The sequence below is a fragment of the Telmatherina bonti genome (assembly GCF_933228915.1).
Source record: "Telmatherina bonti genome assembly, chromosome: 9".
NCBI lineage: Eukaryota > Metazoa > Chordata > Actinopteri > Atheriniformes > Telmatherinidae > Telmatherina > Telmatherina bonti.
This window is the reverse complement of record NC_136627.1, coordinates 39,612,274-39,683,115: the sequence shown is the minus strand read 5'-3', so window position 1 is coordinate 39,683,115 and position 70,842 is coordinate 39,612,274. Positions and strand designations below refer to the sequence as shown.

Genomic DNA, 70,842 nt, shown 5'->3' with positions numbered 1-70,842 from the left:
CTAGATGAGACCGAGTCAGACTTTTCCAAACCAGACCGAGTCAGACTCTTCTAGACCAGACCGAGTCACTTGTCTAGACCAGACCGAGTCACTTTTGTAGACCAGACCGTGTCAGACTATTCTAAACCAGACCAAGTCAGACTATTCTAGACCAGACCGAGTCAGACAGTTCTACACCAGACCCTATCAGAGTCTTCGAGACCAGACCGAGTCAGACTGCTCTGGACCAGACCGAGTCAGACTGTTCTACAACCAGACCGTGTCAGGCTGTTCTAGACCAGACCGAGTAAGACTATTGTAGACCAGACGGAGTCAGACTATTCTAGACGAGACCGAGTCAGGCTGTTCTAGACCAGACCGAGTCAGACTTTTCCAGACCAGACCGAGTCAGACTCTTCTAGACCAGACCGAGTCAGACTATTCTAGACCAGACCGACTCACTCTTCTAAACCAGACCGAGTCAGACTGCTCTAGGCCAGACCGAGTCAGGCTGCTCTAGACCAGACCGATTCACTCGTCTAGACGAGACCGAGTCAGACTTTTCTAGACCAGACCGAGTCAGACTCTTCTAGACCAGACCGCGTCACTCGTCTAGACCAGACCGAGTCACTCGTCTAGACCAGACCGAGTCACTTGTCTAGACCAGACCGAGTCACTTTTGTAGACCAGACCGTGTCAGACTATTCTAGACCAGACCAAGTCAGACTATTCTAGACCAGACCGAGTCAGACAGTTCTACACCAGACCCTATCAGACTCTTCGAGACCAGACCGAGTCAGACTGCTCTAGACCAGACCGAGTCAGGCTGCTCTAGACCAGACCGAGTCAGACTGTTCTAGACCAGACCGAGTCAGACTGTTCTACAACAGACCGAGTCAGGCTGTTCTAGACCAGACCGAGTAAGACTATTCTAGACCAGACCGAGTCAGACTGTTCTACAACAGACCGAGTCAGGCTGTTCTAGACCAGACCGAGTAAGACTATTCTAGACCAGACGGAGTCAGACTATTCTAGACGAGACCGAGTCAGGCTGTTCTAGACCAGACGGAGTCAGACTTTTCCAGACCAGACCGAGTCAGACTCTTCTAGACCAGACCGACTCACTCTTCTAGGCCAGACCGAGTCAGGCTGCTCTAGACCAAACCCTATCAGACTCTTCCAGACCTGACCAAGTCAGGCTGTTCTAGACCAGACCTATTCACTCGTCTAGACGAGACCGAGTCACTTGTCTAGACCAGACCGAGTCACTTTTGTAGACCAGACCGTGTCAGACTATTCTAAACCAGACCAAGTCAGACTATTCTAGACCAGACCGAGTCAGACAGTTCTACACCAGACCCTATCAGACTGCTCTAGACCAGACCGAGTCAGACTGTTCTACAACAGACCGAGTCAGGCTGTTCTAGACCAGACCGAGTAAGACTATTCTAGACCAGACCGAGTCAGACTCTTCTAGACCAGACCGACTCACTCTTCTAGGCCAGACCGAGTCAGGCTGCTCTAGACCAGACTGAGTCAGACAGTTCTACACCAGACCCTATCAGACTCTTCGAGACCAGACCGAGTCAGACTATTCTAGACCAGACCGAGTCACTCTTCTAGACCAGACCGAGTTAGACAGTTCTAGACAAGACCAATTCAGACTATTCTAGACCAGACCGAGTTACTCGTCTAGACCAGACTGAGTCACTCTTTTAGACCAGACCGAGACACTTTTGTAGACCAGACCGTGTCAGACTATTCTAAACCAGACCGAGTCAGACTATTCTAGACCAGACTGAGTCAGACAGTTCTACACCAGACCCTATCAGACTCTTCGAGACCAGACCGAGTCAGACTAGTCTAGACCAGACCGAGTCACTCTTCTAGACCAGACCGAGTTAGACAGTTCTAGACAAGACCAATTCAGACTATTCTAGACCAGACCGAGTTACTCGTCTAGACCAGACTGAGTCACTCTTTTAGACCAGACCGAGACAGACCTTCTAGACCAGACTGAGTCAGACCAGACCGAGTGAGACAGTTCTAGACCAGACCGGGTGAGACAGTTGTAGACCAGATCGAGTCACTCTTCTAGACCAGACCGAGTCACTCTTTTAGACCAGACCAAGGCAGACTATATCTAGAACAGACTGAGTCTTACTCTCCTAGACTAGACCAAGTCAGTCGTCTAGACCAAACGGAGTCAGACTGTTCTAGACCAGATGGAGTCAGACTGTTCTAGAGCAGACTGAGAAAGATAGTTCGAGACCAGACCCTATCAGACTCTTCCAGACCAGACCGACTCACTCTTCTAGACCAGACCGAGTTACTCTTTCAGACCAGACCGAGTGAGACTGTTCTAGACCCGACCGAGTCACTCTTCTAAACCAGACCAAGTCAGACTCTTCTAGACCAGACCGAGTCAGATTCTTCTAGACCAGACCGAGTCACTCTTCTAGAACAGACCGAGACAGACAGTTCTACACCAGACCCTATCAGACTCTGAGACCAGACCGCGTCAGGCTGTTCTAGACCAAACCGAGTCAGGCTGTTCTACACCAGACCGAGTCAGGCTGTTGTAGACCAAACCCTATCAGACTCTTCCAGACCAGACCGTGTCCGGCTATTCTAGACCAGACCGAGTCAGGCTGTTCTAGAACAGACCGAGTCAGACTCTCCTACCCCAGACCGAGTCAGACTCTTCTAGAACAGACCGAGTCAGATTCTTCTAGACCAGACCGAGTCAGACTCTTCTAGACCAGACCAAGTCAGACTGCTTTAGATTAGACTGAGTCAGGCTCTTCCAGACCAGACCGAGTCAGACTCGTCCAGAATAGACCGAGACACTCTTCTAGACCAGACCGATTCAGTCTGTTCTAGACAAGACCGAGTGAGACCGTTCTAGACCATACCGAGTCTCTTTTCTAGACCAGACCGAGTCAGACTATTCTGGACCAGACCGAGTCAGACTATTCTGGACCGGACTGAGTCACTCATCTAGACCAGGCCGAGTCACTTGTCTAGACCAGTTCTAGACACGTTCTAGACAGTTCTAGACCAAATCCTATCAGACTCTTCCTGACCAGACCAAGTCAGACTATTCTAGACCAGACCGAGTCACTCTTCTACACCAGAACGAGTCAGACTCTTCTAGACCAGACCGAGTCAGACTCTTCCAGACCAAACCGAGTCAGGCAGTTCTAGACCAGACCCTATCATACTATTCCAGACCAGAACGAGTCACGCTTGTAGACCAGACCAAGTTACTCTTCCAGACCAGACCGAGTCAGACTATTCTAGACCAGACCGAGTCAGACTCTTCTGGACCAGACCAAGTCAGACTCTTCTGGACCAGACCGAGTGGGACAGTTCTAGACCAGACCGAGTCAGACTATTCTAGACCAAACCGAGTCAGACTCTTCTGGACCAGACCGAGTGAGACAGTTCTAGACCAGACCGATTCAGACTATTCTAGACCAGACTGAGTCACACTTTTAGACCAGACCGAGACAGACCTTCTATACCAGACTGAGTCAGACCAGACCGAGTGAGACAGGTCTAGACCAGATCGGGTAAGACAGTTGTAGACGAGATCGAGTCACTCTTCTAGACCAGACCGAGTCACTCTTTTAGACCAGACCAAGGCAGACTATTCTAGAACAGACCGAGTCTTACTCTCCTAGACTAGACCAAGTCAGTCGTCTAGACCAAACGGAGTCAGACTGTTCTAGACCAGATGGAGTCAGACTGTTCTAGACCAGACAGAGTCAGACTATTCTAAACCAGACCAAGTCAAACTGCTCTAGACCAGATCGAGTCACTCTTCTAGACCAGACCGAGTCACTCTTTCAGACCAGACCGAGTCAGACCATTCTAGATCAGACCGAGTCAGACCATTCTAGACGAGACCGAGTCAGACCATTCTAGACGAGACCGAGTCAGACTATTCTAGACCAGACCCGAGTCACTCTTCTAGACCAGACCGAGTCAGACTATTCTAGACCAGACTTAGACCAGACCGAGTGAGACAGTTCTAGACCAGACCGAGTCACTCTTCTAGATCAGACCGAGTCACACTTCTAGACCAGACCAAATCAGACTATTCTAGACCAGACCCAGTCAGGCTGTTCTTGACTCGACTGAATCACTCTTCTCGACCAGACCGAGTCACGCTTCTAGACCAGACCAAGTCAATCTGTTCTAGACCAGACCGAGATAGACCTTCCAGACCAGACCGAGTCAGGCTGTTCTTGACTCAACCGAATCACTCTTCTAGACCCGACCGAATCACTCTTCTCGACCAGACCGAGTCACTCTTTTAGACCAGACCGAGACAGACCTTCCAGACCAGACCGAGTCATACTCTTCTAGACTAGACCGAGTCAGGCTGTTCTAGACCAGACCGAGTCACTGTTCTAGAGCAGACCGAATCACTCTTCTAGACCAGACCAAGTCAAACTGTTCTAGACCAGACCGAGTCACTCTTCTAGACCAGACCAAGTCAGACTGCTCTAGACCAGACTGAGTCACTCTTTTAGACCAGACCGAGACAGACCTTCCAGACCAGACCGAGTCATACTCTTCTAGACTAGACCGAGTCAGGCTGTTCTAGACCAGACCGTACCAGACTCTTCTAGACCAGACTGAGTCAGACTCCTCTAGACCAGACCGAGTGAAAGTCCTGTTGTTCTTCAGACTCAGATTGACCAGTGGAGGTTTTAAACCAGAGTTGGTGGTCTTGTCTTGGAGTTGCTGAATTTAGGGGTTCCTGGAGTCCCAGCCTAAAACTAAACGTGATCTTGCCTCAAGTCTCAGACTTGAAATATCAGGTTTCAGTGAGTCTGGATCTGGTGGTCTTAGGTCGTCTGCCGTAAACCGGATCACAGAAGTCTGGTCAGACTAACTGGGTCAAACATCCTCACCCCCAACCAGAAAGTCCTGGATTATGAGATTATTGATCATGTTCAGGCTTCCATGATTTTATGTTAAAGCGGGTTAAATCTCCCTGAGACCACGTGGTCTCCTCCAGACTCTGGTCCAGATGGACAAACCAGTTTCAGGACGTCCTGCAAACACCTGAATGTCAGGAGAAGCCAGACAAACACCTGGACAGGTGAGACAGAACCAGTGCCGGTAGACTGAGAAGCAAAGACAACTGACTCAGAATGATTCCATCATTTAATGAATCACGTATTGAGAATCAATCAAACTGATCTGGAGCCGATCAGTCGGGTTTCTCGTGTTCGGACCCTCGACAAACTGAGGAGTTCAGTTTTTGGTTCTGCTGGTGTTTGGAAGACCGTTCTTCCGTCACTGGAAAACATTCAGGAACGTTTGTCTCTTTGCATATTTCGGATCTTGGTTCCGAATCCTCTTCAGTGCTTCTTATTGATCCGTCTGGACCTCCTCAGGCCCCGCCTCCTGCGGTTCTGGGTGGACATCCAGGACCGCAGAAAGTACTTGTCTGGGCTGGTGCCGGCCCCAGTCCTCTCCAGGTCAAACTGTCTCTGCAGCTTCAGGGCAAAGGCCCGGTCCTGCTGGATCTGACAGATGAACTGCTGGTCCCGGATGATGGGCCGGTTCCTCTTCAGGTCCGGGTCCAGGTGTTTGGTCTTCTGCTTCCTCTTCTTGCCCCTCCTGGAGGTAGTCTGGTTGTGGACGCCGTCCCCGTCCTTCTTCGGACTCTGTGAGCCCTTTGGCACAAATTTACCGGACTGGAAACCAGAGTTCTGGTATGGCGTGAAGGATCGGGTCCGGCCGAGCCGTGTCGCCCGGCCGCAGGGATCAGGGGTGGCACCGGCTGGTTCGGAGTCAGACCCCCCTTGAGGCGTCTTGGCACTGCTGTAGCGGATCGCTGGGACCCGGATTTTCACCGACTGTCTCTGGAAGAGGTCTGGTTCTGCAGTCGGGGGGTCAAACAGAAGCTTCCTCTGGTTGGAGGACTTCACGCCGTTTCCCGGCGGCCCGATCCGGCGGCCCGGTCCGTCTTCGCCGTTTCCCGGCGGCCTGATCCGGCGGCCCGGTCCGTCCTCGCCCCCGCTGGTCCTGCCGGGGGGCTCAGGACTCGTCAGAGTGGCTTTGGAGTTCATTTTGAGGTTCTGGCGGTCCAGTTCAATCTGCCTCCACTTCTGCAGGACCACCGGGCTGGCCTCGTAGCTGGTGGCCTTTTGCAGGCCGCGGGTCAGATTCTGGGTCGGGTTCCGGGTCTGGTTCCGGGGCGTGGACTTGACGATGGTGGGCTCCAGGAGGCGGCCGTCCGGCAGCCGTTTGGGCGGCGTGCACGGCGAGCACACGATGGGTTTGAAGTGGTTCAGCTCCTCCGAGATGCTGTCGTTGCTCTCCGGGCTGATGGAGCGCTCCGGTTGGACCGGGACCAGGCCCGGCGGGCTGGATGACGTCAGCACCACTCTCCAGGCTAACCTCCGGTCTGGAGCGGTGATGGGAGCCGAGACCGAGCGGCTGTTCTCCGACGAGAGGAGGATCCCCGCCGCCGAGCTGTGGCCCATCCCGACCTGAGCGGCAGAAACAAGGAGAATCAGAACCAGTCTGGGTCCGGTTCTAGATGTTACAGAACCCGATAGCAACAAATCTTTCATGGAGCCTTCTGGGGCAAACAGAACCAGCATACCCGCTCCAACATGGCCAGCGGCTGGACCAGGACCTTCAGCTTCCCTCCCCGGTCCTCCATCGGGTCGGTGCAGCTGCGACTCCTCTGACAGCCGCTGGGGAGGAGAACCAGAGGTAAGAGGTCACAGAACCGGAGACCACCAAGCCTGGACTCGGGTCTATGGTGTGGTTCTGGTCTGACCGGATCTTACCTGCTGAGGGGTGAAGAGTTTTTGGTTTTCCTGATGAAGGCTGAGATGGTTCTGATCCTCCTGCTGATGGGCTCCTCATTCTCCGAGTCGGACAGAACTCCCTGAGAAAAAGTTCTGGTTTAGGAAACCGGGTCCATCCAGACGTTTTCCACCAGCTGGTGTCGGACTCACCAGCTCCTCGCGATGGACCGGTCCCGTCGAACTCCTCTTCCTCACGTCGCTCCGGTCCTCCGGAAGCAGCTGAAACAGTCTCAGGTTAAACTAGTATCTCTAAAACCAGAACCGGGCTCAGAACCGCCTCACCTTGAGCTTCCCCGCCGGACACGGAGTGCCGTCTGAAGACTTCAGGAAGAGAGTCGGACAGACGAAGAGTTCTGAGGGCGAGACACAGCGTTACATCATCAGAACCGAGCCCCGACTCCATCTGGACTCCAGAACCGAGCCTGACTCCAACTGGACTCCAGAACCGGGCCTGACTCCAACTGGACTCCAGAACCGAGCCTGACTCCAACTGGACTTCAGAACCGAGCCTGGAGACCTCCTCAGAACCGAGCCTGACTCCAACTGGACTCCAAAACCGAGCCTGACTCCAACTGGACTCCAGAATCGAGCCTGGAGACCTCCTCAGAACCGAGCCTGACTCCAACTGGACTCCAAAACCGAGCCTGACTCCAACTGGACTCCAGAATCGAGCCTGGAGACCTCCTCAGAACCGAGCCTGACTCCAACTGGACTCCAAAACCGAGCCCGACTCCAACTGGACTCCAGAACCGAGCCTGGAGACCTCCTCAGAACCGAGCCTGACTCCAACTGGACTCCAGAACCGAGCCTGGAGACCTCCTCAGAACCGAGCCTGACTCCAACTGGACTCCAGAACCGAGCCTGGAGACCTCCCCAGAACCAAACCAGCTGGTTTACAGACAGGAGCTGGACCGTGGAGCTCCTCCTCCAGCTGGACACGTCTGGACATGTCCACACCAGCAGCCTGCACCAGCAGAACCAGAACCGAGTCCCGAGGTGTCACGGACTCCTGTGATCAGCTCCTGATCCGGTTCAGGATCCCCGAAACTCCTGGATCCCACCAGAACCGGTCTGAAGCAGCTTACTGACATTTTTATGTAATAAAAAAACATTCTGGAAGTTCTGGTTCTGTTCGGACAAACAGCCGCGGTGGACCGACCTCTCCGGCCGTCGCCGTCCTTCCTGCCCGCCCTGCCGCCGCTCCGATCGGGGTCGCTTCTCCTCCGGAGCCGCTCCTCGCGGCCCGCCGGTCTCCGGGCCAGACACGGCGGGCAGGCCGGGTGTCCGCAGGCCGACCCGCCGCCGGACTGGCTCTCTACGCACTTCTTCCCGTTGCTCTCCGGCGGGCTGGTCCCGGACCGGCACCGGGATTTGGACCGGAACCGGGACGCGTCAGCAGCGGCTCCGGCCGGACTGGCGGGATCTTCGGCGGACCCTGCGGTCGCCATCTTTCTCTCTCCGGTCCTCAAGCCCCGCCCTGCCGCCGCAGAAGCAGCGCGAGCGCGGAGCGGACGCGCGTGCAGCCCGCCAATCGTGTGACGGGACCGCCTTTCAAAATAAAACTACATAGAGCTGGCTTTTTTTACATCTCCTGTAGCTGGTCTATCAGGCCACAGGCAGGTCCACCTGGACAGGCTGCCGGTCCATCAGGCCACAGGCAGGTCCACCTGGACAGGCTGCCGGTCCATCAGGCCACAGGCAGGTCCACCTGGACAGGCTGCCGGTCCATCAGGCCACAGGCAGGTCCACCTGGACAGGCTGCCGGTCCATCAGGCCACAGGCAGGTCCACCTGGACAGGCTGCCGGTCCATCAGGCCACAGGCAGGTCCACCTGGACAGGCTGCCGGTCCATCAGGCCACAGGCAGGTCCACCTGGACAGGTCGCCGGTCCATCGCAGGACCAACACTGAGGGACAAACAACCATTCATGCTCACATTCAATCCTGGAAGAATTTAGTCTCACACTATACATAACACAAATCACATAGATTAAATCCTATTTATAAATAAAATGCAGCATTAAAGCAGCAGACTAGTGTAATACCATGGTGTCGCCATCTGGATCAGGCTACAAATAACATGAATCAAACTGATCAAACAAGCATACTGTCCTCATAAAATGTGTTTTTCAATTAATTTCTGAATTTTTTAGCAATCTGCTGATTTTAATGTGTAAAATACCAAGAACTCTGTATGATACGTGTATTAAGTATGTGTACTTAAGACTTGAGTTCTTTTGCTGAATGTTCTGGTGGTTTTATGCCTGCTCAGTGAGAATCCACACTGGCTACATTATTTTCGTTGATACCACGGTCAGGGTGAATACTCTGATTGGCTGCCGGGTGACTGTTAAAAAGCCATGTAGGACACCTATAAAAAAGGTTCCAGTCAAATAGTCTGATTGTTGTTATTGCACTGGTTCAGGTTGGTAACTGTGGCAACGTCCCAACCAGTGGTGGTCAGGGCCCACAAGCTGTAAATCTTTGTCCTCCACAACGATGGACATGTCAGCATCCCAGCAATATTGCCTTTGATATAACGTTAAGCATCATCTCACTCCACAGATGAGGCTGACATAGCAGCGGTGGCCGAGCAAGCTGCAGGTTCAGAGCCAGTTACCTTGGCAACTAGTCCCAACGGATATAAAATAAATAAGTAAATGTTTATTTATAAATCGCCTTTCTAGGTAAAAAATCACAAAACGCTTCAAAACAAAACAAAAAATTTTAAAACAGCATAAAACATTACGTAAAATATTTTTTACTAAGTAAAATCAAGATTCATAAGATGTGTCTTAAGCTGCTTTTTGAATGAGATGACTGACTCAGATGATCTCAGGCTGAGAGGAAGAGGAGTTCCACACGGCAGGGGCTCTGTCACCTTTTGTTTTAAGCCACATATATAAAACCGCCAGCAGACCCTGGTCAGCAGATCTCAGGGAGCTTGCTGGGAACTCAGGCTTTAAAAGGTCTCTAATGTAGCCTGGTCGTGTCGGGCTTTGTAAGTTAGTACCAGGATTTTGAATTGAACTCTAAGTGATGAGCAGTCAGTGGAGCTGGATCAGTAGCGGGGTACAGGGTGAATATTGGTGATCTAGTAAGTCGCTTTGCAGTAGCATTCTGGACAACCTAAACCTAAAATAGTCTACTCGGCCACTTCTTGTGAAAAACGCATCATTTTAAGGTGAAAAACTGGCATATTATAGCATGGTATAAGCAGGATAATGCCCCTCCAGGTGTCCGTTAGCAGAAATTAACTTCACGCCTCCGTGTCGTCCATTAATTTCTGATCACAGACACCTGGTCGGGTATTATGCCTTGTCTGTTTTTGTTTTCTTCCAATTGGTTTTCTTACCAGTAACGTTCTGCTTATTGCAGTTTAATTTTTATTATATTCAGCGTTATGGAAGCGTAGAGCTGTCACCTAAATAAAGAACATCTTATGAGATTATAACCTAACAGTTTTATTGTAAAATTGTGAAATTCAACATTTCATAATGCGATAAGGGCCTTTCCAATTTGGGTGACGGCTCAATACTTCTGTACAAATCTTTATCTTTATCATCTTCTCCTGTGTTTTATTGGCAGTTCGCTAACCTTTATCTCCATCAAATTACTGTAGGTGGGGGAGGAGTTGGCCCCATGGTGGATGTGGACTGAGAGTGGAGCTTGTTCCAGACGGTCTGCAGCCAGACTCTTAGAATTTACAGTGATAAATTAACCTAACATGATGTCATTGGATGTTGGGAGGAAGTCTGAGAACCCATAGAGAACCTGTACATTCAGAGAACATGCAAACTCCACTCAGAAAGTCTGCTGTTCAAGTCTTGCTGTGATGCTGCAGTGCTAACAACAACTATACATGCAGTTTATTAACCCCATGTATGTCATATTTCATCCAGTTTCTGAGACTTTAAGCATCTTTTCATGGAAAAACCCTGCAGTAAGCACGCCTATTATCCTCTTCTGTTCCCTGGTGGACACATTGCGCACTACAATGACATTTGGTGATAAATGGTAAACATGCATAGAATTTATTTGTTAATTCATTCATCATTCATCTTAACATCCAAGTACAAAAAAGGTCACAGAGATGCTGGGGTCTATCCCAGCAATCATTAGGTACACCTGGACAGGTCTCCATTTCATCGTAGTGTTTAGTTTATTATTTTTAAAACAGTTTGCTGAAAAAACAAACATTTTAGATTTAAAAGAAGTGAATTTTCTCCCCATCTTTTCTTGGGTCAGAATTTTAAAGTGTTTTTTTTTTTTTTTTTTTTTTTTTTTTACATAATAAAGTCACATATGTAATTTAGGAAAATAGTGTTTAGATGAACATTTGAACAAATTCAAGGAATTTTTCATGATAAAAAAATAAACAAATTTAAAAGACTTTTTGAAAAGCATAATTTGCATAAAAAACGGATTATTTTCCATTTGAAAGGTAAACGTTTTGTGTATGAAACTACGGGCATTTGTCAGCTTTTCAGCGCTTCAGTTTTTTTTTTTTTTTTTGCTCCGACTCTGCTTATTAATGATAAATTGTGTGAAAATCGGATTTATGTTCACAAGACACGGACCAAGTTTTATTCTGAAAAGCTCCACAGTTTCCGGCTGTCGCGGCACTAGTACCGGAAACGGAAGTCAACACACATTGCACTGCAGAAGAAAGAGGACGTCACCTGGCGGGTTTCTGAGCGCGAGCGGTGACGTTTGGCAGGTGAGGGGCCAGAGATGAGACGATGGCTGTTTCTCAATCCAGGGTCTGCAGACTGCGGAGGCTACGAGGTGTTCCACGAGGTCTGCACACACCGAAGTGCGCTCACTGCCAGTAAGATGAGACGGCCTCTCCAGTGGACCAGAATTACCCATAGTGCTCCAGTCATCCGTTGCCTAGCCACTACATATGACAAGTTTATCTAATTACTGATCCTATTCTTCCACAAAAAGACACAAAATATTTTTAAATAACAGAAAATGGTTCCAGTAATTAAACTTTTATTGATTGTCATTTTCCTTTGTGTGTAAATGAGCAACATGAGGCGGTTTAGACGAGCTCTCCTCTGGCTGACGGCTCATCCTGTCAAGCTGACGTTAACTTCAGTGGAAAATAATCCTTGTTAGACACATATACAGTCGTCCTCATATGTATTCATACCCTCCCATTAAAGAAGGAGGAAACTGCTGGGAAATAAGCTGAAATTGACAATAGTTATAATAAATAAAAGTGTGATGAAAACCATGACATTATTTTCTAATTCTGGTTCAATTGAAAGATTTTTTAAAAACCAAACCAATATGATAGAATATGATAGTTAGTGGACGTATCGCAAGCTCAAACCGTCAATAAGAGAAGTCGTCCAAGAATCTACTTGTGTTTGTTTAGGAAAAACAAACAGGTGTTCATTGTTTACTAATGTTTGTTTAGTAAACACGAGCCAGTTGTTTACTCTTGTTTTAGTAAACACGAGCCAGTTGTTTACTCTTGTTAGTTTAGTAAACGAGAGCCAGTTGTTTACTCTTGTTTTAGTAAACACGAGCCAGTTGTTTACTCTTGTTAGTTTAGTAAACGAGAGCCAGTTGTTTACTCTTGTTTTAGTAAACACGAGCTGGTTGTTTACTCTTGTTTGTTCAGTAAATGCGATCCAGTTGTTTACTCTTGTTAGTTTAGGAAACGAGAGCCAGTTGTTTACTTTTGTTTTAGTAAACACGAGCCAGTTGTTTACCCTTGATTGTTTATTAAATGCGAGCCAGTTGTTTACTCTTGTTTTAGTAAACACGAGCCAGTTGTTTACTCTTGTTAGTTTAGTAAACGAGAGCCAGTTGTTTACTCTTGTTTGTTTAGTAAACGAGGGCCAGTTGTTTACTCTTGTTAGTAAACGAGAGCCAGTTGTTTACTCTTGTTTTAGTAAACACGAGCCAGTTGTTTACTCTTGTTAGTTTAGTAAACACGAGCCAGTTGTTTACTTTTGTTAGTTTAGGAAACGAGAGCCAGTTGTTTACTTTTGTTTTAGTAAACACGAGCCAGTTGTTTACCCTTGATTGTTTATTAAATGCGAGCCAGTTGTTTACTCTTGTTTTAGTAAACATGAGCCAGTTGTTTACTCTTGTTAGTTTCGTAAAGACGAGCCATTTGTTTGCTCTTCTGGTTTGGTAAACACGAGCCAGTTGTTTACTCGTTTGTTTAGTAAACACGAGCCAGTTGTTTACTCTTGTTAGTGTAGTAAACGAGAGCCAGTTGTTTACTCTAGTTTTAGTAAACATGAGCCAGTTGTTTACCCTTATTTGTTTAGTAAATGCGATCCAGTTGTTTACTCTTGTTTTAGTAAACACGAGCTGGTTGTTTACTCTTGTTTGTTTAGTAAACGAGAGCCAGTTGTTTACTCTTGTTTTAGTAAACACGAGCCAGTGGTTTACTCTTGTTAGTTTAGTAAACGAGAGCCAGTTGTTTACTCTTGTTTTAGTAAACACGAGCCAGTTGTTTACTCTTGTTTGTTCAGTAAATGCGATCCAGTTGTTTACTCTTGTTAGTTTAGGAAACGAGAGCCAGTTGTTTACTTTTGTTGTAGTAAACACGAGCCAGTTGTTTACCCTTGATTGTTTAATAAATGCGAGCCAGTTGTTTACTCTTGTTTTAGTAAACACGAGCCAGTTGTTTACTGTTGTTAGTTTCGTAAACACGAGCCATTTGTTTCCTCTTCTAGTTTGGTAAACACGAGCTGGTTGTTTACTCTTGTTTGTTTAGTAAACGAGGGCCAGTTGTTTACTCTTGTTTTAGTAATCACGATCCAGTAGTTTACTCTTGTTAGTTTCGTAAACACGAGCCATTTGTTTGCTCTTGTTAGTTTAGTAAACGAGAGCCAGTTGTTTACTCTTGTTTTAGTAAACACGAGCCAGTTGTTTACTCTTGTTTGTTTAGTAAACGAGGGCCAGTTGTTTACTCTTGTTTTAGTAAACACGATCCAGTAGTTTACTCTTGTTAGTTTCGTAAACACGAACCATTTGTTTGCTCTTCTAGTTTGGTAAACACTAGCCAGTTGTTTACTCTAGTTTTAGTAAACACGAGCCAGTTGTTTACTCTAGTTTTAGTAAACACGAGCCAGTTGTTTACTCTTGTTAGTTTAGTAAACACGAGCCAGTTGTTTACCCTTGTTTGTTTAGTAAATGCGATCCAGTTGTTTACTCTTGTTTTAGTAAACACGAGCCAGTTGTTTACTCTTGTAAGTTTAGTAAACACGAGCCAGTTGTTTACTCTTGTTAGTTTAGGAAACGAGAGCCAGTTGATTACTCTTGTTTGTTTAGTAAACACGAGCCAGTTGTTTACTCTTGATTGTTTAGTAAATGCGATCCAGTTGTTTACTCTTGTTAGTTTTGTAAACACGAGCCAGTTGTTTACTCTTGTTAGTTTGGTAAACACAAGCCAGTTGTTTACTCGTTTGTTTAGTAAACACGAGCCAGTTGTTTACTCTTGTTAGTTTAGTAAACACAAGCCAGTTGTTTACTCTTGTTTTAGTAAACACGAGCCAGTTGTTTACCCTTGATTGTTTAGTAAATGCAATCCAGTTGTTTACTCTTGTTAGTTTGGTGAACGCGAGCCAGTTGTTTACTCTTTTTAGTTTAGTAAACAAGTGCTAGTTGTTTACTCTTGTTAGTTTAGTAAACACGAGCCAGTTGTTTACTTGTTTGTTTAGTAAACACGAGCCAGTTGTTTACTCTTGTTTGTGTAGTAATTGCGAGCCAGTTGTTTACTCTTGTTAGTTTGGTAAACACGAACCAGTTGTTTACTCTTGTTAGTTTGGTAAACACGAGCCAGTTGTTTACTCTTGTTAGTTTGGTAAACACGAGCCAGTTGTTTACTTTTGTTAGTTTGGTAAATACGAGCCAGTTGTTCACTCTTCTTAGTTTGGTAAAGACAAGCCAGTTGTTTACCCTTGTTTGTTTAGTAAATGCGATCCAGTTGTTTACTCTTGTTTTAGTAAACACGAGCTGGTTGTTTACTCTTGTTTGTTTAGTAAACACGAGCCAGTTGTTTACTCTTGTTTGTTTAGTAAACGAGAGCCAGTTGTTTACTCTTGTTTTAGTGAACACGATCCAGTAGTTTACTCTTGTTAGTTTCATAAACACGAGCCATTTGTTTGCTCTTCTAGTTTGGTAAACACGAGCCAGTTGTTTACTCGTTTGTTTAGTAAACACGAGCCAGTTGTTTACTCTTGTTAGTTTAGTAAACACGAGCCAGTTGTTTACCCTTGTTTGTTTAGTAAATGCGATCCAGTTGTTTACTCTTGTTTTAGTAAACACAAGCCAGTTGTTTACTCTTGTTAGTTTAGTAAACACGAGCTAGTTGTTTACCCTTGTTTGTTTAGTAAACACGAGCCAGTTGTTTACTCTTGTTTGTTTAGTAAATGCAATCCAGTTGTTTACTCTTGTTAGTTTGGTAAATGCGATCCAGTTGTTTACTCTTGTTTGTTTAGTAAAGACGAGCCAGTTGTTTACTCTTGTTTGTTTAGTAAACACGAGCCAGTTGTTTACTCTTGTTAGTTTAGTAAAGACGAGCCAGTTGTTTACTCTTGTTTGTTTAGTAAATGCGATCCAGTTGTTTACTCTTGTTTGTTTAGTAAAGACGAGCCAGTTGTTTACTCTTGTTTGTTTAGTAAATGCAATCCAGTTGTTTACTCTTGTTAGTTTAGTAAACGAGAGCCAGTTTTTTACTCTTGTTAGTTTAGTAAACGAGAGCCAGTTTTTTACTCTTGTTTTAGTAAACACGAGCCAGTTGTTTACCCTTGATTGTTTAGTAAATGCAATCCAGTTGTTTACTCTTGTTAGTTTGGTAAATGCGATCCAGTTGTTTACCCTTGATTGTTTAGTAAATGCAATCCAGTTGTTTACTCTTGTTAGTTTGGTAAATGCGATCCAGTTGTTTACTCTTGTTTGTTTAGTAAAGACGAGCCAGTTGTTTACTCTTGTTTGTTTAGTAAACACGAGCCAGTTGTTTACTCTTGTTAGTTTAGTAAAGACGAGCCAGTTGTTTACTCTTGTTTGTTTAGTAAATGCGATCCAGTTGTTTACTCTTGTTTGTTTAGTAAACACGAGCCAGTTGTTTACTCTTGTTAGTTTAGTAAACGAGAGCCAGTTTTTTACTCTTGTTAGTTTAGTAAACGAGAGCCAGTTGTTTACTCTTGTTAGTTTAGTAAACGAGAGCCAGTTTTTTTCTCTTGTTTTAGTAAACACGAGCCAGTTGTTTACCCTTGATTGTTTAGTAAATGCAATCCAGTTGTTTACTCTTGTTAGTTTGGTGAACGCGAGCCAGTTGTTTACTCTTTTTAGTTTAGTAAACAAGTGCTAGTTGTTTACTCTTGTTAGTTTAGTAAACACGAGCCAGTTGTTTACTTGTTTGTTTAGTAAACACGAATCAGTTGTTTACTCTTGTTAGTTTAGTAAAGACGAGCCAGTTGTTTACCCTTGATTGTTTAGTAAATGCAATCCAGTTGTTTACTCTTGTTAGTTTGGTGAACGCGAGCCAGTTGTTTACTCTTTTTAGTTTAGTAAACAAGTGCTAGTTGTTTACTCTTGTTAGTTTAGTAAACACGAGCCAGTTGTTTACTTGTTTGTTTAGTAAACACGAATCAGTTGTTTACTCTTGTTAGTTTAGTAAAGACGAGCCAGTTGTTTACTCTTGTTTGTGTAGTAATTGCGAGCCAGTTGTTTACTCTTGTTAGTTTGGTAAACACGAACCAGTTGTTTACTCTTGTTAGTTTGGTAAACACGAGCCAGTTGTTTACTCTTGTTAGTTTGGTAAATACGAGCCAGTTGTTCACTCTTCTTAGTTTGGTAAAGACAAGCCAGTTGTTTACCTTTGTTTGTTTAGTAAATGCGATCCAGTTGTTTACTCTTGTTATTTTAGTAAACACAAGCCAGTTGTTTACTCTTGTTTGTTTAGTAAACGCGAGCCAGTTGTTTACTCTTGTTAGTTTGGTAAACACGAGCCAGTTGTTTACTCTTGTTAGTTTGGTAAACATGAGCCAGTTGTTTACTCTTGTTATTTTAGTAAATACGAGCCAGTTGTTTACTCTTGTTAGTTTAGTAAACACGAGCCAGTTGTTTACTTTTGTTAGTTTGGTAAACACGAGCCAGTTGTTTACTCTTGTTAGTTTGGTAAACACGAACCAGTTGTTTACTCTTGTTAGTTTGGTAAACACGAGCCAGTGGTTTACTCTTGTTTGTTTAGTAAATGCCAGCCAGTTGTTTACTCTTGTTTGTTTAGTAAACTCCAGCCAGTTGTTTACTCTTGTTAGTTTAGTAAACACGAGCCAGTTGTTTACTTATTTGTTTAGTAAACACGAGCAAGTTGTTTACTCTTGTTATTTTAGTAAAGACGAGCCAGTTGTTTACCCTTGTTTGTTTAGTAAATGCGATCCAGTAGTTCACTCTTGTTAGTTTCATAAACACGAGCCAGTTGTTGACTTATTTGTTTAGTAAATGAGTGCCAGTTGTTTACTCTTGTTAGTTTAGTAAACATGAGCCAGTTGTTTACTTTTGTTAGTTTGGTAAACACGAGCCAGTTGTTTACTCTTGTTAGTTTAGTAAACGCGAGCCAGTTGTTTACTCTTGTTAGTTTAGTAAACGAGTGCCAGTTGTTTACTCTTGTTAGTTTAGTAAACACGAGCCAGTTGTTTACTCTTGTTAGTTTAGTAAACGAGAGCCAGTTTTTTACTCTTGTTAGTTTAGTAAACGAGAGCCAGTTGTTTACTCTTGTTAGTTTAGTAAACGAGAGCCAGTTTTTTACTCTTGTTTGTTTAGTGAATGCGATCCAGTTGTTTACTCTTGTTAGTTTAGTAAAGGCATTCCAGTTGTTTACTCTTGTTATTTTAGTTAGCACGAGCCAGTTGTTTACTCTTGTTTGTTTAGTGAATGCGATCCAGTTGTTTACTCGTTATTTTAGTAAACGCGATCCAGTTGTTTACTCTTGTTAGTTTGGTAAACACGAGCCAGTTGTTTACTCTTGTTTGTTTGGTAAACACGAGCCAGTTTACTCTTGTTAGTTTAGTAAACACGAGCCAGTTGTTTACTCTTGTTATTTTAGTTACCACGAGCCAGTTGTTTACTCTTGTTTGTTTAGTGAATGCGATCCAGTTGTTTACTCGTTATTTTAGTAAACGCGATCCAGTTGTTTACTCTTGTTTGTTTAGTCAACGCGATCCAGTTGTTTACTCTTGTTAGTTTAGTAAACGAGAGCCAGTTGTTTACTCTTGTTAGTTTTGTAAACGAGAGCCAGTTGTTTACTCTTGTTAGTTTGGTAAATACGAGCCAGTTTTTTACTCGTTATTTTAGTAAACGCGATCCAGTTGTTTACTCGTGTTAGTTTGGTAAACACGAGCCAGTTGTTTACTCTTGTTAGTTTGGTAAATACGAGCCAGTTGTTTACTCTTGTTAGTTTAGTAAACGAGAGCCAGTTGTTTACACTTGTTAGTTTTGTAAACGAGAGCCAGTTGTTTACTCTTGTTAGTTTGGTAAACATGAGCCAGTTGTTTACTCTTGTTAGTTTGGTAAACGAGAGCCAGTTGTTTACTCTTGTTAGTTTTGTAAACGAGAGCCAGTTGTTTACTCTTGTTATTTTAGTTAACACGAGCCAGTTGTTTACTCTTGTTTGTTTAGTGAATGCGATCCAGTTGTTTACTCGTTATTTTAGTAAACGCGATCCAGTTGTTTACTCTTGTTTGTTTAGTCAACGCGATCCAGTTGTTTACTCTTGTTAGTTTGGTCAACACGATCCAGTTGTTTACTCTTGTTAGTTTGGTAAATACGAGCCAGTTGTTTACTCTTGTTAGTTTAGTAAACGAGAGCCAGTTGTTTACTCTTGTTAGTTTTGTAAACGAGAGCCAGTTGTTTACTCTTGTTAGTTTGGTAAATACGAGCCAGTTTTTTACTCGTTATTTTAGTAAACGCGATCCAGTTGTTTACTCTTGTTAGTTTGGTCAACACGATCCAGTTGTTTACTCTTGTTAGTTTGGTAAACACGAGCCAGTTGTTTACTCTTGTTAGTTTGGTAAATACGAGCCAGTTGTTTACTCTTGTTAGTTTAGTAAACGAGAGCCAGTTGTTTACACTTGTTAGTTTTGTAAACGAGAGCCAGTTGTTTACTCTTGTTAGTTTGGTAAACATGAGCCAGTTGTTTACTCTTGTTAGTTGGGTAAACGAGAGCCAGTTGTTTACTCTTGTTAGTTTTGTAAACGAGAGCCAGTTGTTTACTCTTGTTAGTTTGGTAAATACGAGCCAGTTGTTTACTAGTATTAGTTTGGTAAATACGAGCCAGTTGTTTACTCTTGTTTGTTTAGTAAATGCAATCCAGTTGTTTACTAGTATTAGTTTGGTAAACACGAGCCAGTTGTTTACTCTTGTTAGTTTAGTAAATACGAGCCAGTTGTTTACTCTTGTTAGTTTAGTAAACGAGAGCCAGTTGTTTACTCTTGTTAGTTTAGTAAAGACGAGCCAGTTGTTTACTTTTCTTTTTTTGGTAAACACGAGCCAGTTGTTTACTCGTTAGTTTAGTAAACGCATTCCAGTTGTTTACTCTTGTTAGTTTAGTAAAGACGAGCCAGTTGTTTACTCGTTTGTTTCATAAACACCAGACAGTTGTTTACTCTTGTTAGTTTAGTTAACACGATCCAGTTGTTTACTCTTGTTAGTTTGGTAAATGCGAGCCAGTTGTTTACTCTTGTTAGTTTGGTAAATACGAGCCAGTTGTTTACTCTTGTTAGTTTAGTAAAGACGAGCCAGTTGTTTACTCTTGTTAGTTTAGTAAAGACGAGCCAGTTTTTTTACTTTTTTTTTAGTAAACGCGAGCCAGTTGTTTACTTGGCAGTAGTGGGGCTAGCCTGGCGGTTTGGGGGTCTCCCCGCCACGTGGGTCAGGGCAGCCGGTGGAGCCGCTGGACCAGCGATGCTTTGGGTTCCTGGTTGCTGCAGTGCAGGAAACCAACGTAAATTGTGAAGATGAGGAGTTGTTTTCCTGCTGGAAAGATCCGTCTGTGTGTTAAACTAGCGAAGCATTTCAGCCCGGTAGGGTTGCACCTGAAGGATAAACCGCCGTCGGGTGCAAACAGGCGACGAGAGATCATAGTCATGTTTCAGTCAGCCAGCAGAATTTTCTTGATGTCTCTTCAGATTGACCACAAGTAGTCAATAAAAGTTGTTCTACTGCAGTAAGCATTGTCTTCTTGTATGGTTTTCATGGATACCACAAGAAATCTGCTTTCTGGCAAATGGTTTACTGCGGTGGATGGATGGGTGGATGGATGGATGGAATGATGGGTGAGTGGATGGATGGAATGATGGGTGGATGGATGGATGGAATGATGGGTGGGTGGATGGATGGAATGATGGATGGGTGGGTGGATGGATGGATGGAATGATGGATGGGTGGGTGGATGGATGGATGGAATGATGGGTGGGTGGATGGATGGATGGAATGATGGGTGAGTGGATGGATGGAATGATGGGTGGATGGATGGATGGAATGATGGGTGGGTGGATGGATGGAATGATGGATGGGTGGGTGGATGGATGGAATGATGGATGGGTGGGTGGATGGATGGATGGAATGATGGGTGGGTGGATGGGTGGGTGGATGGATGGGTGGATGGATGGATGGAATGATGGGTGAGTGGATGGATGGAATGATGGGTGGATGGATGGATGGAATGATGGGTGGGTGGATGGATGGAATGATGGATGGGTGGGTGGATGGATGGAATGATGGATGGGTGGGTGGATGGATGGATGGAATGATGGGTGGGTGGGTGGATGGATGGAATGATGGGTGGGTGGATGGATGGAATGATGGATGGGTGGGTGGATGGATGGAATGATGGATGGGTGGGTGGATGGATGGGTGGATGGATGGATGGATGGAATGATGGGTGGGTGGATGGATGGATGGAATGATGGATGGGTGGGTGGATGGATGGAATGATGGGTGGGTGGATGGATGGAATGATGGGTGGGTGGATGGATGGATGGATGGATGGGTGGATGATGGATGGGGGGAGTCTGTGCTGCCCAGACCAGTTGTCTGTTAACCCTAACCCTCCTGAAACAGACCCAGATGTTTGTTGTTTACTTCTGTGTGTTTGTAAACAAACTGTTGGACCAGAAGAAAAGCCAGAAACTGCAGGTTTTTATGTGTAAAATCTGATGTGAAACTGGTCCGAAATGATCTCTTCTAGACCTGCATGCAGGGCGGCCGGCCGGTGGTGGATGTGGTCCGCCTGGGCCTGGTCTCCTACCAGGAGGGTCTGCGGCTGCAGCAGGTCTACGTGAACCGCCACAAGTCTGGTCTGGCTCATGCTCTGCTGCTGTGTGAGCACCTGCCAGTCTACACCACCGGGATCCGCCACAAACCATACCCTGCGTCTCTGCTAGACCAGCTGGTCTTGCTGGGGGCGGATGTGCACCGCACCAACCGAGGAGGACTCATCACCTTCCACGGACCGGGTCAGCTGGTCTGCTACCCGGTCCTGAACCTGAGCAGCTTTAAGAAGGTCAGAGAGCAGAGAGATAGCGGCGTGCTGTGAAAAGGTGGTTCTGATCCAGGTTCTGTCTCTTCAGAGCGTCCGCTGGTACGTGGGTCAGCTGGAGAAGACGGTTGTCTCCATCTGCAGCCGGTTGGGTGTCCAGGCGTCCACGTCGCCTTACACAGGAGTTTGGGTCGGAGACAACAAGATCTGTGCCATTGGTACGGTTTCTGTCTTCACTTCAGGTTTCATGTGACAGGCGGCCATGTTGGATGAAAGATGGCTGCCTATCAGATGTTTGTCAGATTTAAAAAGAGATGAAGCTGTAAGACCAGTTTCCACCAGCAGGTCCGGTTCACTAGGGTCTGGCCCGGTAAACTCTGATCTGTTTCCATGCAACCACGTACAGACCGGGACCCAGCCTCGTAGCAGGATTTACCAGACCATGGGCCTCATTCATAAAACGCTGAGGAGCATCCACACTGAATGTATTTGTACGGCAGAAAGAATCCAGATCTACAAACACCATGTGCAGAAATTCACCAACGTAACCGTACATGTAGCTGTACATGTAACCGTACATGTAACCGTACATGTAACACATAACTGTACATGTAACTGTACATGTAACGTGTAACCGTACATGTAACACGTAACTGTACATCTAACAAGTAACTGTACATGCAACACGTAACCGTACATGTAACTGTTATTGTAACGTGTAACCGGACATGTAACTGTACATGTAACACGTAACAGTACATGTAGCTGTACATGTAACATGTAACTGTACATGTGACATGTAAATGTACATGTAACACTTAACTGTGCATGTAACACTTAACCGTACATGTAACTGTACATGTAACACGTAACCGTACATGTAACTGTACATGTAACACGTAACTGTACATGTAACTGTACATGTAACACAAAACTGTACATGTAACTGTACATGCAACATGTAACTGTACATGTAACTGTACATGTAACACGTAACCGTACATGTAACTGCACATGTAACACGTAACTGTACATTTAACACGTAACTGTATATGTAACATGTAACTGTACATGTAACATGCAACTGTAAATGTAACATGTAACTGTACATGTAACACGTAACCGTACATGTAACCGTACATGTAACATGACATGTAACATGTAACTGTACGTGTAACAGGTAACTGTACATGTAACATGTAACTGTACATCTAACATGTAACCCTACGTGCAACATGTAACCGTACATGCAACATGTAACCGTACATGCAACATGTAACCGTACATGTAACTGCACATGTAACACGTAACTGTACATGTAACACGTAACCGTACATGTAACTGCACATGTAACACGTAACTGTACATGTAACACGTAACTGTATATGTAACATGTAACTGTACATGTAACATGCAACTGTAAATGTAACACGTAACTGTACATGTAACACGTAACAGTACATGTAGCTGTACATGTAACATGTAACTGTACATGTGACATGTAAATGTACATGTAACACTTAACTGTGCATGTAACACTTAACCGTACATGTAACTGTACATGTAACACGTAACCGTACATGTAACTGTACATGTAACACGTAACTGTACATGTAACTGTACATGTAACACAAAACTGTACATGTAACTGTACATGCAACATGTAACTGTACATGTAACTGTACATGTAACACGTAACCGTACATGTAACTGCACATGTAACACGTAACTGTACATTTAACACGTAACTGTATATGTAACATGTAACTGTACATGTAACATGCAACTGTAAATGTAACATGTAACTGTACATGTAACACGTAACCGTACATGTAACCGTACATGTAACATGACATGTAACATGTAACTGTACGTGTAACAGGTAACTGTACATGTAACATGTAACTGTACATCTAACATGTAACCCTACGTGCAACATGTAACCGTACATGCAACATGTAACCGTACATGCAACATGTAACCGTACATGTAACTGCACATGTAACACGTAACTGTACATGTAACACGTAACCGTACATGTAACTGCACATGTAACACGTAACTGTACATGTAACACGTAACTGTATATGTAACATGTAACTGTACATGTAACATGCAACTGTAAATGTAACACGTAACTGTACATGTAACACGTAACCGTACATGTAACAGGACATGTAACACAAAACTGTACATGTAACACGTAACTGTACATGTAACACTTAACCGTACATGTAACTGTACATGTAACACGTAACTTTACGTGTAACATGTATCTGTACATGTAACATGTAACAGTAACTGTTCATGTAACACATAACTGTACATGTAACTGTACATGTAACATGTAACTGTACATGTGACAGTACAAGTAACTGTACATGTAACACGTAACTGTACATGTAAGACAAAACTGTACATGTAACACGTAACTGGACATGTAACCGTACATCTAACATGTAACCGTACATGTGACATGTAACTGTACATGTAACTGTACATATAACATGTAACTGTACATGGAACATGTATCCGTACATGTAACATGTAACTGTATATGTAACTGGACATCTAACATGTAACTGTACATGTTACATGTAACTGTACATGTTACATGTAACTGTACATGTAACACTTAACTGTACATGTAACTGTACATGTAACATGTAACTGGACATGCAACACAAAACTGTACATGTGACATGTAACTGTACATGTAACACGTAACTGTACATGTAACACGTAACTGTACATGAAACACGTAACTGTACATGTAACACGTAACTGTACATGAAACACGTAACTGTATATGAAACACGAAACTGTACATGTAACCGTACATATAACTGTACATGGAACACAAAACTGTACATGTTACATGTAACTGTACATCCAACATGTAACTGTACATGTAACACGTAACTGTACATGTAACATGTAACTGTACATGTAACACTTAACTGGACATGTAACATGTAACTGGACATGTAACACTTAACCGTATATGTAACTGGACATGTAACATGTAACTGGACATGTAACACATAACCGTATATGTAACTGTACATGTAACATGTAACTGTACATGTAACACCTAACTGTACATGTAACACGTAACTGTATATGTAACACCTAACTGTACATGAAACTGTACGTCTAACATGTAACTGTACATGGAACACGTACCTGCACATGTAACATGTAACTGTACATGTAACATGTAACACGTAACTGTAAATGTAACTGTACAGGTAACACGTAACTGTATATGTAACCGTACATATAACTGTACATGTAACGTAACTGTACATGTAACATGTAACCGAACATGTAACTATACATGTAACATGTAACTGTACATGGAACACGTAACCGTACATGTAACACGTAACTGTACATGTAACACATAACTGTACATGTAACACGTAACTGTACATGTAACCGTACATGTAACATGTATCCGTACATGTAACATGTAACTGTATATGTAACTGGACATCTAACATGTAACCGTACATGTAACTGTACATGCAACACGTAACTGTTCATGTAACATGAAACTCTACACCTAACATGTAACTGTACATGTAACACGTAACTGTACATGTAACATGTAACCGTACATGTAACTGTCCATCTAACATGTAATTGTACATGTAACACGTAGCTGTACATGTAACAGTACATCTAACATCTAACTGTACATGTAACATGTAGCTGTACATGTAACCGTACATGTAACACGTAAATGTAACTGTACATGTAACATTTAGTGGTACATGTAACGTAATCGTACATGTAACTGCATCTAACATGTAACCGTACATGTAACATGTAACTGTACACGTAACATGTAACCGTACATGTAACAAGTAGCTGTACGTGTAACTGTACATGTAAGACGTAGCTGCACATGTAACTGTACATGTAACACGTAACTGTCCATGTAACATGTAACCGTACGTTATTCTCAGATGAGCTGTATTTTACCAGAAAGCGGCGTTTCCGTGACACCGTAGATCCTTCCAGCAGGTTTATGGTTCCATGTGGAAAAGCTGAGATTCCTGCAAACTGTGTGTTATTGTCGGTCCGTTCTTCCCCAGCGCAGGAAACTGATGCCTACATCATAGTAATGATGTCATCCTGATGACATCATCACGCTTAGCGCCGCTGACATAAAAATATGGATGATTTCCATGACGACGTTGAGCGGAACCGTCCAGTTCCGGTACCGCACCTCCACTGGTGCAAACTGGGCTTCTTTGTCCCCCAGTGGGACGTCTGTTCACTGAAGGTTTGTAGAAAACAGAATCAGAACTAAACAGAGAACTCTGTCCATCATGGTCCCAGGTCCATAATCCAGTCATGGATCCACCAGAACTGAAAACAAGCAGATGTTCTGTGTTCCAGGTTGACAACCTGCGTCTCCGCATGTCCGTCCACAGGGATCCATTGTGGACGCTACATCACGTCTCACGGCCTGGCTCTGAACTGCAACACGGACCTGTCCTGGTTTGGACACATCGTCCCCTGTGGCATAGAAGGAAAAGGTGTGACGTCGCTGAGCCAGGAGCTGAAGAGGGACGTGGATGTAGAGGAGGTGGTACCACACCTGCTGCAGGCCTTCCGAGACCACTTCACCTGTCAGCTGACCGAAACCAGCTGATGAGGACAACCGCGTGTCTCCGATCAGAACTGGTTTTATCTGGTTAAGATGTCCTGGTGTCCTCTGAAACCATAAAATGTCCTCAACTACCAGCTTCAGTGTCCGATTCTTTAGTTCCTGAACCAGATCAGACTCTGCGTCTTCCCCCAGAACCGGTTCTACCCAAACCCCGGAACCTGTTCCTGAACGGGTCCTCCCCGGAACCTGTTCCTGGAGAACTGTTCCTGGGAAGTCCTTCAGGATTCTGGAGACTAGAGAGAGGAAACGGTAAGCTTATCAGATCAGAGGTGTGAAGTGGGTCCTGGAGGTTCTGGAAGTAGGTAATTGGGTCAGCAGGACGTGTCGCTTGAAGCAGGAGTTGAATCTGGGAACAGCTGGACCCGGTTCCCAGATTCATCTCCTGCTTCAAGCGACACGTCCTGCTGACCCAACCCTGGAACAGCTGGACCCGGGAACAGCTGGATTCACATCGAAGGAAAACTGCAATATTTCTTTAATCTGAACGAACAATCACCATGGAAACATAATCAGCAGAGGAGACAGAAAACATGTTGATCACAAGAAACCACAGAGACGAGTTAAAGCTGCTGGACCACACAATGGATCGGGTAAATGTGGTGCAAAGTATCCGGATGGGGAGCGAGGCCGGCTTTCAGCGGGGGACACGCCCCCCAGATAAACCGCTTGCCCCCTCAAACCAAATTCACCAAAAATGGACCGCCTCTTTCCATTGAACCTGTTAGGAGTTTCCCTGCTGCAACGCATCTGATTCACATCAGACCTGATTATCAGAGCTTGACATCAAACTCTGCACAAGTCTGATAATTAGGTCTGATGTGAATCAGGTGCGTTGCAGCAGGGAAACTCCTAACAGCTGCAGGACTGTGGCACTGGAGGACCGGAGGTTCAGACCCCGGCTGTGGAGTCATGAATGTTCTAAAAACAAAAAGGAAAGAAACACACAAAATAAGGACAAACGTTTAATGTTGTACTCTCTTTTAGTTTGTTCATTTTTATATAAATTTGAGGTAATTACCTCCGCCATGGAGGTTTTATCTGTTTATGTTTGTCTGTTTGTGTTCAAGATAACTTGGAAGGTTCTGGACAGACTTTCATTAAATATTCAGGAGTTGTTGGAAATGTGGAAAAACTGATTAAATTCTGGTGCTGATCCGGATCACCGTTTGGATCCAGGAACTTTTTTAAAGGATTCTTTGACGTTGTGCTTTGCGAAGGTTTCCGCTCTCCGGGTGTTTTTCTAGTTGTTTGAGGGATTTAATAATCATAATAATAATACTACTACTAATAATAATAATAATAATGCATTTTATTTAAAAGCACCTTTCAAGTCACTAAAGGACAGTGTACAATAAAAACAGGCATTAAAACAATAAACGATTAAAAACAACATAACTGTGGGACAGGGAGGATGCTCTTTGAACAGGTGTGTTGTGAGGATGGATTTGAACATTTCCACCTTATTATGGTCTGGAGTTTGATGCTTGGTCCTGTTAAAGGCCGAACTACTCCTGTCTAACCACACATCTGTTTGTTACAACGTTGATGATTGATATTTAATTTTTGTCCTTATTTAATGTATCTATAATATTTATACTCCATTTCCCCCTGAGGGACTGACACCGTGGTGTGGTCAGGTCAGGGGGTTTGGAGCCTCAGCGACCCTTGGCGCTGAACCAGCAGGAGGTTCTGGGGGGACACCCAGTATGGACAGTCTCTGGTTGGAGGCCTGAAGAAGTGTAATCCGTTTATTCACACTTAAAACAACGCAAACAGCTGAAGCATGATGTGCATGCAAGATGCACCGTTCACATTTCTGCCCCAGCATGTATCATTCCTAGAGCCGGCCTTGGTGAAGACTGCTCATTGACGAGCTCCCCGCCAGGTCCCCGTTAGCTCGGCGCCAGCACCCCGTTAGCTCGGCGCCAGCTCCCCGTTAGCACCCTGTTAGCTCGGCGCCAGCTCCCCGTTAGCTCGGCGATAGCTCCCCGTTAGCTCGGCGCCAGCTCCCCGCCAGGTCCCCGTTAGCTCGGCGCCAGCTCCCCGTTAGCTCGGCGCCAGCTCCCCGTTAGCTCAGCGCCAGGTCCCCGTTAGCTCGGCGATAGCTCCCCGTTAGCTCCCGCCAGCTCGGCGCCAGCTCCCCGTTAGCTCGGCGCCAGCTCCCCGTTAGCTCGGCGATAGCTCCCCGTTAGCTCCCGCCAGCTCGGCGCCAGCTCCCCGTTAGCTCGGCGCCAGCTCCCCGTTAGCTCGGCGCCAGCTCCCCGTTAGCTCGGCGCCAGCTCCCCGTTAGCTCGGCGCCAGCTCCCCGTTAGCTCTCCGCGGGCTTCCCACTATGAGCCGGTGTTACACCTAAATCTGTAACCCATGAATCTGTGACCGATCGCGCACATTTGTCGTCATGTATTTCCGTGCAGAAATGCGCGCTATCGCCCCCTGCCGTGACAGATTCTGATGGGTTCCAGATTGTGGAGGAACGCCGGCTTTCTGTCCGAGTAGCTGCCGTTAACGTTTGCCTCTGTGTGACGAGCTTCCGGTAGACAACCGGCCGGTCAGCTCACGCGCCAGCGGCGTCCGGTAGTGTGAACGGGGATCACCGCATCAGCCTCCGATCACCAACTCCGCCGCTAGCCCGCCTGTCGGCTCTGCTAGCATGGAGCTGGAGGTCAGCCTGAGCTCCGGCGACCCGCAGCTGGACGAGGCGGTACAGCAGTGGTTAACGTGGGACCAGGTGAGTTAGTTACCGCTGGTTTTAGTAACAAACAGCTTCCAGTTCGGCTCTTTACCAGACTCCCTGATAAAAACAGGTTCACGAGACCCTGCACCCAGAAACCGGATCAAACTTGCCAGTTTCAGCCCGCGGGAGTCTTCTAGAAAGTTCGGCAAACAAACCCTTCAGTACAGGAGACTAGCGGTGGGTTCACGCGCTTTGCGCGTGTCCTGCAGCCAGGAACCAGAACCAGGACCGCTGGATGGGGTTACATTGTCCGGTTCTGCAGCCAGAAGATGGGTCAGCAGAGGGCTGCAGACCCGCTGGTCCCGATGTTTGCCTGGATGATGCACGTCAGGGTTGTCAGCTGTTCAACAGTCCTGTCTGATCACCTGAGTGACGTCATGTTTACATCCACCAACCAGGTAAAAGCAGCCTGGGCCTGCAGCAGCTGGACCAGAGGGATGGATCAGGGTCACCAGACCCGGGGCCTCATGTCTAACCCACCGTACGCCAGTCCCAGTCCACTTCTGGAATTTCCAGAGCAGAGGAACAGAACGATGTTCTCCACAGCCAGACGTGGTGTAGCGGCCATCGGGCAGATGGAGGCAGGTGGAGGTGCCTCCATGCCCAGGAGGAAACCTGTTGTACAGCTGCAGATGTGTGCAGATAGTGGAGACGCTACATAACATGCTACTAAATGGTAACGTGTCCCGTTCAGCTGTTGTCTCCGACCTCCAACCATCATGTTGGAACCAAACTGCTGCCAAACGTCTAGAAGTGATGCAACACATCAGAGGTGTTTAGTCTCATTTCTGTCTTTATGTCTCCGTCTCCTGCACCTCCTCCTCTGCCAGGACACGCCTGCCTGAATTTACTGAGTCTACGTATTTTAAATTGTCCTGTGTTTTAACTATCTTGTGTGTGTGTGTGTGTGTGCGCAGCACTTTGGCCAGTCTTGATTGCTTTTAAAGTGCTCTATAAATAAAGTTGAGTTGAGTGACAGTAGCTGTTGTTTGGTGGGGGTGTAGTGGAGTCACGCCCCCTTCTTGCCCACTGGACCGACCGGGAACTGGGGCTCCGGCTGGGATGGCGTGGAGCTGACCGGGGCCTGGTTGACAGGATCTCAGCTGATCTGACTTTCCCACGCTGTCAGTTAGGACTTGTCAGAAGGCATGAGGAAATCATTGGTTGGAAAAACAAAATGTTTGTTAAAATGTACTTAAAAGAAGCGCTGATACAAAGCGTTGATGCAAACCAATTTTAAAGCCGGTTTGAACGATGAGCTGACTGATGCGTGAAGAAACCCGCTTCAATCCAGGCATTTAGTCTCTTCTCTTTCTGTTTAAACCCATCATGAATCAGCTGTTTTCATGGCGGTCCGGCTTTGGTCCAGAGCTGCAGCTTTTATTCTGCGCTAAAGTCCTGTCAGAGTTTCTGAACATGGAGTGCAGCTTGAAAAGTTACCGCTGCCATCTGCCTCCATGAACTCTTCTGTAAATGTCATCAGTTTCCCACACGGACCTTCTATCTTTATCCTGTCGGAGAGAACGCATGAAAACCAGCAGCTCACCTGTCAGACAACCTGCTCACCTGTCAGACAACCTGCTCGCCTGTCAGACAACCTGCTCGCCTGTCAGAGAACCTGCTCACCTGTCAGAGAACCTGCTCACCTGTCAGACAACCTGCTCGCCTGTCAGACAACCTGCTCACCTGTCAGACAACCTGCTCGCCTGTCAGACAACCTGCTCGCCTGTCAGACAACCTGCTCACCTGTCAGACAACCTGCTCGCCTGTCAGACAACCTGCTCGCCTGTCAGACAACCTGCTCGCCTGTCAGACAACCTGCTCACCTGTCAGACAACCTGCTCGCCTGTCAGAGAACCTGCTCGCCTGTCAGACAACCTGCTCGCCTGTCAGAGAACCTGCTCGCCTGTCAGACAACCTGCTCACCTGTCAGACAACCTGCTCGCCTGTCAGACAACCTGCTCACCTGTCAGACAACCTGCTCGCCTGTCAGACAACCTGCTCGCCTGTCAGACAACCTGCTCACCTGTCAGACAACCTGCTCGCCTGTCAGACAACCTGCTCGCCTGTCAGACAACCTGCTCACCTGTCAGACAACCTGCTCACCTGTCAGACAACCTGCTCACCTGTCAGACAACCTGCTCACCTGTCAGACAACCTGCTCGCCTGTCAGACAACCTGCTCTCCTGTCAGACAACCTGCTCACCTGTCAGACAACCTGCTCACCTGTCAGACAACCTGCTCACCTGTCAGACAACCTGCTCGCCTGTCAGACAACCTGCTCTCCTGTCAGACAACCTGCTCACCTGTCAGACAACCTGCTCACCTGTCAGACAACCTGCTCACCTGTCAGACAACCTGCTCGCCTGTCAGACAACCTGCTCGCCTGTCAGACAACCTGCTCGCCTGTCAGACAACCTGCTCGCCTGTCAGACAACCTGCTCGCCTGTCAGAGAACCTGCTCACCTGTCAGACAACCTGCTCACCTGTCAGAGAACCTGCTCACCTGTCAGACAACCTGCTCGCCTGTCAGACAACCTGCTCTCCTGTCAGACAACCTGCTCACCTGTCAGACAACCTGCTCACCTGTCAGACAACCTGCTCACCTGTCAGACAACCTGCTCGCCTGTCAGACAACCTGCTCGCCTGTCAGACAACCTGCTCGCCTGTCAGACAACCTGCTCACCTGTCAGACAACCTGCTCGCCTGTCAGACAACCTGCTCACCTGTCAGACAACCTGCTCGCCTGTCAGACAACCTGCTCGCCTGTCAGACAACCTGCTCACCTGTCAGACAACCTGCTCGCCTGTCAGACAACCTGCTCGCCTGTCAGACAACCTGCTCGCCTGTCAGACAACCTGCTCGCCTGTCAGACAACCTGCTCACCTGTCAGACAACCTGCTCGCCTGTCAGACAACCTGCTCGCCTGTCAGACAACCTGCTCGCCTGTCAGACAACCTGCTCGCCTGTCAGACAACCTGCTCGCCTGTCAGACAACCTGCTCGCCTGTCAGACAACCTGCTCGCCTGTCAGACAACCTGCTCGCCTGTCAGACAACCTGCTCACCTGTCAGACAACCTGCTCGCCTGTCAGACAACCTGCTCGCCTGTCAGACAACCTGCTCACCTGTCAGAGAACCTGCTCGCCTGTCAGACAACCTGCTCGCCTGTCAGACAACCTGCTCACCTGTCAGACAACCTGCTCGCCTGTCAGACAACCTGCTCGCCTGTCAGACAACCTGCTCACCTGTCAGAGAACCTGCTCGCCTGTCAGACAACCTGCTCACCTGTCAGACAACCTGCTCGCCTGTCAGACAACCTGCTCACCTGTCAGACAACCTGCTCGCCTGTCAGACAACCTGCTCACCTGTCAGACAACCTGCTCGCCTGTCAGACAACCTGCTCACCTGTCAGACAACCTGCTCGCCTGTCAGACAACCTGCTCGCCTGTCAGACAACCTGCTCACCTGTCAGACAACCTGCTCACCTGTCAGACAACCTGCTCGCCTGTCAGACAACCTGCTCACCTGTCAGAGAACCTGCTCACCTGTCAGACAACCTGCTCGCCTGTCAGACAACCTGCTCGCCTGTCAGACAACCTGCTCACCTGTCAGAGAACCTGCTCACCTGTCAGACAACCTGCTCACCTGTCAGAGAACCTGCTCACCTGTCAGACAACCTGCTCACCTGTCAGACAACCTGCTCGCCTGTCAGACAACCTGCTCGCCTGTCAGAGAACCTGCTCGCCTGTCAGAGAACCTGCTCACCTGTCAGAGAACCTGCTCACCTGTCAGAGAACCTGCTCGCCTGTCAGACAACCTGCTCGCCTGTCAGAGAACCTGCTCACCTGTCAGACAACCTGCTCACCTGTCAGAGAACCTGCTCACCTGTCAGACAACCTGCTCGCCTGTCAGACAACCTGCTCGCCTGTCAGACAACCTGCTCGCCTGTCAGACAACCTGCTCACCTGTCAGACAACCTGCTCGCCTGTCAGACAACCTGCTCACCTGTCAGACAACCTGCTCGCCTGTCAGACAACCTGCTCACCTGTCAGACAACCTGCTCACCTGTCAGACAACCTGCTCGCCTGTCAGACAACCTGCTCGCCTGTCAGACAACCTGCTCACCTGTCAGACAACCTGCTCGCCTGTCAGACAACCTGCTCACCTGTCAGAGAACCTGCTCGCCTGTCAGACAACCTGCTCGCCTGTCAGAGAACCTGCTCGCCTGTCAGACAACCTGCTCACCTGTCAGACAACCTGCTCGCCTGTCAGACAACCTGCTCACCTGTCAGACAACCTGCTCGCCTGTCAGACAACCTGCTCACCTGTCAGACAACCTGCTCGCCTGTCAGACAACCTGCTCGCCTGTCAGAGAACCTGCTCGCCTGTCAGACAACCTGCTCGCCTGTCAGACAACCTGCTCGCCTGTCAGACAACCTGCTCACCTGTCAGACAACCTGCTCACCTGTCAGACAACCTGCTCGCCTGTCAGACAACCTGCTCACCTGTCAGACAACCTGCTCACCTGTCAGACAACCTGCTCACCTGTCAGACAACCTGCTCACCTGTCAGACAACCTGCTCACCTGTCAGACAACCTGCTCACCTGTCAGACAACCTGCTCACCTGTCAGACAACCTGCTCACCTGTCAGACAACCTGCTCACCTGTCAGAGAACCTGCTCGCCTGTCAGACAACCTGCTCACCTGTCAGACAACCTGCTCGCCTGTCAGACAACCTGCTCACCTGTCAGACAACCTGCTCGCCTGTCAGACAACCTGCTCGCCTGTCAGACAACCTGCTCGCCTGTCAGACAACCTGCTCGCCTGTCAAACAACCTGCTCACCTGTCAGACAACCTGCTCACCTGTCAGACAACCTGCTCGCCTGTCAGACAACCTGCTCGCCTGTCAGACAACCTGCTCACCTGTCAGAGAACCTGCTCGCCTGTCAGACAACCTGCTCACCTGTCAGACAACCTGCTCACCTGTCAGAGAACCTGCTCGCCTGTCAGACAACCTGCTCGCCTGTCAGACAACCTGCTCACCTGTCAGAGAACCTGCTCACCTGTCAGACAACCTGCTCTCCTGTCAGACAACCTGCTCGCCTGTCAGACAACCTGCTCGCCTGTCAGACAACCTGCTCACCTGTCAGACAACCTGCTCGCCTGTCAGACAACCTGCTCACCTGTCAGACAACCTGCTCACCTGTCAGACAACCTGCTCACCTGTCAGACAACCTGCTCGCCTGTCAGACAACCTGCTCACCTGTCAGACAACCTGCTCACCTGTCAGACAACCTGCTCACCTGTCAGACAACCTGCTCGCCTGTCAGACAACCTGCTTATCAGGATTTAGAGCTCATCATAGCACAGAGACAGCACTGGTGAAAGTCTAATGATCTTCTCATGGCCTCAGATAAAGGACTTCTGTCTGGACTCATTCTTTTAGATCTCAGTTCTGCATTCGACACTATTGATCACAATATTCTGCTACAGAGGCTGGAACATGTTATTGGGATTAAAGGGACCGCATTAGACTGGTTCCAGTCAGATTTATCTGATAGATTTCAGTTTGTAAATGATGAGTCCCACGATGCACTGAGCTCTTCTTCATCTCTCTGCTCCTCTTCCTCCTTGTATGACATCATCAGCATGTTCCTCCTCTTCCTGCAGGACTTTCAGAATAAAAGCTGCTGAACATGTTGATCTGTCTTTCCCGTCCTCTCCACCCCGACCGGTCCTCCCTGACCCGGTTCTGACGGCCGACCTCCCTGACCCGGTTCTGACGGCCGACCTCCCTGACCCGGTTCTGACGGCCGACCTCCCTGGTCCGGTTCTGACGGCCGACCTCCCTGACCCGGTTCTGACGGCCGACCTCCCTGACCCGGTTCTGACGGCCGACCTCCCTGACCCGGTTCTGACGGCCGACCTCCCTGACCCGGTTCTGACGGCCGACCTCCCTGGTCCGGTTCTGACGGCCGACCTCCCTGACCCGGTTCTGACGGCCGCCCTCCCTGACCCGGTTCTGACGGCCGACCTCCCTGACCCGGTTCTGACGGCCGACCTCCCTGGTCCGGTTCTGACGGCCGCCCTCCCTGACCCGGTTCTGACGGCCGACCTCCCTGACCCGGTTCTGACGGCCGACCTCCCTGGTCCGGTTCTGACGGCCGACCTCCCTGACCCGGTTCTGACGGCCGACCTCCCTGGTCCGGTTCTGACGGCCGACCTCCCTGACCCGGTTCTGACGGCCGACCTCCCTGGTCCGGTTCTGATGGAACTGGACCTGATGTTTCTGTGAAGGTTCCTGAGACGTGGTCGTGAAGCGGTTCTAATGAAGCTGATTGAACTGTAAATGGGAGTTTCCATCAGAACCAGGATGAAGTCAGGACTAGTCCTTTCCGTCTCCGTATTCACTGACCAGGAATAACAACGTTTTCTATCCCTAACCCCCCTGCAGAACCGCTGGACCCGGGCTCAGGTGGTCTCTCTGGTGGCATCAGGTCGTCTGGACGATCTGAGGTCCAGACTCTGCGGCAGGATGAGCTTCGGTACAGCTGGACTCAGAGCGCCCATGGGAGCCGGATTCAACCGGATCAACGACCTCACCGTCATCCAGTCAACGCAGGTAACAGACCAGTAAAACTTGATCCGGTCCCCCTAAATCCTCTTCACTGGATTCAGCGGTTTTTTAGAAGTTCTCTGAATTCCCAGGGAAACCGAAGGCAGCGCTGACACCGTCACTCAGATGGAGTCACATTTCAGATCATCAGATCAAGGAAAACTTGAATCAGGACAGAAATGCAAACTTGTGGTGTTTTGAAGCAGCCTGGTTGTGTATGAACCCCGCATGGACTACCTGGACAGAAACTGGCTCTTCGCTATGTGATGCTTTCTCCTTTTTCAGGGTCTGTACTCATACCTGTGCAGGTATCTTGGCGACTTCAGCAGCAGAGGAGTGGTTGTCGGCTTCGACACCAGAGGACAGGAGGAGAGCGGCTGCAGCAGTCAGAGGTGAGTCTGCAGCATCAGGACCAAGTCCAGCCATCACCGTAGTCATGACACCAGAATCTATCATCTGTCCACCTTTTCTTAAGTTTAATGGTATTTCTAATATGTTACTATTTTTGTTATTTTATTCCAGTAATTTTAAGTTTTGATGTTATTGTGATGAAAGTTTCTTCTCTACTTTTAGTTTAACGTTTAGGATTAAATCTCCAGTATGTAATGTTGCTCAGAGACGTGTTCCTCTGGGTGAAGTGGTTCCTCGTCCTGATAGTAGTCTATACATTCTGTAATCATGAACAATAAGAAATATAGTTAGACCCCTCAGTTTACTGTAAATCTGTAAAAACTTTCCTAAACTATGTTCTCCCAGCTCCCCTCCTCCCCCTCCAGCAGAACATACCTGATAGCCACACCCTGCATATAAACAGCGTGTTAGGATGAAAATACAAAGTAGTGAAGAAGAAACTTAGAAGGCAAACATGGCTGAGAAAATGCAGGAAGGATTTCCCGACCCGCCTCGGTTCATTTGCTTCCTCCTGCTAAACAGCCGAGAAAGAGAAAATCGTTGGTGGAAAAAGCTGCGAATAAAAAAGCCTCGGATCACGCAAGGAGGAGAACCAGAGGGGGAGGAGCCAAGACAAGGGAGGGGCCTAGAGAAGGGGAGGGACCAAGACAGGGTGCCACTTTCACATCTTGCTAGCTCCCCAACATTACCTTTCCCATCTTCAAATGTCAATTTTTCTTTTTTTTTTCTTTTTTTTTTGTTTTGTTTTGTTTTGTTTGTTTCTAGTTATCTAATTTTCCAACCTGAAACATTCAAAGTATTTCAACCTGATTGTATCACAGTAGGACAAGCTGGAAATAAGAAATGAATTTAAACAGCAGTCAGTTTCTACAGAAACCTCACAGGGACAAACTGACTGCCGCTTGGAGGCTGATAGAAGCCTGTTTGTCCATCTTAATGGAAGCGGATTATCCATGAAGTTTGTTTCTGTTGTTTCAGGCTGGCAAAGTTGGCGGCAGCAGTGATGCTCAGCAGAAATGTTCCCGTCCATCTCTTCTCCACATTCGTTCCGACGCCATACGTGGTGAGGAAGCATCACCTCCACACAGCTGGTGGAGTTCCCATGACTCATTCAGACGTGACAGCTTTTGCGCCACTGTGAAAAGAATAAAAATGTGAATATTGAAAAATGAACCCTTCTTAAGCTGGGGTATGTAATATTGGAGAGCTAGCAAGATGTGAAAGTGGCGCCCGGTCTTGGCTCCTCCCCGTCTGGTTCTGCTCCTTGCGTGATCCATTTTATCTGCACCTTTTTCAACCAACGATTTTCTCTTTTTCTGCTGTTTATCATGAGGAGGCAAATAAACCGAGCCGGGTCTAACTATATTTCTTATTGTTCATGATTACAGAATGTATAGACTACTTTCAGGACGAGGAACCACTTCACCCAGAGGAACACGGCTCTGAGAAATATTACGACCCTACCTTTAAATGAACAGGAAAAATCCTGATCAATATTGGATTTATGTAGTGATCAGATTATTTCAGTCATCGTGTAGACAGCATAATCTGATTATGACAAATTACCCCTACATTTCTCCCAAGACACCGTTTGCAGCATTAGCAGCGAACCTTCATACCACAGATAATACCAAGATATGAACTGGTTACACTGAAGTAGGTAGGTAGGCGGGCTCCAAACCATATGTAGCCACGCCGGCCCCGCCTACCGTAGGCGGACGCCGGCCCCGCCTACCGTAGGCGGACGCCGGCCCCGCCTACCGTAGGCGGACGCCGGCCCCGCCTACCGTAGGCGGACGCCGGCCCCGCCTACCGTAGGCGGACGCCGGCCCCGCCTACCGTAGGCGGACGCCGGCCCCGCCTACCGTAGGCGGACGCCGGCCCCCGCCTACCGTAGGCGGACGCCGGCCCCGCCTACCGTAGGCGGACGCCGGCCCCCGCCTACCGTAGGCGGACGCCGGCCCCGCCTACCGTAGGCGGACGCCGGCCCCGCCTACCGTAGGCGGACGCCGGCCCCGCCTACCGTAGGCGGACGCCGGCCCCGCCTACCGCAGGCGGACGCCGGCCCCGCCTACCGTAGGCGGACGCCGGCCCCGCCTACCTCAGTGTGGGCTGTTTGACATCGTCCAGCCAGCGGGGTACCCTACAGTGCTTGGGTGATGAAATCATACTGTTTGTTTTGCAGCCTTACGCTGTGAGGAGACTGGGAGCAGCAGCTGGAGTGATGATCACTGCTTCGCATAATCCCAAAGAAGACAATGGATACAAGGTGAAAGACAAAACGAAGAAAAATGTGAAGTGAAAAAAATGCGTAGATAAGATGAGATGAAGGTTTCAGACAATGCACCCATCTGTGTGTAGGAAAAATTCACATTGTGGATTAGAAACTGGACCAGCCATTTTTGTCAATTCTGGTTTTGTTATTCGGACAAGTTTTCTCAATTTGTCCAGATGAAAACAGCAACTTCTCAAACATTTTCTTTTCTTCCCTGAAGCCATCTGAACACCTGGTCTCACCTGTCTGCAGGTGTACTGGTGTAACGGTGCTCAGATTGCCTCGCCCCATGACAAGGAGATCCTGCGTTGCATAGAGGAGCAGCTGGAGCCCTGGAGCCCCTTGTGCTGGGATGAAGAGCTGGTGGACCGCTGCACCCTGAGGACCGACCCCCTGACCCAGATCAACAGTTGCTACATGGACGAACTGGGTTCCCTCTGCTTCCACAGGTATCTTGAATTCCTGCAACGTTCCAACATGTGATGACCTGAAAACATGTTGTGACATGACATTTGGAGTCATGACATATGGTGACATGTCATGATTTTAATATATGATGTGATGACATTGTGTCATATCGTGAAATGGTGACGTGATGATGTTTAGACGACCCAAAGCACCATGACATGTTTGTCTCAGGGATCTAAACAGCAGCAGTCCGTTGAAGTTTGTCCACTCGTCCTTCCATGGAGTCGGACACTCATTTGTCCAGCAGGCCTTTCAGGTGTTCGGCTTCGCTCCACCGATCCCGGTACCTGAGCAGAAAGACCCAGACCCGGACTTCTCCTCGGTGCGCTGTCCGAACCCAGAGGAAGGAGAATCTGTGCTGGTAGGATGAATCTGTAGAGCAGTTGGTAAATTCCAAGATTTGGGTTCCGATCTGGACCTTGTTCTGTTCTGTGGTCCAGGAGCTGTCTCTGGTCCTGGCAGAGCAGGAAAACGCTCCCATTGTTCTGGCCACAGATCCTGACGCTGACCGACTGGCTGTGGCAGAGAAATCTGACGGGTACGGGATGTTGGGTCTTCAGAGCACCAACACCTGCAGGTGTGTTTTTGACATACTGTTCTCTGTGTGTTTACCTGTCATTACTCTGCTGCAGGTGTGGCTGGAAGGTGTTTACAGGTAACGAGCTGGCAGCTCTGCTGGGTTGGTGGATGTTCTTCAGCTGGAAGGAGAGCCAACCAGAACCAGCCAACACTCAGAACGTCTACATGTTGGCCACCACAGTGTCGTCCAAGATCCTGCAGGCACTGGCTCGTGTGGAGGGTTTCCATTTCGAGGTCAGAGTCCCGTTAACTCCTCACCACATGTCCTCATCATTAGTTCTTGTTCTCTGCTTAAAGGTTGCTGTTGCCATGGTGATGATATTATCTCTTCCAAACAGGAAACTCTTCCTGGATTTAAATGGATTGGGAACAGAATCCACGAACTCTCCAAATCTGGAAAAAAGGTCATTTTTTCCTTCGAGGAGTCGATCGGTAATGTTTCCCGTCTTTTTCCAGTTGGACTTTGTCTTAAAACTGATTGAGAACCAGAAGCAAACTGGTGAACCTGAATCACCTGTCTACAGGCTTCCTGTGTGGCAGTATGGTCCTAGACAAGGACGGCGTGAGCGCCGCCGTGGTGGTTGCAGAAATGGCATCGTACCTCCACAGCAGGCACCTGAGTCTGAACCAGCAGCTGCATAACATCTACAAGACGTAAGCCAATGGGTATGGATCAATAATTCATCAGTAAATTCCTCATGACCTGATTGACTGTTGTATTTGTTGACTTCCTGTTTCCAGGTATGGTTACCACCTATCAAAGACCTCCTACGTCATCTGTAATGACCCCCCCACAGTCAAGAAAATCTTCGGACGTATTAGAAACTTTGATGGTCAGGGTTCATACCCAAAGACATGTGGTGGCGTGAGCATCATCCACATCAGAGACGTTACCACGGGATACGACAGCAGCCAGCCGGACCTCAAATCAGTATGTGTTCTTTCATGTTTTTTTCTACTGCGGATGGAAACAGCTGATCGATTAATATGTCGGTAATTTCCACAAAAAATGCTAATTAAAAAAAAGAACATTTCACGCTAGCAGCAACCTATCAGCATAGCAGCAACCTATCAGCATAGCAGCAACCTAGCAGCATAGCAGCAACCTATCAGCATAGCAGCAACCTAGCAGCATAGCAGCAACCTAACAGCATAGCAGCAACCTAACAGCATAGCCGCAGCCTATCAGCATAGCAGCAACCTATCAGCATAGCAGCAACCTATCAGCATAGCAGCAACCTAACAGCATAGCAGCAACCTATCAGCATAGCAGCAACCTAACAGCATAGCAGCAACCTAACAGCATAGCAGCAACCTATCAGCATAGCAGCAACCTAACAGCATAGCAGCAACCTATCAGCATAGCAGCAACCTATCAGCATAGCAGCAACCTAACAGCATAGCAGCAACCTAACAGCATAGCCGCAGCCTATCAGCATAGCAGCAACCTAACAGCATAGCAGCAACCTATCAGCATAGCAGCAACCTATCAGCATAGCAGCAACCTAACAGCATAGCAGCAACCTAACAGCATAGCAGCAACCTAACAGCATAGCAGCAACCTATCAGCATAGCAGCAACCTAACAGCATAGCAGCAACCTAACAGCATAGCAGCAACCTATCAGCATAGCAGCAACCTAACAGCATAGCAGCAACCTATCAGCATAGCAGCAACCTAACAGCATAGCAGCAACCTATCAGCATAGCAGCAACCTAACAGCATAGCCGCAGCCTATCAGCATAGCAGCAACCTAACAGCATAGCAGCAACCTAACAGCATAGCAGCAACCTATCAGCATAGCAGCAACCTATCAGCATAGCAGCAACCTAGCAACATAGAAACAACAAAGCAACAACATAGCAGCAACATAGCAACAACATAGCAGCAACATACCAACATAGAAACAACAAAGCAACAACATAGCAACAACTTAGCAGCAACATAGCAACAACTTAGCAGCAACATAGCAACAACATACCAACATAGCAACAACATAGCACCATAGTAGCAACATAGCAACAACTTAGCAGCAACATAACAACATAGCAGCAACATAGCAGCAACTTAGCAGCAACATAGCAACAACATAACAACATAGCAACAACATAGCAGTAACATAGCAACAACATAACATAGAAACAACATAGCAGCAACATAGCAACAACATAACAACATAGCAGCAACATAACAACATAGCAACAACATAGAAACAACATAGCAACAACAGAGCAACAACATAACAACATAGCAACAACATAACAACATAGAAACAACATAGCAACAACATAGCAACATAGCAGCAACATAGCAACAACCTAGCAGCAACATAACAACAACCTAGCAACAACTGAGCAGCAACCTAGCAACATAGCAGCAACTTAGTAGCAACATAACAACAACCTAGCAGCAACCTAGTAGCAACATAACAACAACCTAGCAGCATAGCAGCAACCTATCAGCATAGCAGCAACCTATCAGCATAGCAGCAACCTATCAGCATAGCAGCAACCTATCAGCATAGCAGCAACCTAACAGCATAGCAGCAACCTATCAGCATAGCAGCAACCTAACAGCATAGCAGCAACCTATCAGCATAGCAGCAACCTAACAGCATAGCAGCAACCTATCAGCATAGCAGCAACCTAACAGCATAGCAGCAACCTAACAGCATAGCAGTAACCTATCAGCATAGCAGCAACCTATCAGCATAGCAGCAACCTATCAGCATAGCAGCAACCTAACAGCATAGCAGCAACCTAACAGCATAGCAGCAACCTATCAGCATAGCAGCAACCTATCAGCATAGCAGCAACCTAACAGCATAGCAGCAACCTATCAGCATAGCAGCAACCTATCAGCATAGCAGCAACCTAACAGCATAGCAGCAACCTATCAGCATAGCAGCAACCTATCAGCATAGCAGCAGCCTATCAGCATAGCAGCAGCCTATCAGCATAGCAGCAACCTATCAGCATAGCAGCAACCTAACAGCATAGCAGCAACCTATCAGCATAGCAGCAACCTATCAGCATAGCAGCAACCTAACAGCATAGCAGCAACCTATCAGCATAGCAGCAACCTATCAGCATAGCAGCAACCTAACAGCATAGCAGCAACCTAGCAGCATAGCAGCAACCTATCAGCATAGCAGCAACCTAGCAGCATAGCAGCAACCTATCAGCATAGCAGCAACCTAACAGCATAGCAGCAACCTATCAGCATAGCAGCAACCTATCAGCATAGCAGCAACCTATCAGCATAGCAGCAACCTAACAGCATAGCAGCAACCTAACAGCATAGCAGCAACCTAGCAGCATAGCAGCAACCTAGCAGCATAGCAGCAACCTAGCAGCATAGCAGCAACCTAACAGCATAGCAGCAACCTAACAGCATAGCAGCAACCTCTCAGCATAGCAGCAACCTATCAGCATAGCAGCAACCTAACAGCATAGCAGCAACCTAACAGCATAGCAGCAACCTAGCAGCATAGCAGCAACCTAGCAGCATAGCAGCAACCTATCAGCATAGCAGCAACCTAACAGCATAGCAGCAACCTAACAGCATAGCAGCAACCTAACAGCATAGCAGCAACCTAGCAGCATAGCAGCAACCTTTCAGCATAGCAGCAACCTATCAGCATAGCAGCAACCTATCAGCATAGCAGCAACCTATCAGCATAGCAGCAACCTAACAGCATAGCAGCAACCTAACAGCATAGCAGCAACCTAACAGCATAGCAGCAACCTAGCAGCATAGCAGCAACATGCCAACATAGAAATAACATAGCAGCAACATAGCAACAACATAACAGCGACATAGCAACAACATAGCAGCAACATAGCAACAACATAGCAGCAACATAGCAACAACTTAGCAGCAACATAGCAACAACATACCAACATAGCAACAACATAGCACCATAGTAGCAACATAGCAACAACTTAGCAGCAACATAACAACATAGCAGCAACATAGCAGCAACTTAGCAGCAACATAGCAACAACATAACAACATAGCAACAACATAGCAGTAACATAGCTGTAAGATAGCAACAACATAGCAGCAACATAACAACATAGCAACAACATAGAAACAACATAGCAACAACAGAGCAACAACCTAACAGCATAGCAGCAACCTAGCAACATAGAAACAACAAAGCAACAACATAGCAGCAACATAGCAGTAACATAGCAGCAACATACCAACATAGAAATAACATAGCAGCAACATAGCAACAACATAACAGCAACATAGCAACAACATAGCAGCAACATAGCAACAACTTAGCAGCAACATAGCAACAACATACCAACATAGCAACAACATAGCACCATAGTAGCAACATAGCAACAACTTAGCAGCAACATAACAACATAGCAGCAACATAGCAGCAACTTAGCAGCAACATAGCAACAACATAACAACATAGCAGTAACATAGCAACAACATAACATAGAAACAACATAGCAGCAACATAGCAACAACATAGCAGCAACATAGCAGCAACTTAGCAGCAACATAGCAACAACATAACAACATAGCAGTAACATAGCAACAACATAACATAGAAACAACATAGCAGCAACATAGCAACAACATAGCAGCAACATAGCTGTAAGATAGCAACAACATAGCAGCAACATAGCAGCAACATAACAACATAGCAACAACATAACAACATAGAAACAACATAGCAACAACAGAGCAACAACATAACAACATAGCAACAACATAACAACATAGAAACAACATAGCAACAACATAACAACATAGCAGCAACATAGCAACATAGCAGCAACATAGCAACAACCTAGCAGCAACATAACAACAACCTAGCAGCAACCTAGTAGCAACATAACAACAACCTAGCAGCAACATAGCAACAACCTAGCAGCAACATAACAACAACCTAGCAGCAACCTAGTAGCAACATAACAACAACCTAGCAGCAACATAGCAACAACATAGCAGCAACATAGCATCAACCTAGTAGCAACATAACAACAACCTAGTAACAACATAGCAGCAACATAGCAGCAACATAACAACATAGCAGCAACATAACAACATAGCAACAACATAGAAACAACATAGCAACAACAGAGCAACAACATAACATAGCAACAACATAACAACATAGAAACAACATAGCAACAACATAACAACATAGCAGCAACATAGCAACAACCTAGCAGCAACATAACAACAACCTAGTAACAACTGAGCAGCAACCTAGCAACATAGCAGCAACTTAGTAGCAACATAACAACAACCTAGCAGCAACCTAGTAGCAACATAGCAACAACCTAGCAGCAACATAGCATCAACCTAGTAGCAACATAAAAACAACCTAGTAACAACACAGCAGCATGACAGCAACATAGCAGCAACCTAGTAGCAACATAACAACAACATAGCAGCAACATAGCATCAACCTAGTAGCAACATAACAACAACCTAGTAACAACATAGCAGCAACACAGCAACATAACAACAAGCTAGCAGCAACATAGCAACAAGCTAGCAGCAACCTAGTAGCAACTTAGCAGCAACCTAGCAGCAACCTAGCAGCAACCTAGTAGCAACATAGCAGCAACCTAGTAGCAACATAGCAGCAACCTAGCAGCAACATAGCAGCAACCTAGCAGCAACATAGCATCAACCTAGTAGCAACATAAAAACAACCTAGTAACAACACAGCAGCATGACAGCAACATAGCAACATAACAACAAGCTAGCAGCAACATAGCAGCGACCTATCAGCAACATAGCAGCAACCTAGTAGCAACATAACAACAACCTAGCAGCAACATAACAACAACATAGCAGCAACAAAGCAACAACCTAGCAGCAACATAGCAGCAACATAGCAAAACCCTGAACCACATAAGAGCAATACTTATTTTGCAGAAAAGTCCAGAGAAATTGCATCTGAAGTATTCGTAGTGTGTCAGAGCTCCGTTTCCGTTTCTGGTCGCTGGAACATCAGGAGAAAACGCTTAGTGACAAAATACAGTAATCGTGCTTCATGCATCTGATCTGGTGTTTCCAGAACTTTCTGGGACACCCTCACATTGTCGGCATCATGCCGTTTTCTGCACATGAAGACCCGTGGAAACAGGAAGTGACAGGAAGTTGCACTCTGTCCTGCTTCTTTGTCCTGTCTGTTTCAGAGCCTCACTGTACATCTCCTATTCCTCCTACATCATGGATATGATTGTCTGGTCTCTGAACACAATCGATCTAATATTTTCATCCCAGAGATCGGGCAGAGGGGACCCCAAATGTCCTGATGAGACTCACCCGGCTGGGTACGTTCTGGACTCGTGGGCCAAGTTGAGACCAATGTGATGGTAGTTCTCTCAGTTGAGGATGTGGAGGATGTTTACAAGATGGGATTTATGGTACTCGGTTTTCTGCTGATTGGAGCTAGCGGATTTCTGATCTACCTGAAAATCTGCCAGATATGGGCAGGAACTGACAGGCTGTCTGAATTCTGTGGAGGAATCTACTTTGCAAGCAGTGCACAGACTCAGGTGTTGACCGAGCTGGATCACAAACAGGATGCCAATCTGGCCCAAACAGGCAAACTGGTTCCGGAGCTGGTCCGCCGAATCGATTCCAGCATGGAGCAGATGTCTGCTTGTATTGGTGGAAACTGACCCCCCCCAACATCAGGCTGTTGGAGTTGCAGGCGTGAGACCTGGACTAAAAGTTGGGAGCAAAATGTTTTCCTGGCTAAAACCCAAATAATCTATCTTATCTGGATTCGGGTCCCCGGAAGGCCTTGGAGCCGGGAACCACCTGGGAAAGGATTGTGATGTTCACTGAAGCTCTGCCCACCACGCTCCTGTATCCACATAGACCGTGGCATCTGGCTGCGGTCCGCACACACCCTTGACTCACCTCCAGCTGGACTCTGTGTTGCACCCCCATGAGGCGCAGTCTGGCACCTGGTTTTTGCCCTCTTCTCTCAATCCTAATGTACCTCTGGTCTTATATGTTGAAAGGCGGCGCCGGATGAAGCGGGCTGCAAGGCCTCAGTAGGACCGGATCTGGGATCTGTGTTTATTCTTGTTATGTGTCTGTCTGTAGAAACCTTGGACGGGTTGTATTGGAACCTGAATTTCCCCTCGGGGATGAATAAAGCATTCTTGATCGATTGTTACTGTTTGTAAAAAATGGCTGTAAAATTGCAAATAAGAAAAGTTGTCTGATTTGAAGAGGGAGGGCTGCACGGTGGCGCAGTGGTTAGCACTGTGGCCTCACAGCAAGAAGGTCGCTGGTTCGATCCTTGGCTGGTTTGGTCAGTGGCCTTTCTGTGTGGAGTTTGCATGTTCTCCCCGTGTATGCGTGGGTTCTCTCCGGGTACTCCGGCTTCCTCCCACCATCCAAAGACATGTTAGGTTAATAGGTTACTCTAAATTGCCCCTAGGAGTGAGTGAGCATGTGTGGTTGTTCGTCTCTCTGTGTGGCCCTGCGATGGACTGGCGAGCTGTCCAGGGTGTACCCTGCCTGTCGCCCAAAGCCAGCTGGGATAGGCTCCAGCTTCCCCGCGACCCTGAATTGGAATAAGCGGTTCGGAAAATGAATGAATGAATGAAAGTTTAGAGGGATGAAGCTCTGGCAAAATCAACTGGTTATTTTCGTTTTTTATGGTTTACTGCACTTTTCTTTTGCTGTTTGGTTTATATTGACACGGACTATTAAAACTTGAAACATGAAGGTTGTATTGATGTGTAGCACATTAAAATGCTCCACAAACTGGCAGCACAGCATGCAAAAGTGTGCAAATAGGTTCTGGTGGACTTTTTCCATGTAGCTCTTAAAGGGTTAAAATGATAGCAAAAAGAACATTACCCTCTGGCAGGGTCTCCAAAGGCAAGGTGGTCTTGTCGGGGTCAGATACCCTGATTAGCAGCAGAACTGCTCTCCTTGCCTCCCTGCAATTCCACCACCCTTTAGCTTTCCGCTGTGTTGTCTACTGCGGTCTGCACGGACCGTTTTAAAGCCCGGTACAGACACATTACAGTCAGGGATGTGTTCATGCAGCCATGTCTCAGTGAAGCACATAATACTGCACTCTCTGTATTCTTTCTGAGACCTTGTTAGCATCTCGAGCTCGTCCGTTTTGTTAGCTAGCGATCTCACATTACCCATGACGACGGTCGGGAGAAATGGTTTAAATCTCCATCACTTTCTCCTCTGTCTGACTCCCACTCTGCATCCTCTTCTCTTTCTTTTCAACTTCATCAGGATTTGATGTGTTGTTTCGCTGATAATCCTGATTTGGGAGAGTTTAATTAGTTGATCTTGACAAGTCTTTCGTTGCCATGGAGACTCATCATAACAAGTCTTGAAAGAGCCAAAAATATGCAGAAAAATCGTCCTTGCAGCACACCCTCCGAACCGGCATGAAATCCTCAGAAAAAAATACCTAATTTGAAGTAGTATCTATGTGAGAAGAGTTTGTACTTTTGAAAAATCAAGATATTTTTACATTTTACAACATTATCCATTAGAATTTCTTCCTCATTTTCCAGAAAATTCCTCTTTTTTGTTTTTTTCCTGCAGAACCGTCATGGAAATGAGATGGATTAATATTTATCAGGGGTGTTTACCTGACCTTTTATAGCCAACATGTGGGCGTGGCCAGATGTTTCCTCACGTGACAAAATTTACTGTTGATCCTGATTTATAAAGGAAACAAGTGTGGGACGTGCTGCTTTAGAAACCAGGTAGGTTTTCCTGGTTTCCATCACCTGGAGTCATCGTTGCTACGAACAGGTTTAGAAGTGAGGCCTCTGGTCTTGGTTCCTAAGTTTTGACAATCCTGGCTCAATATGGCTCCTTTTCATGAACCACTTTACAGAACCCAGTTCTAGGGTGTGGAAGGTCCCCACTTGTGGGGAAGAAGCCAGAACTGATGCCCAAGGTTAAGGTACCAGCTCGATACAGTCAGGCTGCATGCAGAACCTGGGCTCTGGGGTGTTGGACCCTCTTCCACTTGCAGTTGCATCTGGAGAAAGGTCCAGCTTCCTCATCCCTGATCCCTGACTTGGGACCTGGTTTATCACAGTGGACAGAGGGTGGCCTGCCCCCTCCTCAGCAGGTTAACGGGTCCTGATAGGTTAGACTACCCACCTTGCTTGGGGTCCTCAGAGGAGCTTAGTTCTGCAGGAGGGACTGCAGTGCTCACTGGGTGATGACAGAGAGACTGGGAGGGATGTGATTGAGAGGAATGCCCCCCCACACCCCTCCGATCTGAACCACATTGGTGTTTAGTGTCTGAACTAGTGGGCTCGTCATGGATTGTCCAAACCGGATACCATCTTCCACATATGTCCACATGTCCCTCACTCAGGGCCGCAGGGCGATAATGGATCACTCCTGTTGGACCTGCAGCCACATGCCTTGGACACGTGAGTGGGGAGAGGGAGGCGGAGCTTCAAATGATTACCACCTGGTTGTGATTTGACTCAGACAGTGCGGGAGGAGGCCAGCCAGGTCTCCTGGGAACGTCTGGCAGAGACCCCCATCAGAGCGAGCTTCAACCATGTCCCGAGTGAGGCGGGGGACATTGAGTCCGAATGGGCTGTGTTCCGTTACCTCTATTGCTGAGGCGGCCGGCCGGAGCTGTGGCTGTAAGGTCGTTGGTGCCTGTCGTGGCGGTAATCCCAGAACTCGTTGCTGGACACCGCCATCGTCAGGCTGAAGGAGTTCTATGGACCTTTTCTGGTCTGAGGCGGACTTCAATATCAGCTTTATTGATATTGCACGTTTAAAAGCCAACACCCAGCCGAAGTACTTTCCAACAGGATGTTCAATATACGTGCTGAAGTAGCCATCAGATAAAACAATGACCGCAGAAAAACATCTGGGCTCGGAACGTTGGGGCCAGCGGAGGGTGTCCTTCAGTAGAGATCGACCGATTATCAGTCGGGCCGATTATCGGCGCCGATATTTGGAAATTTGACGTATATCGGCATCTGCCTTTTTTAATCCTACCGGCTGATATGAAGAAATCAGTTTAAAACTGGGTTATTTTGGCTCAGATGCAGCAGCGCCTCTCTCCTGCACTATTCACCCCGTCCTCTGATTGGTTAAGCAGCAGAGTCTCTGAAGAAGAAGCTGTCCTCACACACTGGAGAGTGAGAGGAAAAGTTTTCTAGTGTGAGACAGAAAACACGTGTCAAAGGTAAATGCAGAAAGCTCTTCCGAAATTGTGAGTACTCTTCATCTCACAGCTACTACTAACGTTACGGTGAGCAGCAGAATAACGTAAGAGCAGAGTAAACCTTAGCGGTAGCTCTGCTAATCGTATTACGTCCCAACATGTCTGTGAATTATTTAAAAGAAGACTGCTGATAATATCGAGATGGAAACAGTCCATGGTAGAGAAGCATGTGTGTGTGATTAAGAGAGAGTGCATAAAAAACTTAGTTCACTGTTTATAGGAGCACTAAGGTGGAGGCTCTTTAGCTTTTACCATAAAATGAGTTTGTCGATCTGGCTCCAAACGCTCTGCAGACGATGTTTTAGCAATGGGGAAAATACACCGTACTTTCCAAACAGTAAGCCGTTACTTTTTCTCACGCTTCGAACCCTACAGCTTATACAACGATGTGGCTACTGTATAGATTTCTACACGCCAGCTTCATGCCGTCAATAAATACGTTTATCCTCGTCAGAATGAAATTACCAAACCGTCACAGTGGACCAAGAAAAGAAATTGTGAAAAAATTCAGGGAGCTATTATAAGTTTTTATTTAACTTTCCAGAGGTGCTGCTGAGAACTCCCTGTATTTTTGTTGTGTTTGAACTTAAAACAAAGACAAGTCATTGTAGTTTTATTTAAATTTTACTGTATTTTCTGTGGGAAAATTTCAGAGCTATTTATATAACCTTTTATTCAACTTTCTGAGAGATGTTTCTGAGTGTAGGAAATTCAGCCACTAAATTCTGCAGCTATTATTTTCTTTTAGTGTGATTCAATAAACATGCTTTAGGCATTTCAATGAAGTTCAGTTTGCATTATTCAATTTTTTCACGCCAATTTTTACACTTTTAATGCAAATGAATATCAGCTCCAAATATCGGTTATCGGCCTCCTCTAACTACTACTAATCATCGGTATCGGTCCTGAAAAACCCATATCGGTCGACCTCTATCCTTCAGAGAATCCGACCAACTCTTCTTCATTTCAGAAGCAGAGTGTTTACCTGTTCATCTCTCGGCTACCTGTGTACCTGTGCAGGTGCTTCCCATGTCCAAGAGCAGTCAGATGATCACCTTCACGCTGCAGAATGGCGTCGTGGCCACGCTGCGGACCAGCGGCACCGAACCTAAGGTCAAATACTACACCGAGTTCTGCGCCGCACCGGGAAAAAGGTCAGCTGACAATAATCCTCATATATATGACATCATTACATGTGGGCAGTGACTCTGTGACCTCACGTGTCTTTTGGCAGTGACCAGTCCAGGTTGGAGGAGGAGCTCTGCAAGGTGACGTCCGCTCTGCTGGATGACTTCCTGGAACCGGAAAAGAACAACCTGATTTGCCGCTTCATTTAGCTCCACCTCCTGTTTCCCGTTGATGGCATCACAGCTGCTTTGCTCTGAAACGTGTCCTTCAAAGACAATCAATCAGTTGTTAGTTTTATTGATATTCTGTGTAAGTACCATTATCAGCAAAGAATGATGGGTAAGAAACTGCGCAGCAGCTTCTGACACCTGATTGGTTGACAGTAACAGGAAGTTATAGATTGTTAATTTTCTGGAACAGAACTGATTTCAGACGCCGTTCAGGCTGCAGTTTCCTGTTAAACTTATGATTATTGATCAGCTTTAAACTTGAAAGCAAAGAAAGTTTCAAACCTGCCGAAACCTCTGGAATCCTCTGCTCTGATTGACGAGAGTGACAGCAATGCATTCTGGGAGTCTGAGTCTCCATGTCAGCTGCTGGAAAAAAGTTTCACTCCTTGATCTTTAAGGTTTCATGAGGGTGTTTTGGTTCGGAACCGGTTCTGAACCGGTTCAGGATTTTGTTTAGATGTTATTTTTATATTATATTAGCTAAACTGCTGCCTCGTGAAATAGTAGGTTTGGTCTGCCGGGCCGGTTTTTTGTTTGCTGGCTGGTGTGGTTCTGTTGGGCCGGTTTGGTTCTGTTGGGCCGGTTTGGTTCCGTCGGGCCGGTTTGGTTTCGTCAGGTCTGTTTGGTTCCGTTTGGCCGGTTTGGTTCCGTCGGGCCGGTTTGGTTCCGTCGGGCCGGTTTGGTTTCGTCGGGCCTGTTTGGTTCCGTTTGGCCGGTTTGGTTCCGTCGGGCCGGTTTGGTTTCGTCGGGCCTGTTTGGTTCCGTTTGGCCGGTTTGGTTCCGTTTGGCCGGTTTGGTTCCGTTTGGCCGGTTTGGTTTCGTCGGGCCGTTTTGGTTTCGTCTGGCCGGTTTGGTTCCGTTTGGCCGTTTTGGTTTCGTCGGGCCGGTTTGGTTCCGTTTGGCCAGTTTGGTTCCGTCGGGCCGGTTTGGTTTCGTCGGGCCGGTTTGGTTCCGTTTGGCCGGTTTGGTTCCGTTTGGCCGGTTTGGTTCCGTCGGGCCGGTTTGGTTCCGTCGGGCCGGTTTGGTTCCGTCGGGTCGGTTTGGTTCCGTTTGGCCGGTTTGGTTCCGTTTGGCCGGTTTGGTTCCGTCGGGCCGGTTTGGTTCCGTCGGGCCGGTTTGGTTTCGTCGGGCCGGTTTGGTTCCGTCGGGCCGGTTTGGTTCCGTTTGGCCGGTTTGGTTCCGTTTGGCCGGTTTGGTTTCGTCGGGCCGGTTTGGTTCCGTCAGGCCGGTTTGGTTCCGTCGGGTCAGTTTGGTTCCATTGGGTCGGTTTGGTTTCGTCGGGCCGGTTTGGTTCCGTCGGGTCAGTTTGGTTCCATTGGGTCGGTTTGGTTTTGTCGGGCCGGTTTGGTTCCGTCGGGTCAGTTTGGTTCCATTGGGTCGGTTTGGTTCCGTCAGGCCGGTTTGGTTCCGTCGGGTCAGTTTGGTTCCATTGGGTCGGTTTGGTTTCGTTTGGCCGGTTTGGTTCCGTCGGGTCGGTTTGGAAACCCGATGATGGATCAGAGTTTTGTGTTTTCTTCTGTTTTCTGAAATAAAACCTGAAACTAAATGTTTGTTTTTCTTCATTAACAACAGGAGGTGACGTGTATGACATCACTTCCTGTTTTTCACCAACTTTTATTTCAGGTTGTGAACAGAAAAACCATGTTTTTCTTTTTTAGTTTATTTGCAGCAGTGGATCACAATTCAAATGTTGTACATTAAAGGTAAAAAGCATGACAGGTGTAAAGAAAAAAACATGACAAATAAATAATAGATAATTAAAAGCAGAATCAATTAAAAGTGGCCATGCAGATTTCATGCAGGCACATGAGGAAAACGTTTTTAACCTGAAGTCAAAAGTTGACATGAGCTGAGAGGTAAACAAGAATTCTTTTTCATTTGAAACCAAAATATTACTTTTCATCATGAACTAAATCAAACTTTTCATTTAAAAACAATGTTGCAAAAACCACAAAAAATGAGAAAATTCTGAACTAAATTTACAAATTAGTTTGTTTTTTTACTAGAAATATTAATCCAGAAGAAAGAATCAGATTTTGCTTCAACTGAATTATTTTCTAAGAACTTAATGATTAAACTCAAATATTCCTTCAAATATTTTCCTGATTCAGAAACGGATCACCAAACTAAAATAAATTATATCAGTGATTAAAACAATAAGACGAAGTTTAGATGTGTTTTTATTCCAAAGTAAAACATTAAATCATGTTTTAAATGGTTTTAGTCCCGTTTATTGACGGAGATAAAAAGTCGGGTTCTGGTTTCCAGTCAGGTTCCACTGAGTCTGGCTGTGAGGATTAAGTGAACCCGGATCCGGGTCCGGACCTGCTTCAGGTTGACCCCGTACATGATTGGGTTGAGGAGCGGCGGGACCACCAGGAACTCAGCGGCCAGCAGGTTCTGCAGCGCCCCCACCGAGCCGCCGCCATAACGGGAGAACAAGGTATCGAACAGCAGGGACACAGTGAAGACCAGCAGCGCTGCCAGGTGCGGCAGACACGTCTGAACAAACTTCCTGCGGTCGGACTGCGAACGGACGGCGGTGCGGACCAGGTGGATGTAGGATACCAGGATGAGTCCGGTCTGGGACACGTGCAGGACCATGAGCAGGAAGCCGTACGTGTTGTTGGCGGTTGTGCTGGAGCAGGACAGCTTCACCACTTCCCAGCTGGTGCAGAAGACTTTGGGAAGACGGCGTCCGCAGAGTGGCAGCCCAACAATCAGGGCCATGCCCACTGCGGCCTCCATCAGGGACAAGCTCCAGGTAAAAACCAGAAGCTGCACCACCTTCTGCACTGTCATTAGTGCCCGGTACCGCAGAGGCTGGCAGATGGCCACATAGCGGTCGTACGCCATGACAGTCAGACTGCTGAACTCACAGAACACGTAGCTGTAGGCGAAGAACATCTGAGTCATGCAGCCGTTGTACGTGATGACGTGATGGTCGGACAGAAGGTCGTGAAGCAGCTTTGGGTAGAAAGCAGACGCTCCGCAGATCCCGTTAAAGCACAGGTTGCACATGAAAACGTAAGCCGGCCGGTGGAGCGTCTTGTGCAGCCACACGGTGACCACGAGCATCAGGTTCACCAAGACTGTGAAAATGTAGGACGTCAGAGCGAGGACGAAGAAGACCTGACGGTTGGCCAGAGAGTCATTCAGACCCTGTAGCTGGAACAGGATCTGAGAGTTGTTCTGCTCCAACATCCGATGTTCAGACAGAGGCTGCTGCAGGTCTGCAGAACAAGGTTTATAAAGACAAATGGATGGAAAAGCAGCAGAACTGCCAACTGGCCTGCCAACTTTAAATGGACCTTGATGTCTTCAGAAGGCTCTCATGTGGACACAGGAGACGTCCTGACAAGAAACAACGATGCCTCATGCTTCAGCTGTCGGACAGAAATCTGCTTTCAGCTGCATCAGAGCTTCATTAACGCCACTTCATCTGAAAGTTACAGGAAAGAAGACCTCTTTGTGCTGCTTTGATCAAACAGAACAGCTGACAAAAACCAGGTACAGGAAAACATGGAAACGCCTGCGTGATGTCGACAGCCTCGGATTTAAAAGCATGAATACTTATATTTTCAAGCTGGCAGAGTAAAAGAGAAGAATGTCAAACATGGAGAAATCAGTCAGGCGCATGTTTATACTTACACGCATGTCATAGTTGCACCTGCAAACATGCATCAGTTCTCAGACAAAACAGTCTGATCTCAGGACAAACACAAACATCCATCATGGCTGGAAGATGTGCAGAGTTCTGCAGAGGTTTCATCAACTGCAAATCTTTCATCTGGACTCTAATCTGGACCAAATCCTGGACATGACGCAGTCCTGCTTGAGACACAGCAATATTCAGTCTGCAAACATTCGCAGCTTTTATCCACCTGAAGACCCATAGGTGGATCCTAGACCAAGGCCACGCCCCCCAAGTCACACAACGATCTGACAACCAATCAGCAAAACTCCAAGTACAACGTTTCTTCATCCAGTTTGATCAGGTTTACAGGGGATGTCTCAGCTTTTCTTCCTCTACAAAGTATCTTTATCTAATACCACTATACAGTCAGGAAATATTAGTTATTTAGGTATAATAATCTCTCCCAGACTAACCGAACTAATAAAGTTAAATCATGATCAGCTAATAAAAACAGTGGAGGATGACCTCTCAAGGTGGAACCGCTTGCCCATATCACTTATGGGGAGGGTTTCCACTGTTAAAATGATGGTTCTACCAAAAGTTAATTACCTTTTCTCAATGGTTCCCATCAGACCATCCTCCACTTGGTTTAAATCACTAGACTCCCACATATCCAGATTTCTCTGGAAAAACAAGCCATCCCGCATTAGTCTAAAAACTTTACAACAGACCAAAGACAGAGGTGGGTTGGACCTGCCAAATTTTAATCAATATTTCTTATGTAATAGGCTGCAATGCATCTCCAAGTGGCTTAATCCAAGTTATTTGGATGAGCCATGGCTGGATGTTGAGCAAGCATTGTGTGAGGATTTAGTCATCTCTGATTTACCATTCATCAGCTCAACTGTCAAGTCATATAAGTGTTTTAAAAGCATTAACATCAGCTCCAGTTTAACGGCTTGGTGGGAATTCCTGAAAGTAACCAAGTCTGGACTTATTCCATGTAAGCTCACACCCATCTGGAACAATCCTGACTTCCTGCAAAACAGAAAGATGATAAACTTCCCTCGGTGGAAGAATAAAGGAGTAAAGCAGTTAGAACATATAATAGAAAATGGAAACTTTCTGCCATTTGATGCAATTTCTTCACGGTATGAATTCAGCAGCACCAAATTCACCCCCCTGCCCACCAAAGAAACATCCGTTCCCATTCTACCTACCCTAGAACAAACCACCACAACTCCCCACTTCTGTCACTGAAGTCCAACCTCCTTCCTAATCACAACCCTCCACCCCCCTATACACTTACATACACATGCACCCCCACACTCCTTTATATACACACCCCTACCACCTACACACACACACACACATTACTCCACTCCCCCATATACACGAACCACTACCCCTCCATACACATGCACCCTGACACTCATCTATATACACACCCTTACCTCACACACACCACCCACTCCCTCATATGCACCCCCCAACCCTCCACACACTCATGTACTATCACACTCCCCCAAACCTCCACCCCTACACCCCCACACATACAGGTCAAATCAAATCAAAGATACTTTATTCATCCCCGAGGGATAATTCAGAGTTCAAGCCAGCTTGTGCAAAGTTAGACATACAGACATGTAACATTAATGACAAAGAGTAATACAGAACCAAGCTTAAGCTTAGGCCGTGCAGCAAGTTTTACCGGCGCTGCCGTAGAACAGATAAGAACAGAGATACATTAGGATAATGGGGGGGGGGGGGGGGGGCGAGGAAAAAAGGCCATGTAACTCTGGGCCACGCCAGAATGATGCAGTCCGAAGATACAGAGAAAAAACCCTCATACACTGAAGCACAAACTAAAACAAGACACACAAAGTCCAGGGAGGTGGTGAGTCTTGTGGGAGGGGGCTGGGGGTGATTGAGGAGGGGGGACAGAGCATCTATGAACATGTCTTCTTCCGTTCTCGGGGAGGGGGGGGTTTCATCGGCCCAAGGCTGCTGGGAAGCCGAATCCAGATATGATTGTTGTTTGGGTTCCAGGCGAGGAAAACAATTTGCCCTCGGCCTTGAGTCCATAGCCGATCTCAGGCTGGCAGCTCCAGACAGCCGAATGGGGGGGTCAATTTCCACCGATCCTAGCAGACATCTTCTCCATGTTGTTATCAACAATTGACCTGATAACAAACTCTACGAACCTGGTTACTAATACTCCTGACCTGGTAATTAAAACGACTGACCTGGTAACTGACCACTGATCTTGTAACTAACACTGCTGATCTTGTAAAACTGGTAACTTAAACTGTTGTACTGGAAACTGACATGACATGACTAACATTGCTGACCTGGTTAACAATACTTCTGACCTGGTAACAAAAAATATTGACCTGACTACGAAAACAACTGACCTGGTTACCAAAGGTACTGTCCTGGCAACTAACACTGGTCATCTGGTAACTAATACTACTGACCTGGTAACTAACACCATTGACTTGATAATTAACATTGCTGACCTGGCTCCTGAAAGTACTGACCTGGTAACTAACACTGCTGACCTGGTTACTAACATGACTGACTCAAGAACTAATACTAATGACCTGGTAACTATAACGGCTGACCTGGTTACTAACAGTACTGAAATGGGAACAAATAATACTGACCTGGTAACTAACACTAGTGACCTGGTTCTTAATACTACTGACTTTGAAACTACTAACGCTGACCTGGTATTTTTTTTATCACGATAGAAAGAGTCCTGTTCTCCGCACTGAACTTGTTCCAAACCATCTGCAGCAACTTTCCTACCAACTTGACCATCAATCAATGCCACTGAGGCAGCTGATGCTGGAGAAATGGATTTGAGAAGTCAAAGGTCATGTCAACATGTTTGTCTCAAACTAATTCCCTCTGCTGCACCTCCAGTCGACGCTGTTAACCAGAGACCAATCAGCCTGAGCTCAGCTGTGATCCTACGGGTCCGCTGAGGACAACACACCTCAGGGGTCATGCGTGTTTGTCCGTGTTTTTCCAGGTATGATTTCACCAACATCAAACTCCACAAACACAAGTTCTAAAACTTATCTGTAGATCTGATGAAGTTCCCAGTCCAAACTAGTCCTAGGAAATGAGAATAAATCCCTGAATCAGTTGTACAGATATCTGGATGGACAAAAGCAAGATTTATCATTTTATAGTGCAAGAAAATACTAATTATTAAAAGTGAAAATAGAAAAATGAAAGCATAATTCCAGTTAAACTGTATGATGTAAAGCAGGAAAAGCCATGAGTGATTGGACCTGAAATAGATTGAATCGTCAATGATGCAGGTAGTTTTGGCAAGAAGCAATCATTTATCATCTTCAACTCAAAATTGGATCATTAACACTTTGAGTCCAGTTCTTGGGATCTCTAACTATCCCCTGTTGGTCAGGTGGTTTGCAGTCCAGTTGGGCTAAAACTTCCAGGTTACTTTCCAACGCACTGAAATGTGGAAACCTGATCTAAGTTTCCACAATGTGACTTTCTGAGGTAGTCTGATGTTTCACCGATGTCAGCAGCAGCGTCGCAGGTAGCAAGTACCTAATGTAAAGTAGATAAGATTCCATTGAATGGATTCCATTCTAGATTGCGCCGTCTGATGGCAGCAGATTGTAGAAGCTCTGACTTGCTATCTTGATTTTTCAAAAGTACAAACTCTTCTCACATAGATATTACCTCAAATTAGGTTGTTGTTTTTTTTTGAGGATTTCATGCCGGTTCGGAGGGTGTGCTGCAAGGACGATTTTTCTGCATATTTTTGGCTCTTTCAAGACTTGTTATGATGAGTCTCCATGGCAACGAAAGACTTGTCAAGATCAACTAATTAAACTCTCCCAAATCAGGATTATCAGCGAAACAACACATCAAATCCTGATGAAGTTGAAAAGAAAGAGAAGAGGATGCAGAGTGGGAGTGAGACAGAGGAGAAAGCGATGGAGATTTAAACCATTTCTACCGACCGTCGTCATGGGCAATGTGAGATCGCTAGCTAACAAAACGGACGAGCTCGAGATGCTAACAAGGTCTCAGAAAGAATACAGAGAGTGCAGTATTATGTGCTTCACCGAGACATGGCTGCATGAACACATCCCTGACTGTAATGTGTCTGTACCGGGCTTTAAAACGGTCCGTGCAGACCGCAGTAGACAACACAGCGGAAAGCTAAAGGGTGGTGGAATTGCAGTGCTGGTTAACCAGCGTTGGTGTCATCCTGGACATGTTACTGTCAAGGAGAAGATATGCACAAGGGACATGGAACTGTTAGCTGTGAGCTTCCGTCCATATTATTTACCCAGAGAGTTTACCTGTGTTATTCTGGTAGTGGTTTATATAATACCTGGTACAACACCAGACACAGCCTGTGATGTCATCAGCTCCGTCGTTGCTCGGCTACAAACACAGCATCCAAACTCATTCATGGCGATCTCCAGAGACTTCAACAACGTCTCCCTCTCTGCAACTCTACCAACATTCCAGCAGTTTGTCAGCTGCTCCACCAGAGAAAATAAGATGTTGGACTTATTTTATGCAAATATGAATAATGGATCCAGTTGTTCTGCCCTGCCTCCTTTAGGAAGATCTGACCATAATCTGGTTCTTCTCACCTCCACCTACAAGCCCATCGTTCAGCAGCAACCAGTCATCACAAAGACTATCAACATCTGGTCTGCTGAAGCTGAAGATGCTCTTAGAGGAGGCTTTGAGGCTACAGACTGGAACGTCCTCTGTGAACCTCATGGAGACGACATCAACGCCATGACTGAGTGTGTGACAGATTACATAAACTTCTGTGTGGACAGCATCGTCCCAACAAGAACAGTGAGGTGCTTCCCCAATAACAAACCCTGGATCACCAGTGACCTGAAAAAGCTGCTGAACATCAAAAAGAAAGCCTTCAGGGATGGAGACAGGGAGTTATTGAGGGCAACACAAAAACAACTTAAAACCCAAACTAAGAAGTGCAAGGAGGACTACAGGAAGAAGTTAGAAAGTCAGCTCCAGCAGAATAACCTGAGGGATGTGTGGTCTGGAATGAAGAAGATCACCGGCTTCAAGTTAAAGGGGGACCAGCCTGATGGAGGTCTGGACAGAGCTAATGAGCTGAACATATTCTTCACCAGGTTCAGTTCACCCCCTACCTCCAGCCCAACAGACCACACACCCTCCATAAGCCCACTGCTTTCCTGTCACGCCTCCAATCTGTCACCCTGCAGCTCAGTCATGGACCAGAACACAGCTTCATCTCCCTCCACATCAGGACATCCTGAGACCTCCACCTTGTTTGTCTCCTGCAATCAGGTTAAGAAGCAACTTGAGAAACTGAACCAGAACAAGGCTGCAGGTCCAGATGGTGTCAGTCCCAGAGTGCTCAAAACAACTATGCCCGATTCTCCAGCACCTTTTCAACACCAGTCTGAGACTAAATACAGTCCCAGTGCTGTGGAAAACCTCCTGCCTTGTTCCAGTGCCTAAAAAAACACAACCAGCTGAACCAAGTGACTACAGACCAGTTGCCCTGACATCTCACATCATGAAAGTCCTGGAGAGACTCTTACTGGCTCACCTCTACAAGCAAGTAAACACCTTTCAGGACCCATTCCAGTTTGCATATCGTAATGGACTTGGGGTTGAAGATGCCATCATATACCTGCTCCAGAGAGCACACTCTCATCTGGACCATTCAGGCAGCACTCTGAGGGTCATGTTCTTTCATTTCTCAGTGCTTTTAATACCATTCAGCCTGCTTTGTTATGTGAGAAGCTCCATAAATTCCAGGTGGATTCCTCCACAACCACCTGGATCTATGACTACCTCACAAACAGACCCCAGTTTGTGAGACTGAAAGGTTGTGTGTCTGAGATGGAGGTCAGCAGCACTGGTGCACCACAAGGAACTGTACTCTGGCCATTCCTCTTCACTCTGTACACCTCAGACTTCCAGTCCAACTCTGAGTCCTGTCATCTGCAGAAATACTCTGATGACTCTGCAGTTGTGGGGTGTATCAGGGATGGACAAGAAGCAGAGTACAGAGAACTGGTCAGTCAGTTTGTTAAATGGTGCGGTGACAATCATCTCATATTAAATAGCAGCAAAACAAAAGAGATGATTGTTGACTTCAGGAGGAAGAAGAATAAACAAAGCACTGTTTCCATCCTGGGAGAGGAGGTGGAGGTGGTGGAGGAATACAAGTATCTTGGAGTTCAGCTGGACAACAAACTGGACTGGAAATGCAACACTGACTACATCTACAAGAAAGGTCAGAGCAGACTGTACTTCTTAAGGAAGCTGAGATGGTTTAACGTCTGCACCAAGATGTTGCATATCTTCTATAAGTCTGTTGTGGAGAGTGCAGTCAGCTTTGCAGCATCTGCTGGGGTAGTAGCATCAGAACCAGAGACTTGAAGAGAATCAACAAACTGATCAAGAAAAGTGGTTCTGTGTGTAACCCACAGCTCATGACCATAGGTGAGGGTAGGAACGTAGATCGACTGGTAAATCGAGAGCTTCGCCTTCTGGCTCAGCTCCTTCTTCACCACGACAGACCGGCGCAGAGTCCGCATTACTGCAGACGCCGCACCGATCCGTCTGTCCATCTCACGCTCCATCCTTCCTTCACTCGTGAACAAGACCCCGAGATATTTAAACTCCTCCACTTGAGGCAGGACCTGACTCCCGACCCGGAGAGGGCAATCCACCCTATTCCGGCTGAGGACCATGGTCTCAGATTTGGAGGTGCTGATTCTCATCCCAGCTGCTTCACACTCGGCGGCGAATCGCTCAAGTGAGAGCTGGAGATCACGACCAGATGAAGCCAACAGGACCACGTCATCTGCAAAAAGCAGAGACCCAATCCTGAGGCCACCAAGCCGGATCCCCTCAACACCTCGGCTGCACCTAGAAATTATGTCCATATAAGTTATGAACAGAATCGGTGATAAAGGGCAGCCTTGGCGGAGTCCAACCCTCACCGGAACACTGGAACAAGATCTCCTCAAGTTAATTATTATATACTACAATATTTTCCTTTGGGGATTAATAAAGTATTCATTTTCATTTTCATTTTCATAAGATGCACGTTAACCAAAGAACCAGAAAAACCTCACCGGCTCCTGTCTGTCCAGCTTCTTACTGACCTCCAGAGTCCAGTCTTCTGCCTGTCGGACCCCGAAGTGGTGTCTATTTCACTGACCTACTGAAAAATTCCTCCTTTCTCAGCCAAGCTTGTGCTGGTGCCTCAACCTGTGCCTGGGTCAGTCCATCAGAGAACCTGTCTGCTGTGGATGGATGGATGTGAATGAATTCTTAAATTAAATTACCCTTATATCTTAAGAAAAAACTCCAGAAAAAACAGTGATAGAAAGTACAAATACTATGATTATGATGTGATTAAGCCAGATAAAAGTTTGTTTTTTCAGCTGGGTGTTAATTGTCTCATCAGCAGATTTTTAATTGGTAGAGTTGTACCTGGAAACGGTCCTTGGATAATGATGTCAGCGCGTTGCTGTGGGAGGAAAGCTGGAGGTTTAAAAGAAGCAGAGATGGACTCAGGAAATCCTCACAACCTGCAGTTTAGACGTCGCAAAGGTTGAGACATTGGTCTCAGAGGAGTCTGTTCTAATTTAAACTATGTTGATGCTTCCCTTTCTCTGATAAACTTTACATGCCATGCATTTTAAATGTCATTGACTGTTTAGAGTAAATAAACAGGAAAGTGTGTCAGGAGTGTCTGAGCCGTTGGGGTAATGATGAACTCCACTAAGGACTCCTGGTTCATTCTCAGTGCTTACGTTGACACCAAACTGTTGAAATACTTGTGGTTCATCATCTTGACATCTTTGTATGCATTGATAATCATCTGCAACGTGCTGCTGACGGTGGTGATCTGTGTGAACAGGAGCTTACATGAACCCATGTACATGTTTCTGTGCAGCCTGTTTGTCAACGAGCTGTATGGTAGTACCGGCTTGTTTCCGTTGCTTCTGGTGCAGATCCTGTCTGATGTTCACACTGTTTCTATTCCTTTCTGCTTCCTGCAGGTCTTCTTCTTACATACCTATGGGACAACAGAGTTTGGCAACTTGGCCATCATGTCTTACGACAGGTATCTGGCCATCTGTTTTCCTCTGCAGTACAGCTCCAGGATGACAGCAAACAAAGTAAAAGTTCTAGTTGCAGCAGCCTGGTTTCACAGCTTTCTGATTGTCATTTCTACAACGTCACTGAGTTTCTCCTTGCAGCTGTGTGGAAACGTCATTAACAAAGTTTACTGTGACAACTACTCTGTAGTCAAACTGGCGTGCTCTGACACAACCGTCAATAACGTTTATGGTCTATTTGTCAGTGTGTCCAGTGTTTTTCTCCTACTTTCTCTAATTGTCTACACATACATGAGGATCCTGAGAGTGTGTTATTCTGGGTCCAGACAGACCAGACAGAAAGCCATCAGCACCTGCATACCTCACCTGGTTTCTCTGATCAACTTCGGCTTTGGTGGATTGTTTGAAATCATGCAGAGTCGGTTTGATATGAGCAGAGTTCCAAATCTTCTCCGAATATTTTTATCCTTGTATTTTCTAACATGTCAGCCACTTTTTAACCCGCTCATGTACGGACTGAACATGTCCAAAATACGCAACTCCTGCAAGAAGCTGTTTTCTTTCAAATAACTATCCTTTCTAACGAGGAAGACAATACTCTGATGTTTGCTGAAATAGTAATAAAGGGCAGCCTTGGCGGAGTCCAACCCTCACCGGAAACAAATCCGACTTACTACCGGCAATGTGGACCAAGCTCTGACACCTGTCGTACAGGGACCGGACAGCTCGTACAAGGGGGTCCGGTACCCCATACTCCCGGAGTACCCCCCACAGGAGCCCCCGGGGGACACGGTCGAATGCCTTCTCCAGGTCCACAAAGCACATGTAGACTGGTTGGGCAAACTCCCATGCCCCCTCCAGGACCCCAGAGAGGGTATAGAGCTGGTCCACTGTTCCGCGACCAGGACGAAAACCACACTGCTCCTCCTCAATGCGGGATTCGTCTATCCGGCGGACCCTCCTCTCCAGGACCCCTGAATAGACCTTACCAGGGAGGCTGAGGAGTGTGATTCCCCTGTAATTGGAACACACCCTCTGTGGTGGTCCCCCTTCTTAAAAAGGGGGACCACCACCCCAGTCTGCCAATCCAGCGGTACTGTCCCCGATGTCCACGCGGTGCTGCAGAGGCGTGTCAGCCAGGACAGCCCCACAGCATCCAGAGCCTTAAGGAACTCCGGGCGGATCTCATCCACCCCCGGGGCCTTGCCACCAAGGAGCTTTTTGACCACCTCAGCGACTTCAGCCCCAGAGATAGGAGAGTCCACCCCTGAGTCCCCCAGCTCTGCTTCCTCATCGGAAGACGTGTTGGTAGGATTGAGGAGGTCTTCGAAGTATTCCCTCCACCGACCCACAACGTCCCGAGTTGAGGTCAGCAGCTCCCCACCTCCACTGTACACAGTATTGATGGAGCACTGCTTCCCCCTCCTGAACCGCCGGATGGTGGACCAGAATCTCCTCGAAGCCGTCCGGAAGTCTTTCTCCATGGCCTCGCCGAACTCCTCCCATGCCCGAGTTTTTGCCTCGGCAACAGCCGAAGCCGCATGCCGCTTAGCCCGCCGGTACCCATCAGCTGCCTCCAGAGTCCCACAGGCCAAGAAGGCCCGATAGGACTCCTTCTTCAGCTTGACGGCATCCCTCACTGCTGGTGTCCACCAACGAGTCCTGGGATTACCGCCACGACAGGCACCAACGACCTTACAGCCACAGCTCCGGCCGGCCGCCTCAGCAATAGAGGCACGGAACACAGCCCATTCAGACTCAATGTCCCCCGCCTCACTCGGGACATGGTTGAAGCTCTGCTGAAGGTGGGAGTTGAAGCTCGCTCTGACGGGGGACTCAGCCAGACGTTCCCAGCAGACCCTCACAACACGTTTGGGCCTGCCAGCTCTGACCGGCTTCCTCCCCCACCATCTGAGCCAACTCACCACCAGGTGGTGATCAGTTGACAGCTCCGCCCCCCTCTTCACCCGAGTGTCCAAGGCATGTGGCCGCAGGTCCGACGATACGACTACAAAGTCGATCATTGAACTGCGGCCCAGGGAATCCTGATGCCAGGTGTACATATGGACACTCTTATGTTGGAACATGGTGTTCGTTATAGACAATCCATGACAAGCACAGAAGTCCAATAACAAAACGCCATTTGGGTTCAGGGGGGGGGACCATGCCTCCCAATCACTCCCCTCCAGGTCTCACTGTCATTGCCCACGTGAGCATTGAAGTCCCCCAGCAGAACAATGGAGTCCCCAGAAGGAGCACCCTCCAGCACTCCCTCCAAGGACTCCAGAAAGGGTGGGTACTCTGAACTGCTGTTCGGTGCATAAGCACAGACAACAGTCAGGACCCGTCCCCCCACCCGGAGGCGGAGGGAAACTACCCTTTCATCCAACGGGGTAAACCCCAACGTGCAGGCACCAAGCTGGGGGCTGATGAGAATGCCCACACCTGCTCGGCGCCTCCCACCATGAGCAACTCCAGAGTGGAAGAAGGTCCAGCCCCTCTCGAGGGTTCTGGTTCCAGAGCCCAAGCCATGCGTCGAGGTGAGTCCAACTATATCTAGCCGGAACCGCTCAACCTCGCGCACAAGCTCAGGCTCCTTCCCCACCAGAGAGGTGACGTTCCACGTCCCTAGAGCCAGCTTCTGCAGCCGGGGATCGGACCGCCAGGGTCCCCGCCCCTTGCTGCCGCCCAGCTCACATTGCACCCGACCCCTACGGCTCCTCCCGCAGATGGTGAGCCCACGGGAGGTGGGGACCATGTAACCCTTTCGGGCTGAGCCCGACCGGGCCCCATGGGCGAAGGCCCGGCCACCAGATGCTCGCTCTCGTACCCCACCTCCAGGCCTGGCTCCAGAGGGGGGTCCCGGTAACCCGCGTCCGGGCAAGGGAACATTTATGCCCAGGTTTGTCATCGTCATAGGGGTCTATGAGCCGTGCTTGGTCTGGTCCCTCCCCTAGACACCTGTTTGCCATGGGTGACCCTACCAGGGGCATAAAGCCCCCGACAACATAGCTGCCAGGATCTTCGGGACGCACAAACCCCTCCACCACGATAAGGTGACGGCTCAGGGAGAGGGCAAGTCAATTACATAAATTGGAAAATGATAGATGTATTTATAAAATAAAATCAGAATCTGGTGCTGTTTATACACTACATGAGGATATTAATGCGGAATTTAAAATGTTATAAGAAACCATATACATCTCAGAACAGGGCTCCTACAGGTGTTTTGCAGTCATTCTTGGACTCCTGTAAATTGCCAGAATTAGACCAGGCTGTCTGCCAATACTTAGATCCAGAGATTACAGCTGAAGAAATCATACAATCTATTAAACTGCTCAAGAACGGCAAAAGTCCAGGACCAGATGGTCTAAGCAATGAGTTATATAAAAAATTTAGTGAGATCGTGGCCCCCTATCGTCTCAGAATATACAACAGGGTGAAAGAGGAGCGTACTCTTCCCCCTACTATGAACGAAGCCATTATTACTTTAATCCCCAAGAAAGGCAAAGACACAGAGAAAGTGGGGTCTTATAGCCCTATTTGTCTTTTAAACACAGACCGAAAGATCTTGACTAAAACCTTAGCAAGACGCCTCAGCACATGTATGGGTAAGATGGTGCACCCTGACCAGACGGGCTTTATGCCCAAACAGAACTCATTTTATAATCTTAGACGTCTCTTTAACATCATATATTCCTCTAGAAATCCCAAGGAGGAGTTGGCCATCCTTCTTTTAGACACAGAAAAAGCGTTTGACCAAGTCGAATGGTCATATCTGTACACTGTAATGGAGAAGTTTAAAATTGGAGAAAAGTTTATTGCTTGGATTAAGTTACTGTATAGTAACCCCAGTGCCAGGATATTAACTAACTATATCTTATCTTCACAATTTACACCTAACAGAGGATGCAAGCAAGGCTGTGTACTCAGTCCCTTACTATTCGCCTTAGCTCTGGAGTCACTTGCGCAAACAATCAGATCGCATATTGGTATACATGGATTTAATACGACCTACACTTCAAATAAAATCTCGTTGTACGCCGATGACATATTATTGTATATAACAAAGCCAAAGAACACAATACCACAAATTTTGGAAGTAATTGATTTGTTTGGAACCTTCTTCGGGGTGGCTGTAGCTCAGGAGGAAAAGCAATCTTCCTTCAACTGGTAAGTTGGGGGATCAATTCCAGGCTTCCCCTGACTAAAGGGCAAGATACCGAAGACCACTATAAAACACACGCACTATAACACACTGAACCCCAATAGGCACATCAGGGTTCAGTGTGTTATAGTGCGTGTGTTTTATAGTGGCCTCGCCCTCCCTAACTTCATGGCATATTACTGGGCGTTATGCCTACGTTCTCTCTCCTTCTGTTTAGATGACACATTTTTGTTGTCTGATTGGTTGGAAAGGGAGGACTGCTTGCCCTACTCGATAGGTGCAATTATACTCTCACCAGTTGCAGTTGACAAAAAAATGGGACAGGTACAATCCTATAATACATAATAAATTTAAAACATGGAAACAAATAGTAAAGTACTTTAATCTGAGAAAAATCTCTTTTCTACTACCCATTGGGTCGAATCGATAATTTGTGTCTTCGAACATGGATGGATTGTTTAATGCCTCCAAAGAGTTAGGGATTGTTAACATTGGGGACCTCTATATTAATGGGACTTTCGCATCTTTTGAAAAAGTTAGGGGAAAATATAAGCTAAAATGAAATCTGAGTGGGAGAGGGGATTTGGAATGCAATTTACGGATAATACTTGGAAGTCTATCTTAGAATACGTTCATACCTGCTCTCTAAAGGCTAGACGCCGCCTAATTCAGTTCAAAGTTCTTGATAGAATTCATTATTCAAAAACAAAGTTACATAACATTCTCCCTGGAATTTCACCCCTATGTGATGAATGCCTGTCTGCAAAAGCTGATTTATTGCACAGCTTTGATTTGTGTCCTAAACTGTGAGATTATTGGGTTGACATTTTAATGTGTTCTCTAAAATTCTTGAAGTACAGATACAACCTGAGCCTGGTCTAGTTATTCTGGGTAGTTTAGACAGATTGAGACCACTAAGAGTAACTCAGCAACTTTTTTTGTCATACGGTTTGATCACAGCTAAGAAGCTAATTTTAATGTGTTGGAAGGAGACAAAGGTTCCCACACTGAAAAGATGGTTTATGGAACTGAAAGATACACTTCATTTAGAAAAGATCAGGCACTCCATTAAGGATAGAATAGAACCATTTGGAAAGATTTGGCGACCACTACTCTCCTTCCTGGAAAGGGAACGGACCCCCTGACCCTGAGTGGGGGGGGTTGTCTTTGTTTTTATGTTTTATTTTTGTTTCTTTTAGAGTTTTTCTTTTTGTGTGTGTGTGTTTGTTTTGGGTTTTTTTGTTGTTGTTGTTTTTTCCTCCCTCTCTCCTTCTTCTTTGGGGTTTTTTGTCCTTAGTAGAGTACTTTGAATTTTATCTGAAAATAGTTATGGGAAAGTTGTGCTTTTTTTCCTTTTTCGCATTTGGGGGTTAAGGGGAAGGGAGAAGAAGGACAGGGGGAAAGGAATATGTTAACTATATATGAAATTCTTGTAAGATGTCTGTTCATGATTAACCTTTTCCAAATAAAAAAGATTTTAAACAGAATCCAGACCAGAGACCAGATGAGAGTGCAGGCCAGATACCAGACCAGAATCCAGACAAGGTTCGGACCAAAGACCAGAATCCAGATCAGAGTCCAGACACCAGACAAGAGTCCAGAGCATACTCCAGTACAGAGTCTAGACCAGAGTCCAGATCAGATTCCAGGCTAGATTCCAGACCAAATTCCAGACCAGAATCCAGACCAGACACCAGACAAGAGACCAAAACAGAGTCCAGACCAGAATCCAGACGTGAAACCAAAACCAGACCAAACACTAGACCAAAATCCAGACAAGGTTTGGACAGAAGTCCAGACCAGAGTCTAGATCAGAATCCAGAACAAAAACCCGACCAGACACTAGATCAGAATCAAGACCAGACACTAGACCAGAGTCCAGACCTGAGTCCAAAATGAGTCCAGACCTGATTCAAGACCAGAGTCCAGACCAGAAACAAGCCCAGATACCAAACCAGTGTCCGGACGAGAATCCAGACAATAGTCCAGACAAAACACCAGAACCCAGACCACAGTCCAGACCAGAACAGCAACCAGACACTAGACCAGAGTCCAAACCAAAATCCAGACTTGATTCCTGTTCAGAGACCATACCAGAATCTGGACCAAAGTCCAAACCAGAATCCAGACAATGGTTCTGACCAAAGACCAGAATCCAGAACCGAATCTAGACCAGAGTCCAGATCAGATTCCAGGCTAGATTCCAGACCAAATTCCAGACCAGAATAAAGATCAGTATCCAAACCAGAGTTCACCCTGATTTTAGACCAGAGACCATACCAGAATCCAGACCTGACACCAGACAAGAGACCAAAACAGAGTCTAGACTAGAGACCAGACGAAAGACCAAACCAGACCAAGCACTAGACCAGAATCCAGACCAGGGACAATACCAGACCAAACATTAAAGGGTTCCTATTCTGGTATTTGGAGTTTTCTGAGCTTTCTACAGTGTTACAGTGTTGAATCCTCATCAGACATGTGAACAACACTGTTTTTTATCACCTAAACTCATGTTTGAGTTTGAGTTTGAGTTCCAGCTCTCTCTCCGTTCGGTTTCCATGGCGACGAAAAACACGTGGTTTTAGAGAGTTTTTTCTACGTGGAAATCCTTGTGACGTCCCGGGGGATAAGGTTGGGTGATTGGTTACCTTCTACTGGTTAACAAGGGCATGTACAAATACATCAGGCGGGTGGAAAACGTGGGATAAAGTTATTTCCAACGATGGCTGGTGAGTTTACCAAAGAGAGACATCCTGCTGCATTCGTTGCTGTGGGTTGCTGTTTTCCACTTCGTTTTCAGGCTCTGATTCAGGTTCCAACATGTAGGGCTGGATGCTATGTGTTGACATTGTAGTTTGTTTTTTTATTGAGTTCATATGAGCCTAATCCTTCTGTTTATGAGACGTTACAATGACGGTGAAAGCAGGTGCGGTGCGCGCTCCCGATGTAGTGCAGTGGCGGGAGGCGGGGCTTAATGCGGAAGAGTCTCCATCCACTCGTTTTGCCCGCAGGCTGATCTGACAGCCTACGGAGAGGGTCGGTCTGAAGTAAACAAAGCCATTTGTGACAATAACTCCATCAATCCCAGCCCTTCTGGGCTCAGAAATAAAAATAAATTAGCCTGAAATGAACAGAATAGTTCCACTTTAAACCAGAATCCAGACCAAATGCCAGACCAGACACTAGATCAGAATCAAGACCAGAATCCAGACCAGACACCAGACCTGTGTTCAGATAAGACTTGATACCAGAGACTAGAGTCCAGATCAAATTTTAGACCAGAGTCCAGAAACAAGCCCAGATACCAAACCAGTGTCCAGACGAGAATCCAGACAAAACACCAGAACCCAGACCACAGTGCAGACCAGAACAGCAACCAGACACTAGACCAGAGTCCAGGTCCGATTCAAGGCTAGATTCCAGATCCAACGCTAGACCAGAATCCAGACAAGGTTTGGACAGAAGTCCAGTCCAGAGTCTAGATCAGAATCCAGAACAAAAACCTGACCAGACACTGGACCAGAATCAAGACCAAAGTCCAGACCAGATACCCTGTGTTACACGGGGACACTGAGGTATGCTTTTGGTTAGTAGGACACTGTGGGACAGTGTGGGACACTTTTGGACAACCCAGCTGGGACACACAGGAACACCAATGTGTTCCCAGTAAATAAACTGGAGTCAGAGACGTCTTATGTGTTGATTTTATTAAGTGAAGACGGAGGACAACAGCGCTGGTCGCAGCTGAACGGGACACGTTACCATTTAGTAGCATGTTATGTAGCGTCTCCACTATCTGCACACATCTGCAGCTGTACAACAGGTTTCCTCCTGGGCATGGAGGCACCTCCACCTGCCTCCATCTGCCCGATGGCCGCTACACCACGTCTGGCTGTGGAGAACATCGTTCTGTTCCTCTGCTCTGGGTTGGGAAAAGGAGCGGACCCGACCTGTCAGTCCCTTCCCTTTGGAAGGTGCCGGACTGGAGTCCAGAGTCTCCATGTTCCATGTCCACCAGCAGGGACAGATAAGCCACATTGGGGAGCATTTTATCTCCAACCATCACTTCATGTTCTGTACCTGCAGGTGGAGGAAACACCTGAGCAGCCTGATGATGGGCTGTTGTCATGGCGACCGCCTCCTTTTACCTGCAGGTCTTCATGTAGAGCTTTATTAGTACGGCAGCTTCTG

The 70,842-nt window shown here is 46.9% G+C and overlaps 5 protein-coding genes across 7 annotated transcripts; 3 read left to right on the top strand and 2 right to left on the bottom strand.

Annotated features, from left to right (window-relative positions):
* Positions 1 to 5,146: 5,146 nt before the first annotated feature.
* Positions 5,147 to 8,293, bottom strand: rnf169 (ring finger protein 169). The gene is made up of 6 exons (XM_079246601.1): positions 7,981 to 8,293; positions 7,104 to 7,174; positions 6,972 to 7,040; positions 6,801 to 6,901; positions 6,611 to 6,704; positions 5,147 to 6,494 (listed from the first exon to the last, which is right to left on the bottom strand). Exons 1-6 carry the CDS (start codon positions 8,267 to 8,269, stop codon positions 5,358 to 5,360), a joined length of 1,761 nt encoding a protein of 586 aa, XP_079102727.1. The 5' UTR covers positions 8,270 to 8,293; the 3' UTR covers positions 5,147 to 5,357.
* Positions 8,294 to 11,453: 3,160 nt separating this feature from the next.
* lipt2 (lipoyl(octanoyl) transferase 2) lies at positions 11,454 to 26,202 on the top strand. The gene is made up of 4 exons (XM_079246778.1): positions 11,454 to 11,540; positions 21,042 to 21,356; positions 21,424 to 21,550; positions 25,778 to 26,202. The coding sequence occupies exons 2-4, from the start codon at positions 21,048 to 21,050 to the stop codon at positions 25,996 to 25,998; spliced, it is 657 nt and encodes a 218-aa protein (XP_079102904.1). The 5' UTR covers positions 11,454 to 11,540; positions 21,042 to 21,047; the 3' UTR covers positions 25,999 to 26,202.
* A 1,776-nt stretch (positions 26,203 to 27,978) lies between these two features.
* On the top strand, positions 27,979 to 50,718 carry pgm2l1 (phosphoglucomutase 2-like 1). 3 transcript variants are annotated; one of them, XM_079246298.1, is made up of 14 exons: positions 27,982 to 28,744; positions 35,208 to 35,375; positions 35,655 to 35,761; positions 36,759 to 36,843; positions 37,966 to 38,049; positions 38,308 to 38,504; positions 38,695 to 38,884; positions 38,964 to 39,061; positions 39,156 to 39,336; positions 39,441 to 39,534; positions 39,627 to 39,756; positions 39,844 to 40,033; positions 50,365 to 50,498; positions 50,579 to 50,718. In XM_079246298.1, exons 1-14 carry the CDS (start codon positions 28,667 to 28,669, stop codon positions 50,679 to 50,681), a joined length of 1,839 nt encoding a protein of 612 aa, XP_079102424.1. In that variant the 5' UTR covers positions 27,982 to 28,666; the 3' UTR covers positions 50,682 to 50,718. The 3 variants fall into 3 exon arrangements, with proteins under 3 accessions (XP_079102426.1, XP_079102425.1, XP_079102424.1); XM_079246300.1 differs by lacking the exons at positions 50,365 to 50,498; positions 50,579 to 50,718 and adding an exon at positions 45,281 to 50,347 and having other exon boundaries at positions 27,979 to 28,744; XM_079246299.1 differs by lacking the exon at positions 36,759 to 36,843 and having other exon boundaries at positions 27,981 to 28,744; positions 35,678 to 35,761.
* Positions 50,719 to 52,414: 1,696 nt separating this feature from the next.
* LOC306760363 (olfactory receptor 8B3-like) lies at positions 52,415 to 54,026 on the bottom strand. The gene has a single exon (XM_079246177.1). It carries the CDS (start codon positions 53,904 to 53,906, stop codon positions 52,971 to 52,973), a length of 936 nt encoding a protein of 311 aa, XP_079102303.1. The 5' UTR covers positions 53,907 to 54,026; the 3' UTR covers positions 52,415 to 52,970.
* An 8,103-nt stretch (positions 54,027 to 62,129) lies between these two features.
* On the top strand, positions 62,130 to 63,050 carry LOC306760298 (olfactory receptor 11A1-like; the record flags this gene model as incomplete). The annotated part of the gene is made up of 1 exon (XM_079246098.1): positions 62,130 to 63,050. One exon carries the CDS (start codon positions 62,130 to 62,132, stop codon positions 63,048 to 63,050), a length of 921 nt encoding a protein of 306 aa, XP_079102224.1.
* Positions 63,051 to 70,842: the final 7,792 nt, after the last annotated feature.

Coding starts and splice junctions, on each gene's coding strand:
- LOC306760363 (XM_079246177.1), bottom strand. CDS start 53,906: ATGTTGGAGCAGAACAACTCTCAGATCCTGTTCCAGCTACAGGGTCTG.
- rnf169 (XM_079246601.1), bottom strand. CDS start 8,269: ATGGCGACCGCAGGGTCCGCCGAAGATCCCGCCAGTCCGGCCGGAGCC. Junction 6,705..6,800: donor AACTCTTCACCCCTCAGCAG/GTAAGATCCGGT, acceptor TCTCCTCCCCAG/CGGCTGTCAGAGGAGTCGCA. Junction 6,495..6,610: donor CGCTGGCCATGTTGGAGCGG/GTATGCTGGTTC, acceptor TCTGCCGCTCAG/GTCGGGATGGGCCACAGCTC.
- pgm2l1 (XM_079246298.1), top strand. CDS start 28,667: ATGGAGCTGGAGGTCAGCCTGAGCTCCGGCGACCCGCAGCTGGACGAG. Junction 36,844..37,965: donor TCGTTCCGACGCCATACGTG/GTGAGGAAGCAT, acceptor TTTGTTTTGCAG/CCTTACGCTGTGAGGAGACT. Junction 38,050..38,307: donor AAGAAGACAATGGATACAAG/GTGAAAGACAAA, acceptor ACCTGTCTGCAG/GTGTACTGGTGTAACGGTGC.
- lipt2 (XM_079246778.1), top strand. CDS start 21,048: ATGCAGGGCGGCCGGCCGGTGGTGGATGTGGTCCGCCTGGGCCTGGTC. Junction 21,357..21,423: donor ACCTGAGCAGCTTTAAGAAG/GTCAGAGAGCAG, acceptor CTGTCTCTTCAG/AGCGTCCGCTGGTACGTGGG. Junction 21,551..25,777: donor CAACAAGATCTGTGCCATTG/GTACGGTTTCTG, acceptor GTCCGTCCACAG/GGATCCATTGTGGACGCTAC.